This window comes from Puntigrus tetrazona, chromosome 4 (assembly GCF_018831695.1).
Source record: "Puntigrus tetrazona isolate hp1 chromosome 4, ASM1883169v1, whole genome shotgun sequence".
Lineage (NCBI taxonomy): Eukaryota > Metazoa > Chordata > Actinopteri > Cypriniformes > Cyprinidae > Puntigrus > Puntigrus tetrazona.
In genome coordinates this window covers 22657258-22726629 of record NC_056702.1, presented here as the reverse complement: position 1 = coordinate 22726629, position 69372 = coordinate 22657258, and the positions used below count along the sequence as shown (strand labels likewise).

Sequence of the window (69372 nt, the reverse complement as noted above, 5' to 3'; positions counted from 1 at the left end):
GCTGACACCAGCACTCCACTGCTTCTGGGCAGCAGACCGCAAAAGCCGGAGCTTTGCACTCCACCGCCGTGGACAGCTCCCCGCTGTGGACAGCTCCCGCCGGAGACGGCCGCTCACACATGCTGCCATTACAGTGGACTGCTCTGCCGGAGCTCTGCACCCACCGGGCCGTGGACCGCTTCCCGGTAGAGACGCACACTCGCACCCACTGCTTTTAGCAGCAGACCGCAAAGCCGGAGCTCTGCACCACCGCCGTGGACAGCTCCCGCCAGAGAGCGGTCGCTCACACATGCTGCCATTACAGTGGACCGCTGATGAAGCCGGAGCTCTGCACCCACCGCCATGGACCGCCTCCTGCAAGACGCTCACTCACACCACTGCCTTTAGCAGCAGACCGTAAAAGCCGGAGCTTTGGTACCCACCCGCGTGGACAGCTCCTCGCCGGAGACGATGGAGTTCACACATGCTGCTATTACAGTGGACCGCTCTAGCCGAGTACTGCACCCACCGCCGTGGACCACTCCCGCTAGGAGACGCTCATCTTAACTCACAACATTTTCATGCCCATTCTCCTACACCACACAATATCATCCTAATACCATTCCAATTTCAAAATACCATATCCATGCTCATCCTTCCTTTTATAAGCCTTTAAGCCAGTAGCTTTTGGGGCCGCTTACACGCCGTTTTGGTGCTGTCTTAATTGGCTTTTTGGGGGCACTCAGGGGATCGAGTTGAAACAGAGCCCTGTCTGCTTTTCATGGACAAGAGGAAAAAACTCTGGACTCGGTAGTCCACCAAGTTCCGAGCCCCTCTCCCTGACAGCACGCCAAACATGCTTGCTTTTACTGTTACTATGATTAATTATATGTAAGTGCGAACTCGTGAAATGAATGATGACACCTGATGATGAAGTAATTGAAGATGAAGATGTTGGGGAGGTCGATGATGATGAAGATGAAGATGATGATGATAGTCCCAAATTCAGTGATTGTGGTGTGGTCCATGTTGATGATGTTGCTGGTGGTAATGATAAAGATGAAGGTAGACTTTACTGATGGAGATGGTGATGAAGGCTGTGAATTTGCTGATGATGATAGGGATGAAGAAGATGATGATGGCGAAGACTTAGCTTATTTGACAATAAAATCTGTTTTTATTGATTTATTATGATTTTCTGCATGAATGTTTTTGTCACAATGAACTATTGTGGGGATACAAATGATGTTTAGCTATAAACAATTTTCGGGAGGAGCACGCACTGATAATTAACGCGGCTGGCTTCTCGTTTCCTAATCACGCAATTATCCAACCAGAGCAAGAGAAGCCTACTATAAATTCGCACAAGCCTCTTACCTCGATATCTCGTTCCGAGCATGGTATTCAGCATGTCCGAACAAGACCAATTGCCAGAAACCTACGAAATCGAGGACGCCGAGCCCTCCACGACTCCGCTGAGCAAGCACGCTAACGCCCGCCCGGAACTTCAAACGAGCACGCGGCTTCGCCCAGAGGCAGAAAACTAACGCGAGCGACTATCCAAGACGTCCTCAAGCTTCCCCAGCTTCTCCCTACCGTGCAGCTTTTTCTTCTGCTCCATCCGCAAACAAAATGGACAATTCCGGCTTTGCGTCAAGCACTCCTAAACAGGAACATTCCATTCTCCCACCGCGCTAACAAAGCCGAGCTTCTCTCGCTGTACTCGACTTATCAAACAGGCGCAGCTTCGCCAAACATTTCTCCTCCAGCCAAAAGAAAGGAAAAAACTAGAAGAAAAGTAAAATTAAGAAAGTAATTCTCCCAGGGGAAGACCCGAGAAGTCAGCATCTGCACCCGTATTAAGCCTCCGCCCACCAGGAGGCGGCAGAAGGCCCCCAGCTAGTGCTAGCAAAGCCCAGGACCCAAACACCAGCAGCTCTTCCTCCAGTTTCCAGAAAGCAACCCACGCAGCAGGCACCACGGCTCCAGCCCCCACAAGCCATCAGCCTAGCCCATACCCACTCTATTCATTGGATCAGTTGAACCCACACCAACAGTACTCTGCCCAAGTCTCTCCCAAACATGCCTGGCAACCAGCCCCCCCCCAATCCACTGTCCGTTATTTACCAGCCTCAAGTTTCTCCTATTGCTCCAGGACCTAACTCGTCCATTTCTGTTCCCACAGCCCAGCCAGCCATAGGTGCCAGCACAGGCACACAGATGCCTCCACTGACGATCCCAGCCGTAGCACCTCCTATTCCTCCTCCCCTCCCCTATTTTTCTGCTACCAGTCTGAACCCAGGTTCAAGACCCCCCCCATCATCTTTACACACCTATTCTTCTTTCCCTCCCTATCTTTTCCACTCTTTTCCCCTAGATCCCCCTGCCATAGCCGCCGTGAGCTCCAACCCACCCCCACAAGAAGCTCCCATGAGTTACCCCCCCGCCATCTCTCCCCTTGCCCACCACCCTTTCTCAGTATCCACTGCTAACCCCCTTCCTATGCCCTCAAATGCCGCCGCGCTGGACCTCACCCCTGTCTCCAATTCCATCAAAGCACAGATCCTTGCAGAAATCCAGGATGCTGGCGCCAGAAGCGGAACCCTATGCAACCCTGGTTCTTCTCTTTTCACAACTAATATTCCAGCAAACCATCCTTTAAGGTCCCTCCTCAAAGCCTCCCTCGACTCAATCCTACAAGCAGTTTCTCACAGAACCCTGCAATCTTACCTGACCGCTTGGAAATGCTTTAAATCTTTCCAGGCAAGGTATAACCTCCAATTCCCTGATTTTTCCCTGCTATCCATCACTTCTTCCATCTCCTTTCTTAACACCTCAAAAAATCTGCAAGTCGGTTCTATTAAGGGCTACTTAAGTGGTATCCAATTTTTCCATAAACTCATCCACGGCATCGCCTCACCTCAAATAACCAATGCTCAGACTTCACTTTTAATCAAGGGCATCCAAAGAAGGCATCCTTCCCGATCCGACTCAAGGATGCCCATCACCCTTGAAATTCTCTCAAAATGCATATCCACCCTCCGCAGAGGCTACTCTTCTATCCATACTGCCCGCACTCTTGATGCAATGTTCATTCTGGCCTTTTTCGGTTTCCTCAGATGTTCAGAATTTACAGTCAACTCCAGATTCGACCCAAATATTCACCCCACTATTTCTGACCTATCTATCGTAGACCACGAAACCTTATCCTTTTTCATCAAACAAAGTAAAACGGACCAGACCAAAAATGGGCATTTCATATATATTTTTAACCTCCAAACTCCTACTTTTCCCCCTCAAACACTTCTAGCTTTCCTCCAATACAGGAAATCCCAAACTAAAACTCCACTCGACCCTCTGTTCACAGATGATTCCAACCACCCCGTATCTCGATTCTGGTTCCAAAAGCACCTCAAATCAGTCCTATTTTACTCCGGAATCCCATCAAAAAATTTCTCCACACATTCCTTCAGAATAGGGGCAGCTACCACTGCAGCAGAGAAAGGTCTCTCCCAACAGCAAATCCAAACCCTCGGCCGCTGGTCTTCTAACGCATACAAAAGCTACATTCGTTCAGACCAATCACTCATCAAAAAAGCCCTCCAGACCCTAACCAGTCCCAACAGAACTCCAAACCTACCACCCCCGCATGGGATCACCCAAGGCAGGGCGTCACTCCTTCTACAACGGCCAGCTCTCGCTGTATACGACCAAATACAAAATCCACCACCGCAGTGGCCACACCAAGCAGGAACATTGCACCCACCGCCCTGGACCGCTCCCGCTATAAACAGCCATATTCAAAATCCGCCACCACAGTGGCCATACCAAGCAGGAACATTGCACCCACCGCCCTGGACAGCTCCCGCTATAGACGTTTGTATACAAAATCTGCCACCGCAGTGGCAATGCCAAGCAGGAGCATCGCATCCACCGCTGTGGACCGCTCCCGCAGCAGATGACCATATACAAAATTCGCCACTGCAGTGGCCACCACAGGCAGGAGCATTGCACCCACCGCCGTGGACCGCTCCCGCCATAGATGCTAATACACTCCCACTGCCTTAACAGCGGACCACTCTAGCTAGAGTACTGCACCCACCGCCGTGGATCACTCTTGCCAGAGACGCTCTCATGCACCTACTGCTTTTAGACCGCAAAATCTGGAGCATTGCACCCACCGCCGTGGACCGCTCCCGCTGTACATTACAGTATACAAAACCTGCCACCGCAGTGGCCAACACAGGCAGGAGCATTGCACCCACCGCCGTGGACTGCTCCCGCTGTACACGACAATATACAAACCCGCCACCGCAGTGGCCACCACAGGCAGGAGCATTGCACCCACCGCCGTGGACCGCTCCCACCGTACATGACAATATACAAACCCGCCACCGCAGTGGCCAACAGAGGCAGGAGCATTGCACCCACCGCCGTTGACGGCTCCCGCTGTACACGACAATATACAAACCCGCCACCGCAGTGGCCAACACAGGCAGAAGCATCGCACCCACCGCCGTGGACCGCTCCCGCTATATACGCACACTCGCACCCACTGCTTTCAGCAGCAGACTGCAAAGCAGGAGCATTGCACCCACCGCCGTGGACCGCTCCCGCTGTACACGATAGCATACAAAACCTGCCACCGCAGTGGCCAACAGAGGCAGGAGCATTGCACCCACTGCCGTGGACCGCTCCCGCTGTACACTGCAATATACAAACCCGCCACCGCAGTGGCCAACACAGGCAGGAGCATTGTACCCACCGCTGTGGACCGCTCCCCCCGTAGATGATGTTATACAAAACCTGCCACCGCAGTGGCCAACACAGGCAGGAGCATTGCACCCACCACCGTGGACCGCTCCCGCTGTATACGATAGCATACTAAACCTGCCACCGCAGTGGCCAACACAGGCAGGAGCATTGCACCCACCGCCGTGGAGCGCTCCCGCTAGAGACGCACACTCGCACCCACTGCTTCTAGCAGCAGACTGCAAAAGCCGGAGCTTTGCACCCACCGCCGTGGACAGCTCCCGCCAGCGACGGTCGTTCACACATGCTGCTATTACAGTCGACTGCTCTAAGCCGGAGCTCTGCACCCACCGCCGTGGACCGCTCCCGCTAGAGACGCACACTCGCACCCACTGCTTCTAGCAGCAGACCGCAAAAGCCGGAGCTTTGCACCCACCGCCGTGGACAGCTCCCGCCGTGGACAGCTCCCGCCGGAGACGGTCGTTCACACATGCTGCTATTACAGTGGACCGCTCTAAGCCGGAGCTCTGCACCCACCGCCGTGGACCGCTCCCGGTAGAGACGCACACACTCGTACCCACTGCTTTTAGCAGCAGACCGCAAAAGCTGGAGCTCTGCACCCACCGCTGTGGACAGCTCCCGCCAGAGACGGTCGTTCACACATGCTGCCATTACAGTGGACCGCTCTAAGCCGGAGCTCTGCACCCACCGCCGTGGACCACTCCCACTAGAGACGCTCATCTTAACTCACAACATTTTCATGCCCATTCTCCTACACCCACATAATATCATCCTAATACCATTCCAATTTCAACCAACATATCCATGCTCATCCTCCTTTTTAGCCAAGCCAGTAGCTTTTTAAGGGGGCCGCTTACACGCGTTTTTGGCTGCTGTCTTAATTGGCTTTTTTGGGGGGCACTCAGGGATCGGGTCGGAAACAGAGCCCTGTCTGCTTTCACGGACAAGAGGAAAAAACTCTGGACTCGGTAGTCCACCAAGTTCCGAGCCCTCTCCCTGAGAGCACGCCAAACACGCTTACTTTTACCGTTACTATGATTAATTATATGTAAGTGCGAACTCGTGAAATGATGTTTAGCTATAAACAAATTTCGGGAGGAGCACGCACTGATAATTAACGCGGCTGGCTTCTCGTTTCCTAATCACGCAATTATCAAACCAGAGCAAGAGAAGCCTACTATAAATTCGCACAAGCCTCTTACCTCGATATCCTGTTCCGAGCATCCCTCCACCACCCCAATCTCCATTCCTCCTAGTTCTACTATCCCCTCTCGGGGTGGGGTGGGCACTCAGGGATCGGGTCGGACACCGAGCCCTGTCCACTTTCACGGACAAGAGGAAAAAACTCTGGACTCGGTAGTCCACCAAGTTCCGAGCCCTCTCCTGACAGCACGCCAAACACGCTTACTTTTACCGTTACTATGATTAATTATATGTAAGTGCGAACTCGTGAAATGAATGATGACACCTGATGATGAAGTAATTGAAGATGAAGATGTTGGGAGGTCGGTGATGGTGAAGATGAAGATGATGATGATGATGATAGTCCCAAATTCAGTGATTGTGGTGTGGTCCATGTTGATGATATTGCTGGTGGTAATGATAAAGATGAAGGTAGTGTTGTGGATGGAGATGGTGATGAAGGCTGTGAATTTGCTGATGATGATAGGGATGAAGAAGATGATGATGGAGAGACTTAGCTTATTTGACAATAAAATCTGTTTTTATTGATTTATTATGATTTTCTGCATGAATGTTTTTGTCACAATGAACTATTGTGATACCAGGCTGTTTTTCATGCAAGATGTTACGGCTAGAACATGTCATCTCACTTATCAGTAACATGGGTTACATTTGTAATGTGGAAGACAGCTGATAAAATTAATCATTAATTAATTAAATCAGTCACCTGATGATAAGGTTACTGATGATGATGATGATGTTGGAGAGGTTGGTGATGGTGAAGATGATGATGATGATGATGATAATGATGGAACAGTTGATGGAGTTGTTTGGAATGTTGTGGATGGAGAAAGAGACTCTGACGTCACTGAAGATGGTAGGGAGGAGAATGAAGTACTTAAAGTATTAGGTATAAAATTAATAAAGTAAATTTAAATAATGAAAATGATTATTCCAAATATTAATAATGTTATACATAATTTTTATTTAGTAAGATTTTAGTGGGTGAATGTTTTGTGCTAAGAGTATTTGATGATGGTTTACATGTATGAGGTGTGATACAAATAAATTAGTAAAAAACTAAATTTTAATTAGAGAAATAGTTAAAACAGTCACCTGATGATGAAGTAATTGAAGATGAAGATGTTGAGGAGGTTGGCAATGATGAAGATGAAGGTGATGATGGAACAGTTGATGGAGTTAATTGGAATGTTGTGGATAGAGAAGGAGACTCTGACTTTACTGAAGATGGTAGGGAGGAGGATGAAGTACTTATAGTATTTGATGTTGGTTTACATGTATGATGTGTGATACAAATGAATTAGTAAAAAACTAAATTTTAATTAGATAAATAGTTAAAACAGTCACCTGATGATGAAGTAATTGAAGATGAAGATGTTGGGGAGGTCGGTGATGGTGAAGATGAAGATGATGATGATAGTCCCAAATTCAGTGATTGTGGTGTGGTCCATGTTGATGATATTGCTGCTGGTAATGATAAAGATGAAGGTAGTGTTGTGGATGGAGATGGTGATGAAGGCTGTGAATTTGCTGATGATGATAGGGATGAAGTAGATGATGGAGAGACTTAGCTTATGTGACAATAAATCCTGTTTTTATTGATTTATTATGATTTTCTGCATGAATGTTTTTGTCACATGGAACTATTGTGATACCAGGCTGTTTTTCATGCAAGATGTTACGGCTAGAACATGTCATCTCACTTATCAGTAACATGGGTTACATTTGTAATGTGGAAGACAGCTGATAAAATGAATCATTAAGTAATTAAAACAGTCACCAGATGATAAGGTTACTGATGATGATGATGATGTTGGAGAGGTTGGTGATGGTGAAGATGATGATGATGATGGAACAGTTGATGGAGTTGTTTGGAATGTTGTGGATGGAGATGGAGACTCTGACGTCACTGAAGATGGTAGGGAGGAGAATGAAATTAAAGTATTAGGTATAAAATTAATAAAGTAAATTTAAATAATGAAAATGATTATTCCAAATATTAATAATGTTATACATAATTTTTATTTAGTAAGATTTTAGTGGGTGAATGTTTTGTGCTAAGAGTATTTGATGTTGGTTTACATGTATGATGTGTGATACAAATGAATTAGTAAAAAACACAATTTTAATCAGAGAAATAGTTAAAACAGTCACCTGATGATGAAGTAATTGAAGATGAAGATGTTGGGGAGGTTGATGAAGGTGAAGATGAAGATGATGATGGAACAATTGATGGAGTTAATTGGAATGTTGTGGATGGAGATGGAGACTCTGACTTTACTGAAGATGGTAGGGAGGAGGATGAAGTACTTATAGTATTTGATGTTAGTTTACTTGTATGATGTGTTATACAAATGAATTAGTAAAAAACAAAATTTTAATTAGAGAAATAGTTAAAACAGTCACCTGATGATGAAGTAATTGAAGATGAAGATGTTGGGGAGGTCGGTGATGGTGAAGATGAAGATGATGATGATAGTCCCAAATTCAGTGATTGTGGTGTGGTCCATGTTGATGATGTTGCTGGTGGTAATGATAAAGATGAAGGTAGTGTTGTGGATGGAGATGGTAATGAAGGCTGTGAATTTGCTGATGATGATAGGGATGAAGAAGATGATGGAGAGACTTAGCTTATTTGACAATAAAATCTGTTTTTATTAATTTATTATGATTTTCTGCATGAATGTTTTTGTCACAATGAACTATTGTGATACCAGGCTGTTTTTCATGCAAGATGTTACGGCTAGAACATGTCATCTCACTTATCAGTAACGTCTCGGTTACGTATGTAACCCTCGTTCCCTGAAGAAAGGAACGGAGACATCATGTCGGATGACCGACGCCCTTGGGATCTCGCCGAGAGACCAATCTACTGAGTGTATCAGTTTGAGCCAATTGAAAATTGGCATGCGCTAATCGCATCCAGCTGCCGCTGATCACAGCGCGTGTATAAATAAGCAGCCGTGGAAATACGCACATTTAGGTTTTCGCTGAGGAGCCGAGCATGTGACCCGCCCTTCAGCAGAGGTGCAGCACCGTGGCGGCGGGGCGCGACGCTCCGCAACCCTTCTTCAGGGAACGAGGGCTACATCTACGTAACCGAGAGCGTTCAACAGTCGACCCGAAGCACCTCTCAGAGTCACGTCCGGATGACCGACGAATTGGGATCCCTACCAAAACGCCATGGATGCTGCCTCTTCCAGTGTCCTGTGGGGGGCCCAAGCCCCCTCAGTCTATCGGGCGTAGGCCGGGCTCAACCACAAGAAGCCAGCTACTTTTGCTAACACTACCCATTCGTAAGACTGGAACACTGGGAAAGGCTAGGGTACGTTCTAGTGAACAGGACGCTTGGGAGTCCAGCCTTCCGTAGGAGGTCTCGGAACGAATACGCATATGGACAGTATTTCAGTTTGCATATGGAAAATTGGAGGTGATAGAACCCTCTTGGGTCGGGCAGAAAGGTCTGCCGGGAAACACCTGGCTCTAAGGCTATGCCGGGAAATACACACATAAAGTCCTCTTGGGGTACTTTACATGGCTCCCAGCCCTCACCGGTTCTCACACGGATTCATCGAGAGGGCCTGGCGCCGGATGCTCCGCAACATCTGGCTGCCGAGCAGAATGGAGGAGCTCGACAGGGTCTACTGTATGGACGCTCTGGAGCGGTCAACAAGCCGACCGAAACCGGAGCCTCTCAGTGCTTCTACCCGTTTGAGGTGAGAACACAGGAGGATACCGGCTTCCACACGTAGGCTATAGAATCTAGCAATCGTGTTGGGGGTCGCCCAGCCGCAGCTCCTTTAAATCTGTCAGCGAGGTGCCACAGCTCCAACGCCCAGGACGATGCAACACTTGCTGAGTGTGCCCGCAACCTGGGAGGGGGGCAGGGCATACCCTGTGCTTGGTAGGCTAGGGTAATGGCGTCCACTATCCAGTGAGCCATCCTCTGCTTGGAGGCGGCACTCCCTTCTGCCGGCCTCTGTAACAAACGAGGAGCTGGACTGAGGTCCTGAAGCTTTGTGTCCGGTCAACGTAGCATCTTAGTGCTCGGACGGGACAAGCAACGTCAGGGCTGGGTCTGCCTCCTCCAGGGGCAGCGCTTGAAGGTTCACCACCTGGTCTCTGAAGGTGGTAGTGGGAACCTTGGGCACGTAGCTGGGCCGTGGCCTCAGTGTTACCTGGGAATCCGCGAGCCCAACTGTAGGCACGAATCGTCAACCGAAAAAGCCTGCATACTTGCAAAGGCCCCGCAGCCAGCTGTGTGCCAGTGGGCAATGGGAAGTCTCTGGAGAGGCAAACAGGTCTACCTGAGTGGCTCGGAAACGTTCCCAAATCAGCTGAACCGCCCGGGGATGGAGTCTCCATTCTCTGGGTAGTGCAGCTCGCGACAGCTCGTCGGCTGCCTGGTTGCACACTCCTGGAATGTGAATGGCGAGAAGCGACCTCAGAACTTCCGACTCCATAGGAGGAGGAGGTGGTGGGCTAGTTGCGACATACGACGGGAGCGTAGACCACCTTCTTGTTGGTTGATGTACGCAACGGTCAGTATGTTGTCTGTGCGGACTAGTACATGCTGGCCTCGAAGACAGTTCTTGAGACTGCCTAGGGCGAGATGTACTGCCAGCAACTTTAGGCAGTTGATGTGCCATTGCAGTTGAGGGCCCGTCCAAACCCCTGACACTGCATGCCCGTTGTACGTGGCCCCTCAGCCGGTGGTGGAGGCATCCGTGAACCACAGCATACCTGGAGACCTGGACACTCCGGCCCGAAGGAACGAGGTCTGACCACGGGGTGAAGGTTTGGCGGCAGGCCGGTGTTATTTGAACCCGGTGAGTGCCACTTTGCCACGCCCACCTCGGGACTCGATCATGTAGCCAATGTTGAAGCGGTCTCATATGGAGTAGTCCCAGTGGCATCACTGTGGCCGCGGCTGCCATATGCCCCAGGAGCCTCTGAAAATATTTCAGTGGGACCGCCATCCTGCTCTTGAACATATTCAAGCAGTTCAACACCGAATTGGCACGCTCCTCTGTGAGGTGTGCCATCTGATCGATCGAATCCAGCTCCATCCCAAGAAAAGAGATCCTCTGCGTTGGACAGAGTTTGCTCTTCTCCTGGTTGACCTGAAACCCCAACTGGCTGAGGTGCTGTAGCACCAGATCCCTGTTCGCACAACTGAGCCCGGGACTGAGCTAGAATGAGCCAGTCATCCAGTTGGTTGAGAATGCGAACGCCTTACTCTCTCAGTGGAGCAAGGGCTGCCTCCGCGACTTGCATGAAGACGCGTGGCGACAGGGAGATCCCGAAGGGTAGGACTTGTACTGATATGCTCGACCTTCGAACGCGAACCTCAGGAATGGCCTGTGGCGCGGAAGAATCGACACATGAAAGTACGTGTCCTTCAGGTCGATCGCTGCAACCAATCCTGGGGACGGACGCACTGAATAGGCGTTTCTGTGTCAACATCCTGAACGGGAGTGCTCGATTCAGGACTCGCAGATCCAAGATTGGTCATAACCCACCGCCTTTCTTGGGCACTATGAAGTATGGGCTGTAAGCCCCGACCTCAAATCGGCTGGAGGATCCGGCTTTATCGTGCCTTCACTAGAAGGACACCAATCTCCGCCCACAAGACAGGGGCACACGCATTGTTCACTGACATTAGCGGATCCCACTGAACTTGGGGGGATGCCGGACGAACTGAATCATATAGCCGAGTCGAAGGGTTCGCAGGAGCCACCGGGATAGCCTGGGAAGATTCAACCAGGCATCCAGAGACCGAACTAGCGGCTCGAACGGAACCACCGACGTGCAGGCGATGGGGCAGCGAGGGGGAGTGCAGGGACCCGGCTCGGGCGTCTTGTGGCCGGTCCAAAGCGGGGTCTGAGTGTGTGCAACTCTTACCTGCATCCCCGCAGAAGTGAGGCGGGTAGGCCGTTGGTTCGTCCTCCCAGTCTTCCCACTGCTGCATATTAGCCCAGAGACAGAGGAAACCGCCCTTGTCGAGGTTTTAGGTAGCGGCAACATTCTCTGCCCGGCAGACGGCTCCCTCCATCCCGGATCTGAGGGCCTCTTGCACCTGCGCTTTCCTCCAGGTTTGGCAGGAGCCTGGACAGGCTGGGTGGCTGCCCTGCTGCCAGCTCCACGGTGCTGCCTAGATGGGGCTGCTCGGGCTGCACCTCCGGCAGCTCTGAGGCGGGCGTCCCACTGGGTGAAGGCAGCAGCTGCTGCCCGAGGCAGGATGTTTCTTACCTCAGTCTGCTTCTGGGCGGCGGAGAACTGCTGGGCAAAATTCTCCACTGCGCCCCGAAGAGGCCGGTCTGGGACATGGGGATTCAAGGCATGTCTTGTCTACCTCAGCCCAACCAGACACAGCCACAGATGGCGTTTCTGGACCACCCGTCCATCCCGGACAACCCAGAGAGGGCCTCGTTGGCGCGAGGTCCATCACGATACAGCTTTCAGAACTTCCGGGTCATGACCACCCCTGTGCAGATCCTTCAGCCCTTGGCCTGATGAACCTGCAACAACGCCAAAGCGTGTACTGCAGGCGCAGCTTGTCCACAGGCCGCAGGGCACTGCCGCAGAGCCGAGGATGCAGGCCCGGGCACTATCACCGCGGAACGGCATTGGGACACAGCTGCATCCCAACTGACCGCTCCACTGGGGGGGCGATCACTGTAACTCCCTGGCTGTGCCGCTATCAAGGGTGGTGAAGGAGGAGGATCCACTGGGGCAGTTTCTGGCAGTGAAAGGTGCTTTTCACATCCCAGTAAGCTCCTCATGCACTTCCGGGAAGAAAGGTACCAGGGTGGGGCCCTGAGAACCAGCGCGAGCCACCCTTAAATACCAATCGTCCAGCCTCGAGGGCCCGGGAAGCAGTGGAGGTTTCCACTTGATCCCGATCACCTCGGCGGCCTGGGCAAGCATAGCCACCATTTCTAGATCTGTATCCAGTACATTCAACGCCTGGTAGACGTAGAGCAACCGGATCTTCACTTCCAGAAATGTCTGGCTCACCTTCCGATGCAGCGATTGACTTCTGATCATCAGGGGGAGCCCAAGAGGGTACAGCTGATACCCCACGTGAGGGTCCAGACTGCCCCTTTTGCAGCCCCACTGGTTGCAGAGTTTAAGCTTTGTGTCACAACAAAATGGAGCCCACCTGTCTGCAGCCAGGATGAGAACCAAGTCGAGCAAACACAAGCCCCGCCTCCTTTTTTCAAGGCGACAGAGCCCGCCCATCACTCCGAGATGACCATCTCCCCGAGAGGAAATGATTCATCCACAACCGCCACCTCAGCGTGCAAAGCCCAGGCACACGAGGCAACGATTGTGACCATCACCTAACACCAGGTAACAACCGCATCCAGAAACACACGGGTGTACGCTGCCTGTAGCAAGACCCACGCTGTCTTCCAAGACGCGTCGAGTTTGCCAGACGTAACGTCGTCTTTAAAAAGACGCACCCGCGAATGCTCTTTTAGTGCTGAGGCAACAGGGGATAGCCGTTTTGCACACAAACAGGGGGGTAGTGCAGCCTGATTGTGGCAATCCACTCGGCAGGGAAAACGACCTCCGCTGAAACGCCGTACTCCAACACTCGTAGATCGTCTTTGGAGCGGAACAGTCACGCTCGGCTCCGAAGCGAAAAGCTAAATATGCGCTGCACCCGCTGCTTATTTATACACGCGCTGTGATCAGCGGCAGCTGGATGCGATTAGCGCATGCCAATCTTCAATTGGCTCGTTTAGATACACTCGAAGTAGATTGGTCTCTCGAAGCGAGATCCCAATTCGTCGGTCATCCGACGTGACTCGGAGTGACCGACTGAAAGGGAACATGGGTTACATTTGTAATGTGTAAGACAGCTGATAAAATGAATCATTAAGTAATTAAAACAGTCACCTGATGATAAGGTTACTGATGATGATGATGATGTTGGAGAGGTTGGTGATGGTGAAGATGATGATGATGATGATGATGATGATGATGATGATTGATGGAATTGTTTGGAATGTTGTGGATGGAGATGGAGACTCTGACGTCACTGAAGATGGTAGGGAGGAGAATGAAATTAAAGTATTAGGTATAAAATTAATAAAGTAAATTTAAATAATGAAAATGATTATTACAAATATTAATAATGTTATACATAATTTTTATTTAGTAAGATTTTAGTGGGTGAATGTTTTGTGCTAAGAGTATTTGATGATGGTTTACTTGTATGAGGTGTGATACAAATGAATTAGTAAAAAACTAAATTTTAATTAGAGAAATAGTTAAAACAGTCACCTGATGATGAAGTAATTGAAGATGAAGATGTTGGGGAGGTCGGTGATGGTGAAGATGAAGATGATGATGGAACAACTGATGTAGTTAATTGAAATGTTGTGGATGGAGATGGAGACTCTGACTTTACTGAAGATGGTAGGGAGGAGGATGAAGTACTTAAAGTATTTGATGTTGGTTTATATGTATGATGTGTTATACAAATGAATTAGTAAAAAACAAAATTTTAATTAGAGAAATAGTTAAAACAGTCACCTGATGATAAAGTAATTGAAGATGAAGATGTTGGGGAGGTCGGTGATGGTGAAGATGAAGATGATGATGATAGTCCCAAATTCAGTGATTGTGGTGTGGTCCATGTTGATGATATTGCTGGTGGTAATGATAAAGATGAAGGTAGTGTTGTGGATGGAGATGGTGATGAAGGCTGTGAATTTGCTGATGATGATAGGGATGAAGTAGATGATGGAGAGACTTAGCTTATGTGACAATAAATCCTGTTTTTATTGATTTATTATGATTTTCTGCATGAATGTTTTTGTCACAATGAACTATTGTGATACCAGGCTGTTTTTCATGCAAGATGTTACGGCTAGAACATGTCATCTCACTTATCAGTAACATGGGTTACATTTGTAATGTGGAAGACAGCTGATAAAATGAATCATTAAGTAATTAAAACAGTCACCAGATGATAAGGTTACTGATGATGATGATGATGATGTTGGAGAGGTTGGTGATGGTGAAGATGATGATGATGATGATGATGATGATGATGGAACAGGTGATGGAGTTGTTTGGAATGTTGTGGATGGAGATGGAGACTCTGACTTACTGAAGATGGTAGGGAGGAGGATGAAATGTACTTATTTAGTATTTGATGTTGGTTTATATGTATGATGTGTTATACAAATGAATTAGTAAAAAACAAAATTTTAATTAGAGAAATAGTTAAAACAGTCACCTGATGATGAAGTAATTGAAGATGAAGATGTTGGGGAGGTCGGTGATGGTGAAGATGAAGATGATGATGATAGTCCCAAATTCAGTGATTGTGGTGTGGTCCATGTTGATGATGTTGCTGGTGGTAATGATAAAGATGAAGGTAGTGTTGTGGATGGAGATGGTGATGAAGGCTGTGAATTTGCTGATGATGATAGGGATGAAGAAAATGATGGAGAGACTTAGCTTATGTGACAATAAATCCTGTTTTATTGATTTATTATGATTTTGTGCAGGAATGTTTTTATCACATGGAACTATTGTGATACCAGGCTGTTTTTCATGCAAGATGTTACGGCTAGAACATGTCATCTCACTTATCAGTAACATGGGTTACATTTGTAATGTGGAAGACAGCTGATAAAATGAATCATTAAGTAATTAAAACAGTCACCTGATGATAAGGTTACTGATGATGATGATGATGTTGGAGAGGTTGGTGATGGTGAAGATGATGATGATGATGATTGAACAGTTGATGGAGTTGTTTTGGATGTTGTGGATGGAGATGTAGACTTTACTGAAGATGGTAGGGAGGAGGATGAAGTACTTAAAGTATTTGATGTTGGTTTATATGTTTGATGTGTTATACAAATGAATTAATAAAAAACAAAATTTTAATTAGAGAAATAGTTAAAACAGTCACCTGATGATGAAGTAATTGAAGATGAAGCTGTTGGGGAGGTCGGTGATGATGAAGATGATGATGATGTTTGAGAAGATTTTGATTAATTGATTATGATTTCCTTGGTTAATGTATTGTGTTTAGAGTATTTAATCTTACTTTGAATGCATGTCTGTTTGTAGTCAGAACAGCAGTCACCATTTGTCAAGCAAGCCTCATCACAAAAACACCCACGGTTGCATTGGTCATTCTCTCCAGGACAGCAGAGCACTGTTGGATACGAACACTGGCCTAAAAGATACAAGACCCAAGATGTTGACGCAAGGCTACATGTACAATGCATGTTTTTATGCTGTTTGTATTTGTGCCTATTTCTCTGTGGTTCCAGGTGCTGTCATTACCATGCCAATAAAGCTATTTGAATCTGAATTTGCCATTAGTTTGCGATGAAGACCTTTTTAAACAGAAGGACACAAAGTCAATATTCATTCTGGTGATTTTCATGTAAAGTACAAGTAAAAAATGGTTTCTCTGTTTCCAGACTTGGCTGCAAAAATAAAAACTGTCCCTTCATATCAACATCAAATATACATTTTTACTGCAGTCTTTAATAATGTCTAAAAATGTATCCAAATGCATAACCTGCAACAGCCATCTTATGGTTTCAACATGGCATTGCATGTGATAAATTGTGCATTATTTAGGAGGTTCATATTTAGTAAAATCCCTTTAAAATTTCCTCAAAATAATAACAAATATTAACGAAAAAATATGTAACTAAATATGGCTGTGGTTGTCATTGCAACTTATTTTGGCTACAAAATCTATACACCAGTGCTTCTGTACGTTCTATATTCTGTAAATCTATATTTGCTGTCTCCACCCAATTTCCTCCCAGTTGTGCGTAATGACGTCATCACTAAAAAAGAGACGAGAGACCAATCTACTTCGAGTGTATTAAACGAGCCAATGAACATTGGCATGCGCTAATTGCGTCCAGCTGCCACTGATTACAGCATGAGTATCAATGAGCAGTAGGTGCAGCACAAATTCAGGGAACGAGGGTTACATACGTAACTGCGACGTTCCCTTTCAGTCGGTCACTCCGAATCATGTTGGAACTGACAGACGAATAGGGATCCCTACAAAAACGCCATGGACGCTGCCTCTTCCAATGTCCTGTGAATCACAAGGGACTCACAAGCCCCTTCAGTCTATCGGCGTAGGCCGGGGCTCGACCACAAGAAGCCAGCTACTCTTGTAAACACTACCCATTTCATAAGGCTGGAACACTGGGGAACGCCCCATGTTCTAGTAAACAGGGACGTGTGCAAGTCCAGCCATAGGATGTCTCGGAACGAATACTCATATGGTGTCACGTTTGATGGTTTGACGCAGGAAAGGAACACTCGAGAAGTAAAATAAACTTCGGGCAGGCAGAACATAAACCCCGTGCAAGGACTTTGACGACTGGACAAACTCAAGACAAACACACAGGACTTAAATATACCACTTAATAGACCAAACTAACGAGACACAGCTGAAGACAATATACAATTCACACGAAAAGGTAGGGCACAGAGAGCACGTGGCACAAGACAAAAACAATAACAGAGTCCAGAGATGTGACATATGGAAAACTGGAGGTGATTGAACCCTCTTAGGTAGGCAGAAAGTCTGCCGGGGAAACATGGGGCTCTGAGGCTATGCCGTGGGAATACACAGATTCATCGAGTAAGGGCCTGGCGCCAGATGTTCCATTACATCTTGCTGCCGGGGCAATGGAGGATTGGAGATTGGAGCAGATTGGAGCAGAACGATCATGTTTGGCTCCGAAGCAAAAATCTGAATATGCGCTGCAACCGCTGCTCATTTATAGTTGCGCTGTAATCAGCGGCAGCTGGATGCAATTAGCACATGCCAATGTTCATTGTCTCATTTAATACACTCCCAATTGGTGTGACCGACTGAAAGGGAACAGGAATGTTTAATTTGGTTATTTCTCCAAGCCAGCAACTGATACTCACTGAATGACAGCATTTTGTTAAATTTGATTTTAGTTCAATTAGAATTTATGTGCGGCACAATGTACACAATCAAAAGGTGATATTACAGTTTGCCAAAAATACTGAAAATGCACATTGCTCAATTTAAATAGCCCATAGTACAGTCTGTGCCATTCAGTTTTTAAATCATAAACCATGCTATTCAAAAACACTGTAAATATGGAAACTTTGGATTTTTGAACATTACGGATTGCCATTCAATTGAAAAGATTTTCTGTCCAGTAAGGTAAACTAAAAGCATATATTTATTCTGTTCATAAGCATTTCACATTTACCTGTGGTTCTAATTATAATAATACACCTTGTACACAACTTATACACAAATATATGATATTTTATAACATTTTATGTAGCATGAGCACTTTGAAGGCATTTTTTTTCGGGGTACTTTGTCATCGTTATAATGACATATATTTTAACAGCCATGCATGAACAACAAATCAAACTATGTATTTTAAAAACAAGGTATGTTTGAAAGGTAACAAAATTTTATTCTTACCATATAAAAATAGAAATAATATATGTATATACAATGCAATAATAGCGCAACAATAAGTAATAGAACTCCTTATTATGCCGACAACAGAAGGAAGTTTGGCAAAGAAGTGTTGCATGGGTTAAATGACCTTGTTTAACTCTGCTATATGCAAATGAGTTCCAGATAAGTTCCACAACACTGGCACAAGTGACTGCTCACATGGCTGGAATGGAGAGGCACCAGATCCTAGTCTCAGAAAACGAGAATAACGTCATAGGCGGAAATTTCATGGAATCTGTCATAGTTGTGATGAATAAATAAAAAATGGTCTGTACACTTAAATCGCAATATTGTGCCTGTGAATTTTAAACTGTTTTGTAAGGCTTTTATATATATATATATATATATATATATATATATATATATTCTGTTTATGTATATTATATATACAAAAACAGGGAGTGTGCGCTAGTACTATGTTTTTCATAAACAATACCATTCATTTACACTAAGCCTTATTTTTTGACGTGTAAAATGTATGCGCTAAAGTTAAACGGGAAAAGATCGTGTGAACACAATTCACCTATAAACTGAATTTCCATCAGCTTTATCGGTTAGCGCTTCGCAGCGATGAATCTTTTACGGCAAAAAAGCAAACATAATCAATCACAGCTGTTCTTCAGACACAGGTTTTCGATGTAGACAGAAATCAAATGTTATGATATTTTTTTCCCCTGTAACTTGTACCAGTCAGGTTACCAGGGGAGTGTTGTATGTCTTACCTGAAGCCAGGTCACCATTTTTTGGGTACAGGAGCAGTAACAGAAGCAAGATGTGGACTAAAAGCTTCATCCTGGTCCAAGTGTGTCCAAATCAGCTCACTTTGTCACTTTACCATGTATTCAAGTATGAGGCAGTTTTTATATAGGTGGAGTAAATTTGATTGATCATACGACATTCTTTGTTCGGGCACACAACCCTTTTTTTATAGACATCATACTTTGTTGTTCATCAAAGTGCTATTTGTCATAAAGTTTAAATGTCTACATTAAAACTCATGTAGTACAAAAACATTACTGATGAATTTGTAGAAATTTCCCAAAGTATTAGTGGAAAACGGCATTCTTCAAAAGAAACACTACCAGGTTATTCTTTTATTAGTCTGAAATTAGATTTCTTGTATGAAAGCAAACTTAGCATGAATGAAGGACTTGTAGATTAACCTGTTTTACACACAATACCACGCCAAGCCATTTAAACTTAACAGTGTAAGAAAAAAATACTTCCCGGAGGGAAGATTTGTATTGCAAAATAACTGTGGCGTATCAGAAATTCCACAAATTTTTTTTTGTCTGGGACAGCCGAAAATCATATTAGAAATGATCCCCCTCCACTGAATAAAGATGTGTCAGATCAAGCTGTTCTTCTGAGGGACGTTCTGCAGTTTTAGGCATAATAATAAACTAATAACTATTAAATAAAATGTTGGCAAAAGAAAAATACTATAAAATATTTAATTACACATTGATTATACTGTTATGAACTGAAATATCTTGTAATTCATAACAATCAGTCAAGAAAAACAAAAATTTAAACTATTTGAATAAAATGCAGATGTACCTGCAATTATGGAATAACTCATATATATAAGAATATTTATTAAACGAGACACTTTTTTTTACTTAAGAAAGCATAGCAAGAAAAATTAGGCTATAAGGAAAGGTTTAAGACGTTTTTATTTTGTTGCGATTTAGGACTTTCCATAGTGTCAGAAGAAGTTAACTGATTTGGTACATTTTGTTTTTTAAAGTTTATTAGAACACTGTAATCTCATTTTTCATTCTACAATGTAGGATACAGCCAAATTACTCAAAACTGAAGATGAAGATGGAGAGGTTTGAGGTGGTGTAGATGATGATGATGGTGCAAGATTTTGTGAAGATGAAGGCAGTTCCAGGTTCGGTGAGGGTGGTGTGGTCCATGTTGATGATTTATTGGTGGTGATGTTAAAGATGAAGGAGATTTATGATGGTGATGAAGGATCTGAATTGGATCATTGTAAGAACGAGGAAGATGGTCTAAAATTAGCTTCTGTGATACTTTAGACTCATGGCAAAATGACTGCTTTGTACATTTTGTCATCCCTTATCTTGTTCTGCCTTCTAGTGATTAAACAGCATTATTGTTTTGGGTGGATCTGCTTCTGTCACACGGGACGATTGTAAATACAGGTTGTTTTTAAATGTTTCAGGGTTTTCCTAAGTATTCCAAAATGATTAGAAGAGTTTGAAACACCTCATGCTGGAGACACATTCTGATCAAAAATGTTCTTTTGCCCCGCCCTCAAACATACGATTTTATTATAAGTCGACTATTCGAAGGGAGATTCGAAAACCCTCAGTCCCCAATATATGGTGTAATAATGTTTATTAACAATGCCTTTGCTCGAAAGACAAAACAGCAGCAAGGATTCAATAACAATGACAGAAGACAGAAGAACCTATTTATTCTAATCAATATTATCTACAATGAATGTGAAATTGCCAACAGGAAATGGATTGCCTAGATCTGCCTAAAATCTCTAGATCTAGCCCAGATCTCGTGTCAGAAAATAGCTAACTGGTCAAAATGCTCCATTTGACTTTTCTGAGATCTTTTTGAAATTTCTGCGTGCTGAATTTTTGAATATTGAATTTGATGCTCTGAATTTCCTCTTCGTATTCAAGCTGTATTTTAAAAAAGTGTATATGAAATAAAATGCTGTTTCAAAATATATGTCTATAAAACAAATTCAGTTTGTTTTGTCATATTATAAGTGCCATATACGTAGCTCAGGCCTTTGGCTAAAGGAGATAATGTCATATAATGTACATCAGTATATGCGTCAGACACTGTTCATGCTGAAGGAGTTCACTGTACAGCGACCTCTAGAGGACACAGTCACTCGTTCTCTTCTCAGGGAACCATCCTTACATACTTAACCTGAGACGTTTTGTCTGGTATCCAAAACAACTACAACCTATTGACAGCAAAGCTTGTCTGGTAATCGAAGGTATATTATCAGACTTATACATTATTAGCCTGAGAAGGCCAAGAGCATAAAGCAGGACATAAAGTGATTGATAGTAAAAATGGGCAGAGCTGATTTACTGAATAATCTTAGTTGCATATATTTCAAAGCTCAGATTTCATCAAATCAACTGTGGTGTGGAAATGTTTCCCACAGATGCTCTCTCAGATGGCCACACTGTTAGGGATTCTGTCTGGAGACAGATACCAGTAGGGCACTTTCAATTTTTCATTTCGCCTCTTGATGATGTTGGTCACTTCAACTAATTTCTTGCGGAAACTCTTAGTGGCTTCTGTGACTGATTTTTCAGTGAAGTGCTTATTTGGATACACTCCTAAAAGTACCTGGGGAGAAGATTCGGACAAAATACTGTTTTACTTTATTTTATCAACAAATTTGTATATTCAAAATAGTAATGAATTCCTCAAACCTCTTCATCCTGGAACTGACTGAGGGCCCAAACTGCTCCTAGATGCCAACTGGAACGTGTGCGGTCCGGCAGACTCTCCATGATGTACTTCATATCCACCTGGCCTTTCTGTGTGGGAGGAGGCTTCCTCATGGTGGACGGACAGTTGGGGACCCAGGCAAACCAGTCATACTGGAACAAGGTACAAACCTCAGCCTATGGATAGTAACCTAGTAAGAGTTTATATTCATCCAGTAAAGCGGGTCTAATCCCACCTGTCCAAAGTTGACAGCAGCATGTTGAGCAGAAGCTGTGAAGATCACAACAGTCAAGTACTCGACCAACTGCTCCCGAGTTTTCAGACAATTAGGAAATGCTGTGAACATTGTAAAATGTTTACCCCGTGTAGGTAACTTGTCCACCATGTAAATGATGCATATGCAAGCAATCATATGAACATTCATACTTGAATTCAAACATTTTAGTAAACTGACCCTGTACTCACCACAATCCTTGGGACTGTTCTTCATACCAGAGAAACAAACATCTTGAACAAATGCCTGGATCTCCTCGTCCTCCTGAACTGTCTTATCACTGCTGTAGTAGAACCTGACCACATCAGAAACAAAGCTGGAGAAAGATTCAATAAAATGACGAATCTGAATATATTCAAATATAAATATAAATGCTAATCACTTAATTGTTACTCATTCTCGCCATTAGCCTTTGAACATCCTGTAAATTTGTGAAATTTTCAACTACCTTTTGATTGCCTCCCAAACCATCATGCCATCATCTCTGTAGTAATAGTTGGGTAAATCTTCCTTGTTGTCCACTCCTCGAGCTTTCATGGCCTCAGGGAAGCACAGAGACTTGTAGGTTAAAGTCCTCATGGCCTTTTGAACCACTTCGACAATTGCAATTCCACCTGTGCCATTAGCCTTTGAAGTAAAAAGACACCAGAGCCTACAGTTAGTAGAGATGAGGGAAAATATGTATGCAGCATAGAATTTAAAAAGTGAAAAATTACTGAGCATATAAATTTTTCATCTCTTGACTGTTAAAACTGTGATGCTATATTAACTGTCACGAACAGCACCTCTGTGGCTCTCTCCGACCACCACCGGAGGGAGCTCTCACCGGAATACTAATCACTAAAAGACTACATTTCCCACAACCCCGTACCTTGGGCTGATTACAGCCACCAGGTGTTCCGCATTACCCAGCCTTTATAATGGACTCCCTCACGATCACTCATCGCGAAGTCTTGTTTGTACCTACAGCAATTCTGAGCGTTTATTCCCGTGTTTGTTTTCCTGTTGCCGACCTGTACCTTGTTTATTCCTGTGATTGATATCTGCCTGCCTTCTGACCTTCTGCCCGTTATCGTTTACATCTCTTGGATTTCCCTTGTGTATTATGGTTTGCTCCTGTTTGACCCTGCCTGCCTGACCACTATTAAAGCTCAGTCGCAAATGGATCCCCATGTCTTCGACGCTTCATTACAATTAACTCTGTTCCCCATTCCAGTGTGGCCCAATATTTAAAAGTCATTAAAACATTCAAAGTCACTTTCATAATGTTGTACTGCGCTCATTTGTGATTTCCTGTTTCCTTCACGTTTGTTCAATTCATTTGACGCAAAGTAGCTTGCAGAAGATATATCTTCCAAAAGGAGTAATGAGCATTTGCAGACATCATGCTGTACAAACTGCAGCAAAATGACCCCTTTTCCTACATTTGAGATACTCAGAACCTTTTGCTGGACATATTTCCCCATCTTAATGATTCTTTTACATTTCCACTTCGTTTTGAGCCACAGTGCTGACTGCCTCTTACACTACGGTGGGATTTTCCAATGGAGCCAACAGTCTCGCTGATGTTTAAAACGGCAATATGACTGTATTGTAGCTTAAAGGGAAAACCCGGGATTGAGGCTTGTATGACTTAATATAACCTAAATTATGTCCCTTACTAAAATATGTAGAAGAAAACCCATGAATGGTTCATGTTATTAAAATAAATCACATTGTTTCATACATATTTTGGACTGTGGGGGCGCCATTACTCTTTCTGCAGCTGTGGTCTACTAAGAGTCAAAGGCTTCAGAGCTAAAGTGGAGAGGACAAAGAAACGTGTCTTTAGGAGGTTTTATTTGTATGCAGGAATCGTCCCACTATTTTGTAACATATGTCAGTGAGAGATTGAATATTATAGGCTAGATAACAACTGCATGACCTTAAAGTAATGCAGACATATCAGAGATACCATGAATGAAAAAGTAGTGGTTTCTTACAAAGCACTGTTTGTGTAGAGTTAAAGATACCTTATCAAAGAGCCCAGATTCACAGATGAGTTTTTCACGAGCTGCAGTGTTAATGGCAATGGTGTAACGGACATGAGGTATCAGCAACTGTAAGAAGAAAAATAAGCTTTTAAAAATATAAAATGGCAGCAAGACAGTGACCTTCAATAAAGCAATAAATCACTCTAGTTGACTTGTTTCAGTGTTTGTACCACTTCCTGCCAAAAGGTCCCTTATTCATACATGATAAAATCAAAATCACATCCTGCCTTAAATGTTTTTTTGCTTTTATACCAAAAGCAATATGATAATTTACACCAATGTTTTTAAGTTAGAGTTACAAGTTAGAATTACAAATGACCTGCTTCTATCATCTGATCGTGGTTTTATCTCGTTATTAGTGCTATTAGATCTTAGTGCAGCGTTCAACACTATCAATCACAGCATTCTCTTGAAGAGACCAGAAAACTATGTTGGCATTAGTGGAAGCGTCTTAGCATGTCAAATCGTATTTATCACATAGCTATCAGTTTGTAGCAGTAAATGAGGAGGTATCATATCATTCACAAGTGAAATATGGAGTTCCTCAAGGCTCAGTGCTAGGACCGTTACTTTTCACAATTTACATGTTATTATTTAGGAGACATGGCATTAGCTGTCACTGCTATGCTAATGATACTCAGCTCTACATTTCTTTGCAGCCAGATGATACACACCAAATTGAGAAACTAACAGAATGTATAGTTTATATAAAAAAACTGAATGATGAATCATTTTACAATTATTATAAATTCTTACATATGAATATGTAATAAAATCAGTTGTAAAAAAAATACTGCATCCATGCTTTTTAATTGCTAATGTTTCAATGCATGTCCTTTTTTAAACAACATTTCATTAACATCAAAAGAGAGTCTTACCAATAAAAGCCTTAAAGCATGGGTACCTTGTATATGGGGTGGACTGCAGCGAGCTGTCTGTACATGGCTATGGCAAAGACCTCAGATATCAGATGTGTCCTGAGAAGGTGTGTGACCAGCTGGTGAACATTGAAGTCGGAGGATTTCACCCACATCTTGGCTAGCATCCAGTCATACTCATTATCGCTTGGGAGAAAGACTGTGTTTCCCGCTCCCGCGGTGGTCTGACGACTGAGCTGTTTCACAAATGGAAGCATGACCAAACTGAGTATTTGGTAAAAATGCCAATGTTACTAATAATAATAAATAAATAATTTAGTACTAATGTTACTAAATTATTTATACAGGTACCTGAATAGCAATTGGTACGATTTCATTCTGGCTGTTCTTGTACAGCAGGCAGAAGGGAGCAGCCAAATACTGCTTGGTATGTGGGTCTGTGGTATTGGCGTGAACTCCCTTGAGTATTGCATAGTCTGCTATGTAGATGTTTCCTCCCTGTAATAGAGTGGTATTGGATTGACAGAGAATTTTCTGTTCATAGTTGGGATGCCTGGCTAGCACTTCCCAGCCCGTCCCATTGGCTTCTTTGAACTGTCAGGCTCGGTTATGCGATTCAGTTTGGATCATTGACTTGCCGAGTACAGCGGTGCTCGCTTTACTTCAGTGAAAATGCTGATGCCTTTGTCTTGCATGCAGTGACCACAGTACTACTGGAGAAGGATGCGATAGAGCCAATACCTCTAGCCGATAAGAGATTCAAGTTTCAAGATTCAAAACTTTATTATCTATCAACCAGTGATAAAGATTTGTCTTGGGTAAAAGGCAGTGGGTTACGACCAATGTTGGATGTGCGAGTCCTTCAGAGAGCATTTCATTTGCAGAAACGCATCTTTGGGTGTATCCATCCCTGAGATTGGTTTGCAGTGATAGACCTGAAGGATGAGTACTTCTATGTTTCAATTCTACCACGCAACAGGCCATTCTTGCATTTTTGCATTCGAAGGTCGGCGTATCAGTACATGGTCCTACACTTTGTGCTTTCCATGTTGCCTTGCGTCTTCACAGAGGCAGTCTTTGCTCCACAGAGAGAGGAGCAGGGCATTCGCATCCTTAACTACCTCAATGACTGGCTTATTCTAGCACAGTCCCAAGAACAGTTATGCAAACACAGGGACTTGGTGTTAGCGCACCTCAGCCAGTTGGGTCTTAGGGTCAACTGGGGAAAGAGCAAACTCTCCCTGATGCAGAGGACCTCTTTTCTTGGGATGGAGCTGGACTCGGTCGAACAAACAGCACACCTCATGCAGTAACGTGCTTAATCAGTCTTACAAATACCTTTTAATGCTAACTGTTTAAAGCCATTCATTTTATCCAAATAGGGGAAAAGTAGGAAAGATTTAGGACCTTCCCAATATAAACTGAGCATCATTCCATACCATTAAAGGTACTTTTAACAAATTGATTTTTAGGACTCCTTTTCAAATTCTTACACAAAGTACAAATACCGGCCTATATCTATGATTGTTGAATCTATTTCTATTTCCAGGGTAATGGTTGCTGTGAGGAAAACCAATAGTAGGAGTTAGCCAGGTTGGCAGACCAATAGTCCCACGGCAAATTTGGCAGATGCAAACCTTCTCTTGAAAGGTCTTGCTAATTCATTTGTTCGCCCTAACTTCAGCTACTGATTTAAAGTATATAATATTGACCCAGCGATGAAAATAATCTCCAAAACCAAAACGAGTCAATACGTCATTAACATATTGCAACTTTACCCTATCAAATGCTTTTTACGCATCAGATGATATTTTTTTTTAATACAGAATGTTCAAAACTTGCCTTATGTTGAGTAGTTTGACAATTTTCAGCTTGAGTTTTTGTTTTTATTTAGCATAATATAAAACAGTTGAAAACAGCGTCTGTATTTTTTTCCTAACCTTTAATTCCTCTTGCAGTGTGAGACCTCTATCCAGGGAGCCCTTCACCATCTCCTGAGTAACTGCAAACTCATTTGGAAGATTCCAGCATTTACTGATCATCACAGGATTGCAGCCATTTAAAAACTGATAGCCAAACAAGAAGTCCTCATTCCAGTTCTTCATCACATACTCTGCCAAGGTAAATTTATAAAGTCAGCTGCCAGTTTTTATAGGAAGAAAAAAAAAAAAAGGACAAACCTGACACAGTGTTCTTGATTTTCACAAATATTTTTCCAAAATCTGCAATATCTTTCCATGAGGACTGGAACAGTTTCAGAAATTCATTAAGACCGAGATTCCCAATCCTGAAAGTAAAGAACATGCTAAGAAAAATACAACTGAATACTCACAATCAGATTTTTGATGCCTGGCATTGTTGGGAACGTTACTTTAAAAAAGTAGTTATAGTTAATAGTTACTTCTCACAAATAGTAACTGAACTAATTACTGAGTTCATTATAAAATCATTATAAAAGTAACTAATTACCAAAGAAAGTAATTTGTTTTTAAATTTTCAAATATGTTAAATAACTTGGATTAAAATATATGTTAAATGAATAAAATGGACACAAAATATAATAAATTATGATTATAAAACATTGTATACTAACCTACACTATTTTTACCCTTTTCACAATAGTTTATGGTGTGTCAAATATAGGTACGTTACGCTGTGTATCCATTAAGTTGAAATGAAAATTTCAATTATAGCCCTAATAATATTAGCCTAAAATAATTTATAATAAAGCCACGTTTAATTCTCATTTTATATTAGTAAAGTTTATAACATCGGTATTCCCATCAATGGTGCCTGGTTATGTTTAAGCTGCACTACGATACTTCCTGGTGTCACATGCTTATCTGTTGAAGATGAGCACAAACTGTGTAGCCTACGCTTTAATGAAATTCAAAGAGAAGTCCACAGATTTTGCAGCTTCAAACTGAATGTCCAGAGGAAGTTCAGTGTCTGAGTTGGCATCAATGCTCAGGGGGAAACCAGAACGCCACTCCTTCCACCTTCAAAAAACCGCAAAAATTATTCGTTATTTGGACCAAAATAAAGAAATAGTCCACTTTACAGTTCCATGTGCCTTCTTCAACCAATTAAAAAAAGCTGTGTTGAATTCATTTCACTATTATTTTTTTTCAATTTCTTTGTGACGAGCCAAAGTAGAACATAGGTGTGAAATATGCAAATGAGTTACGCAGTGACTTGTCGCCACCACCGAAGTGTGATACAAATGACTAATGACTCGTTTAGGCTGTATAGTATTCAAAAACACTTCCAAATGATTAAATAATTGTTGAATATTTACACGGGTTTATAACTGTGCAGTCAAACCTGAACAGTAATTGTCTGGATTCCAGTTCCATGCGTCTGTACTCTTTCAGATTATCATCTTGAGGCAATTGATCTAAACAAACATGCAGATACACACAGACACACCAAAACAACAGTATTCGTGATCTTTTTCACTCAGGACTGGATAGTGAACACAGTCGGGGCAGGACTCACCTTTGCCATCCCGAATGATCACTTCCTTTTCACTGGCTATCCAGCGATAACAAGGAAACTCAAAGCAGTCTCCAGAGGGGGTCGTCACACTGATGCTTCTGCAGTACCAGTAATCATCTATCAAGATTTTCTCCTTCTCGACTTTCACCAGCACTATGTCTCCAAGGAGCTCCTTCGCTTTGATGTCAACAGATACCACCTTTAACCACAACTTCTGTTAGACATAACTGAATCACACAAATTCCGTGCAAAAATTAAAGGGGTCATGAACTGAGGAACCAAAATTCCCTTAAAGGAATAGTTCACCCAAAAATGTAAATTCTGTCATCATTTACTCACCCTCGAGTAGTTCCAAATCTATATGAATTTCTGACGAACACAAAGGAAGATATTTTGAAAGAAGTAAAGTTTGAAACCAGGCTGTTTTGGTTACACATTCTCACATTCACACAGACACATAAACACAACGGTCTGGGAGGAATCCTGAATTTAACTAAAAGTCTAGTAGTTTCTAAGATCGCAACCCAGGACAATTCACCAAAGCAGAGATTTCTCCTATGATTAACTTCTTAAATTTAGCACTGTTTAAGTAAGAGATGGAAGTTTGTTTGCATTAATGAGTCGAAGTTAGGGTTCCTGGTGCTTCTGATTGGTTGGCGATCTTCCTAGATGATGTCTTTTGGAAATCCCTCACCATAAATGGCCGGTCGCTTACTGCTGGAAGTTCTAGAAGTTCTCTTTGTGTGGGTTTGAGATGTTCAGAGGGTTCATGAAGGTCTCGCTGGCAGGACACTGGAGTGAGTCTCAGTGGTTCATGCTCTCAGCAGTTGTCTGAGGGTCCCTGGCAGTTCCAGCAGCGAGTTTTCTGGGTTTTGTTTGGCAAAAAGATATAGCGCAACGCAACAAGTTTCCTTTTGTCTTTGTCATTTTAACAGCTGATTAGAGTTCATCCCCCAAAGGGGGTCCTCCAATCGATGGGCGGATCCACGCCCAGCACTGATCTTCTTTCGTGCATAAATTATCTTACATTAACACAGTGTCTAGTATCTCATGAGGGGAAAGACATCTCTGTGAGTTTTATCAACTTTTATAGCGTTTCCTACCTCTCACATAGTAACAGATAACAAACACTCATTCACACCATGACAAGGCAAATGTCAGAAGCTTTCATTAAACGCCAAACTTCAAATATCTTGCACTCATTTCGAATGGTTATGCATAGATTAACATAGCAAGCTTTCATTACAAAACAAATATGTTGGAGGACTATAAGAGATTTTTTGAAACTATGAATATTTAAGTTTACTTGTTTTTAAGAAGCATGGGATGTGTGGTCACATTGTGGGTTTTTTCTGAATCCCTTCCATGACCACTTTGAGTTTGTAAATAAAATGCTTGTGTTTATTGGATTAGTGATTTATGCTAGCTCGGGTTAATTAGTTGTTTTGCACATCTGGTCCACTAATGGATTCATACAACAAAAAGGCTCTGTGTTCAGTGTCGGTTGGGTTAGTTTTTAGGAGTTTTGATCCCTGAGAGACAAAGACCAGAAGTAGGAAGAAGGCTGTCCTGACGCCCAGGCGTCGCCTGATGGTCATTTATCAATTTTACGACTCACAAACAGAGATTCTTTTGCAGCTTTTATGTTTCACATACAGCTCACATCACCAAAAAAATATGAAAATATATGTATGCATATGTAAAACGATTTATTTCAAAATGAGATCTGTCGTTTTATGCTTTTGGAACTTTGGTATTTAAAATGCCTTCAGAGTGTCAAGGGCTAAACTAAAATGCTTATTTTGTTTTAAAATACTATAACTTTTGGATAATTTATGCTATTACTAAAAAATGTAAGTAACTAACTTTTTAATTTAGCATCTTCAAAAAAGAATTTCCTTCCTTATTTCTGTTTTAAGACATTGAATGTCAAAAGTGTTTGACACATACATTGACAATTCCATTCGTGCTGAATTTGTAAGGGGAAAAACAATTCTCACCGATCCTTTTCCAAAACGTTTGAAGAAGGATTTGTCCAGTAGAGTTCTGTCACCGCATCTCTCCGTGCCCACCAGGGTCAGGTGAATTTTATTAACTGTCCCAGCATACTCCTGTTCGCCAGTGGTGATGGAAACCTTGTACGTGAACATCCTGCTCGAATGAGGACGAGCACGACAGACTCTCTTTTTCACTTCTGCTTTGGGTGTGGCCTCCAGTCATGTTTGTGGATAAAGAAAAAAAAATGATGATAAATGAGCGATGAAAATAGAAGGAAAATATGGGCTTGTATGTGTATGTGTAAATGTATGTGCTTCCTAGCAACAATCAAACAGCGGCACAGCAAAAAAAAAACAACATGCTTATCTGTTGAAGATGAGCAAAAACTGTGCAGTCTACGCTTTAATGAAATTTAAAGAGAAGTCCACAGATTTTGCAGCTTCAAACTGAATGTCCAAAGGAAGTTCAGTGCTTGAGTTGGCATCAATGCTCAGGGGGAAATCAGAACGCCTGTCACGTTCTCTGGACTTTGTTATTGTTTTTGTTGTGTGCCATGTGTTCCGTGTGAACTACTTTAGTCTCAGCGTTTTCACCTGTGTGTAGTTAAGTCCTGTGATTTCAGTTTTTTATCCAATCTCGTCTTTATGTGCGTGTGATTTCGTCCTATCTGCCTGCCTGCCTGCCTGTATTTATATTGTTTATTTCATCATCTGAGTAGATTAAAGCCTTTTAGTTCCCTTTATGCTAGTTGTGTGCTCTCCTGCTAACCACACGCGTGACACCACTCCTTCCACCTTCAAGAAAAACACAAAAATAATCAGTTATTTGGACCAAAATAAAGACACCAAATATTTGAACATTGGCTAAAACTTTACCTTCAGCATTAAATCTGATTTTTTAACACTTTACAGTTCCATGTGCCTGTTAAAAAAGCTGCATTGAATTTGTTTCACTACTCATTTTTCCTTAACTAATCCTTAATTACACATATTGCATCTGACACTGGTGTTGCTTAGTTTTATAACGTGACCCACACTTTTACTTTTCACTCTTGCATCTCAGACTTGAAAAATGGAAAATGGAAAAAAAAAAAGCTGCCTGAAGTATGGCAACGGGATGCAGTGTCTCGTTCCCTCAAAGAAACATGATTATATTCATTACCTGAATACATTCTTGAACTGCATTTAAAACGCTATGAGGAACAAGAGTCCTAGCCCTGTGTCTATGTCTTGACATAAACCACTTGGACGAGAGGACTGAAGACCTACCAAAGTCCAGTCCACAGAAATGGATGAAGGTAGAGGGGGTGGACCAACCCACAGATGGCCTATACAGGGCACCTGCCAAATAGGCCCTTGAGGCCGCCATACTGCTTGTGACTCCCATCAATGTGGAGTGGGATAACCCTGCAGAGAATCTAGCTTGCAGATACTTCAGAACTGAACCAACTGGGCAGTTAGCTGGGTCTTGCTGGCGAACTCTGCACAATGAAGTGAAGAACCTCCACTTTAGGGCATACGCTTCCTCATTGAGGGAGTTCTGGGTTGATGAAAGGTCTCTACCACCTCAGCTGGGAGACCAAAAGCTATGAGCGGCCAGAATGGGGCTACTAACAGTAAGCGAACACCGTCTCAGTGCACTCTCATCAGAACTACCAGAAGCAGAGCGATTGGGGGAAAAGTCTCGGCCAGATCTGTACCATAGCATCCAGTCCCAGGGGAGCTGAAGGAGCTAGAGAGAACCAGGGGACATTGTGCATTCTGATGACTTGCGCAAAGGTCCACCTCCAGGTTCTCCATATCTGCTTCACCACATCGAAGCATCCATTCCTTGGGCCTTGGCCCGTGTCGACGTCTGCTTCCACATTCAAATGGTCAAGAATAGGAATTGCTCTCAGAGAGAGGAATTTGTCCTGACTCCACAGGAGGATCTGGCGGAGCTAGTGCTAGAGTTGGAAACATGTAACATGGAGGAAGAAACTTTTGTTCCAACAGTTGAACACGACTGTTGTAAAAAGTGGATGGAGGTGCCCACCGGAAAACTCTTATTAATTGTTTACTAATTGTTTGTTTTTCAGAAAATATGTAGATTGAGAAGGGAAATATATATAACATGACTTAAATAAGAGAACATGCATTCGGCATAGAAGTGGATTAGAATATGTGGGACTGCTATCACGGGTGCTATCAAATACATCAAGAACATATGAAAATAGATGACCCAACACAAGTAAGTAAATCCTGTTTTAGTTTTGAAGGAGAATATCAGAAATATTTAACAAAAAACAAGTATACAATGTATAAAATCCATTTGTAAAGCAAAAAGTGATTTTAAAACCTGGTACCTCAGAAGAAGAGCTAAAAACAAATAATGGAGAAAACTAATTTTACAACTCGTTTACTCATATTTATGCTGTTTATGTATGGCTGGTCAATTTAATTTGAAGAATGTCCGAGCTGTTTGTTTCCATACAATGAAAGTCAGTTTCCTTTACTCCCCATACACTATCATTAAAAGAAAATAAGAACTTTTTTTAATTATGTCAACTGTAAAGGTCTTTTCACACCAACAGTTAAAAGAATAATCTTAAGGCTGAAGGAAGTGCCTCAGATCTGCATCCCGATCTCTCTCAACATACAGAAATAAAATAAAATAAAAACAAGTTTACTAATTAAATTCGTAATGCTCTTATTTTGTTGTAATTAATATGTTACTGTATTAGTTACTTAAAAAATAAATCCGATTACTTAACACGTTACTCAATGCAGGTCACAATGTCCCTCATTTAAATAATTCCCACCAAAGAGGAAAACAAGTCTGTTTGATTTGTAAGATTCAGAGACATAACCAGCTGTATTTGTGTGTATTTGGTGTTTTTTGACACAAACTCTTGTGCTTTATATATGTGTGTGCTCAGGAACACATATTCGAGATGTTTGGCAGAGCATTCAGGGGACACCGGAGACTTACAGCTTTTTAGTGCTCCAGATGTCCTGAACAATAAATAAGAAACCATTAAAATGTGTGTGGGTGGGCGTATTTTTCATTTATTTATTTATTTTCATTTTTAGGAGTTCACACACTGGGTGCAAGTTTCTGCCTATATAGTGATTCATCGCTGATATTTTGGACATTTTCTATTAGTTAGATTATTTGCATTTCTTTACATTCTGATTTTTTTTTCCTAGTAGGGTCAGCACACTACTGACCGACATGTATTTAAATTTGTATTTTACTGACAACGCAACCTTGCATCGCTTTATTTTCTGCCCTCGTGGGTGGGACTTTTATTTTGGTTTTCGTCATCGGTCTGCGCCGCGCTCCGGCTGTTTGTTTTGGTTCGACAGAAGATAGGTTTGTGTTTTTACGCGTTTAAAGTGTTTATATGTGCGCGGTTCGTTGATTTTTTTATTTTGTATTCATATGTAACATTGAAATACCTTGTCTAACGTGAACGGAGGTTATTTTGTGTGAATAAAGCGCATCTGCACATTATAACAGAAGGTGCGTCTCATTTCTGTCAGTTTATAATAAAGCACAGACAGGTGGAATGACAACTTTTGCGAACCGACTGCAGATGTTACGAAGAAAGTGAACACTTTATTGATGTATAGTGCTAGTTTTGAGTGTTTGTGGTAAATCTGTGTCAGTAAAGACCATTGACAATCAGTCAAAAAAACTAGGGAGCTGATTGAGTTTTATTTATTTATCCATTGATTTTCTGCTAATTTCTTTCATCCCAAACAGAAATCCATGTGCACGCAATTGCAAAGATGGCTTTTATTAAAGAGGAAACTGAAGATATAAAGATTGAAGAAGCATTTGGAGTAAAACAAGAAGACACCGATGAAGATATAGGTGGGTTTTCATTCTCTAAACCCAACTGACTCATTTGATCCTTCCTAAAATCTCCAGCTCTACCGAAATGAACGATGTTGTGGAAAGAAGAAGCTGCTTATCAGTTTGACATTTGTTATTAAGACATGCCTTAAATGAAAAAGAATAAGAGAAAAGTATCCCAACCAATCAATGATGGAGTGTAACACGTTTAAGAGTTTCTTGAGCAGTGGAGAAATCGGACAAAATATGAAGCGGGTTATTAATCGGTTAATAATTAATGAATTAATCGGTTAATTAGACGCTTGACTTTAGATCATGTTTGCGGCCAAAATGGAAGTAATCGCTACATTGACTACAAAGTGGTCCTAATCACATTAGGACATAAACCGTATCGATTTCTTATCCGCAACTGCGTATGTAATTCTCGTTGTGATCTATGCTGTTGAAGATCTAATAGCTCTAGAGGAAATACAACTTTAGTAAACACTGCTGCTGTTTTACAATGGGGCTCGGACCCTGACTGATATCAGGACATCTGCAAAAGTGAACATTGTTTGAAAAACTTAAACTACGGCTTTGGGGCATCCCTGGTTTTAGCTCCCGACTCAATCGAGGTCTTCAAAAATTGCTTGAAGTGGGTCTAACTCGGCAGGACTGTTACTGTCCACAAGGCCATCGTTACTCTGCTTTTAAACCGGGCTTAACTTGTATTGGTCTCTTTTCATTCTAGACCTGATGGAGCTGATAGAAGAGAGTAGAGATCGGTATAAGAAACGCGATCGCAGCACTGGAGAAAAGTCTTTAAGTTGTTCACAGACCGAAGAGACTCCCTCACAAGAAAAAGCTCAGAAGTCTCGAGTTAGAAATCGCGTCATCTGCTCCGAGTGCGGGAAGTGTTTCAGCCATCAAGGAAACCTTAAAGTGCACATGAGGGTTCACAGCGGAGTGAAGCCCGTCGCCTGTCCTCAGTGCGGAATCAGGTTCACTCAGCAAGTCAACTTCGACCGACACGTGCGGGTTCACGACGAAGACAAGCCCTACAGCTGCGAGCTGTGCGGAAAGAGCTTCACGGCGCAACTCAGCCTCGACTACCACATGAACAGCCACAACGGTGACCGCGAATTTTCCTGCGATCAGTGCGGTAAGCGCTTCAGGCACAAAGCGGCCATTAGCAACCACATGAAGATTCATTCAAGATTGGAGAGCTTCGTGTGTCGCCAGTGTGGATCGAGTTTCACCGATCCGAATCACCTCCGGAGTCACGTAGTCACTCACTCCGGAGCGGAGCCTCACATGTGCGGTCGCTGCGGGAAGGGTTTCGCCAACAAAAGGTCCCTCAAGGTTCACATGGTGATTCACACTGGAGAGAAGCCGTTCAACTGCCACGAGTGCGGGAAGAGTTTCAAATTCCAGACCAACTTCCGGGCTCACGTGAGCGTTCACATTGAAGAGCGGTCCTTCACCTGCCCTATCCGTGGAAAGGGCTGCAAGCTCAAGCTTCGCGTGAGGCCTCGACCTTAAATGTGTATCGATCAAAAAGCCTTCAACAAGCGACGTTTTCAGTGTTTTCCTCGGTGCGTCGTTTCCAAACACTACATTTTCATTGACCTTTTTAAAAATGTTTAACTTTATCTATACGTATGTAAAATTATGGTAATATTGCGTGAACATTCACGTGAAATTCTCTGTGTGTCAGTTTAATGCGGTAACTTATTTACGAAAAAATATGTATTTATGGTATTCCGTTCTTCGAGAATGAAGCGTGTGAGCCAATAACTCAGAGAGGGAACTTTTTGAATGAATCGAATCAAATGAATAAAGACATTTACTGCCACCTGCTGTTAGTTTTAGTTTTCTCTTTAAAGAATAATCTAATTTACGGTACGGCAGAGGAATCTATTCAGCGTATGACATCTTAGTCTGCCGCACAGTTACATGTGAAGAGAGCGGAAAAACCTACCATGTGCTTCTGCAAAACAGAATCAATCCAGAAATGAGAAAAGTGTGTCAAAAAGGAATACTGGCTAATAGAGATACCTGCGGATAAAGAGAGAAATTTCTGTTTTTAAAGGAGGATTTAAATAACCTTTAATATAAAATATGTATACACTAATATACTGAGATACATATGTGCTAATGTCGATGACCACTTAACAAGCGCAGATTTGGTAAATTATCTTTATTTTCACTTTCTGATGTTAAAAACTAGAAAAGAACAATCTCTGACTACTGTATTACAGCAAGTAATTATAAGTTATATGTTAGTTCTGTATTTTTTCCTACTATTTGAGTAAACATAAATTGTGTTAATTTCAACTTTACAACTCCATGTAAAAAAAAAAAAAAAAAAAAAAAGGTAAGGATTCAAAAATAAACGTGGTCAGGTCGGACTCGGGTCTAATTTCATTGGGTCTGTCTAGGGTAAAACTCAATTTTTCCATGCGTTAAGTTTTGATTGTTGTTATTATTGATTGTTTGCTCAGCGCATTTAATAAAGTCTAACCTGCCCAAAATGCAGCAGCTAGTACTTGGGCAAGCTTTTATCACATTATATGCCTTCATGTCTGATGCGTTCTCAAAACTCCTTGACTTATTTAGCATCCAAACTCTAAAACAATCTACCTAACACTGTTCAGGGGGGCAGACACACTTTGTCATTTTAAATGGAGATTAAAAATGAATCTCTTTAACCTGGCTTACTGTTTCTTAAAAACTGGAGTATAAGGTTATGATATATATTTTATGTGAATGCTTTGCTGAATTTTGGACTAACTGTAGCTTTTCTAGTGAAGTACATGCATTACAGTAGACCAGTGTTAAGGTTATGCATTCATGAACTAGTTCATCTGCACTAGTTACATGTAATGACGTTGCATAATTAAATGACTAAATGTAACTAATTACAGTTGCTGATAATTACATTTTAAACCCCATCTACCACTTTAGCAGCTCTTTTTACTTTGTGATTGAATAGATTTGTAATCATGAGATGTACTTTAATAGCTATGATACTGTTTTTTTTTTTTTTTTAAATTAAATCTTTGCATAGCTATGACAACAAACAGTTAACATTTTAAAGAATACATGCATAAACCCAAATAGAAATTTGAATTGAATCCAAACCAGTTATCAAATTAGCCTAAACTCCTGAAACATCTGTGAAAGTAGGCTTGGGGTTAGCAGAGCTGGTGTTTGTCCAAATCACAATGCACTGTGTGAACTGGCCAATCATAGCAGACTGTGCATATCGGAAAGAGGGGCTTTGTAGAAAATGACGCGTTTGAGAGAGGCGGGGCAGAGGAGCTACTTTAATGTACAGTACTTGAAAAATTATGTTTTTTGAATGTTAAAGCATGTCGACATATTCTGTTACAGCCAATACACAAAATCATGGCCTTTCAAACAGCACCTTATGACATATGCATATGTAAGTTGATTCCTTAGATCATATTCCACACAGAAATGACTCGGGACTAATATTATGAAAAATAGCGCAGATACCGAATTGCTACATTATATTTCTCAACAATTGTAGCAACTATCATGATCGTGACTCCATTTCATTACAGTGACAAGCCATTAGCCAACTTAGCAGATATTATTAACATTCCATGTCAGATTTTTACAGAATATATGACAGATTTTAAAAATCGAATAGATAATTTTGCACGTGAGGCCTCACACGATATAGTTGTGAAGAGTCGGACAGTTTCACTGAGAATAAACGGTGGCTTGAATGCTTTTTTTGTCGTGAGAAAGAAAAAAAAAATCTACACGCAAATGCAAGAAGAAACCAAATGTGCATATCTAAGGGATACCCTCTATCTAAGATAGACATTATGGACAATCACTGTAAACATAACATTGTCCCGCTGCAGATCAATGAACTGCAATGAAGTGTCTGTGGAGCAACCTCTCACAGCTTCTTTTCAGTGTGCATTCATGTGTCTTTTGAGGTTTCCTTTCTGAGAGAAACCTTTCCCACACTGTGGGCAGGTGAACGGGTTTTCTCCCGTGTGAATCCTTGTGTGGACCACGAGGTTTCCTCTTCCGGCGAAGCTCTTTCCACAGTGAGGGCAGGCGAAGGGTTTCTCTCCGTTGTGAGTCCTCATGTGGTACTTGAGAGTTTGCTGATGTAGGAAAGTCCTCGTGCACTGCGGGCAGGTGTAGGGCTGCTCTCCGGTATGAATTCTCATGTGGTTTTTGAGGTTTGCTTTCCGCATTAAATTCTTTCCGCACAGCTTGCAGCTGTAGGGCCTCTCTCCGGTGTGGCCTCTAATGTGCCTATCGAGGATCACTTTTTGAGTGAAACTCGTCCCGCACTGAGGGCACGTGTGAGGCTTTTCTCCGGTGTGAATTCTCATGTGGTAATTGAGGTTTCCTCTCCTGTTGAAATGTTTTCCACACTGTTGGCAGGTGAAGTGACCCGCACTTCTAGCCTTTTGAGCTCTTTCTTGCGAGGACGTCTTTTCGGTCTGTGAGCAACTAAACGTGAAATTAGGTTTCTCGTGCCGATCTTTATCTTCCTTTTCAATGAGTTCTCCACTCATCAGGTCTAAGACAAAAAAGACGAATGCAATTTAACACCTGTTTTAATGAAAGAGAGCAACAAACACCAAAAGTACGCTAGACCTTGTTTGCTTCAAGCTACTAAAGCAGTTGTTGACAACACAGACCATAGCATTCTCCTGGATAGCTTAAGAATCAAGTTGGCTTATGAGCAAGGTCCTATCTATCCAACTGCTAGCACTTTGTGTAAATGAACAGATGTTTCATCAAACATAAGTATGGCGTGCCACAGGGATCAGTACTGGGTCCTTGGCTTTTCTCCTAATAATACATTTACACGACATTTAGCCATTAACCAGACACTTTTATCCCACATGCCTTTCAAATGAGGACAACAGAAGCAATTCGAATCCAAAAAGTATGTAGCAAAGTGATCTGAAAATAATTTATGCTGAGGTCTCTTGAGAGGTCCTTGAACCCTTTTCAATGTTATTATTAGTAATAATTACATTTACATATAATTTGGTAGCGAATCAAAGTGTTGCACGTTTTATTGGTGCAGAGATGAGTGCATTTATTTTGTACAACATTTGCAGCTGCTTTTTATCACTTATTCGCATTTTATACACAGTGGTTATTTAGTTAAATGAATGGTGTCGCCTTCATATGGACTGCTGAACATACACTTAGAAGTTTATTTTAAAGTATCTAAATTAAAATAAAACTTAGTAAAACGGTCAAATGCGGCTGAAAAAAGGCCATCCCTCTTTAGCCTTGGAAAAACTGCTGCTCTGTTTACTTTCACTTTCGTTCTTACTTCCTTGTGTCCCTTATTTCAAAATAAAAGTCACAGAAAACTGCCTCGGTTGTTGTTGGTGCTTTTTTCGTACACTTTATAAAATTTGTAGTACATTTTTTTCACAATAATTTTTTTTTTTTTCCTCACTGTAGTGTTTTTGTCACGGAGACACAGTGTGTTTCCAAATATGGTAAGGGGCGTAACCTTTCAATCACGCGTTTGAGGTATTCAGCCAATCACAACACGCTAGATAGCTGGCCAATCAGAGCACACCTCTTCAGAACGATAAAAATGTTTTACTTTGTGAAAACTGATGCATTTCAGGCCACAGATGAGCAACAATAATATATAGTATATGCAAAAACAAACTTTAAATTGCATAAACACACTACACCAAATAATGTTACTTTTAGTATTGTTATATTACAGAATGGAAACTTGGAGAATGAAAACCAACCTGTTTGTTCCTCGGTATCTTCATGTTTGACTTCAATCTTCATCTCTTCACTCTCCACTTTAATGAACACCATCTTTCTTTGTTCCTCAGCATCTCCGTGTTCGACTCCAAAGGTTTCTTCAATCTTCACGTCTTCAGTCTCCTTTTTAATAAACACCATCGTTATAACGTTGTGTCACATGGATCTCAGATGATTCCTGTCCAAGATGAGAATAATAGAGAAAAATTAATCCAAACTAAATCTCTGGCCACCAAAACTAAATTAATAAATTGTTTTTAATAAGTTATTTTTGTAGATTAAATATATATATATATATATATATATATATATATATATATATATATATATATATATATATATATATAGATTTTATTTTTTTTTTAGTTTTCAGCAGCGGGAGTCCAGTGATTCGAAACAGTGAATCATTTTGCAAATCAAATGAATCGGTTGATTTTCTCAACATCACTCTCCAGCGACTGAGTTCGTTTTAAAGAGATGCACGAAAAAGAGAGAGAAAAGAGACGCACCTCGTCCTTAAAGTCACCAGATAAAACATTCAAGTGTTGCTTTAAGCTATCGAGCCGCACGGGTTATGTCTAATTTTCTGCACGTGTCACATTGATTTAAACGCTTTTAAATTAATAAAAGCACACACCTTTTTTCGGCAGAATCACAGACGCGGGAGAGCGGCGCGGCCTGGTGACGTCACACCAACAGAACAAAATAAAAGTCTTGATAAACGGGTGGAGATTTACATCGAAGACACGTAAATAATATGGCGCAGGAAGAATTAATAGGATGAATTGTTGATAGCATTTTAGTGTCTTGGTCTAAAAATTGGAAGTTGATGATTCTTATAAACAAACTAATTTTGAGAACACCGCTTAATACAAAAAATGACTTTCAAAGCTGGAATCAAACCAATTAATGGGCCTTAGTCTCAAATTATGCCCGTTTAATGTAAAAAAACCTTTGTAAAAACAGGTAAGCACAGGTTTGCCAGATTTTCTTAGCAAAACCCACCCAGTTGCTTAAAACTAGCCCAGCAGCTAAAACAAATCCATGTAAAATCCATGTTTTTGGCAGGTTTCACCTCATAAAAGTCGCATTTGAATCTGAATTAGCATGAAATAAGTCAATATTACTTAGTTTGCTCTTTTTATTGCTTTACTCATCTTCTTACACGTTTTAAAAAGTTAACGTGCATAAGAAACGTAAAAAAACATTTTGTCTGAAAAACGTCCACAAGTATTGCATATTTTGGAACCAAAGCTAAGGGGAGACTTTCCCAACACTCAGCGAGTCCTTGATTGAATCTTGAGATGTAGCCGGCTATGACTTCCATCTTGTTGGCCTTTTTTTAAATTGGGCAGAGAGACTGCGAGGGACGGGGATCTTCTGCACCTCGGCCTCGTACAGAGCGGGATCTTCGAGCACCTTCTCAAAAATGAGCTCCATCAGTTCGTCCACATAATCTGCAATTACAAAAATAAACACAGATAGAGACTGTTGCAATTGTCTAATACCCTTTTCAATTACGAAAGAGAAATATTCATTTAGACTTGGTGAAGTTCAGTCTGTATAGCAGCTCACCGGTTGAAGATGTAGCTTGGGGACGGCTAGCATTTTCATTGAAGTGCATGGCAGCCAAGTACAGCCTTAGGATAATAATAATAATACTCAGAAACATGATCTGTTAGTGTATGACATGTAATTAACTCCAGCACTGCAACTACCTGCACAACATGCCAAGAAAAGGAAAGAGCACGTTCTTAGGTGCGAAACGCAACATCACTCTGTAAAAAGCCTCCAGCGACGAGGTCTGGTGGTGAGGACTCATCTTCTCCACATCTCCTAAAATCCTTTTATTGGTCAAGGCCTTCTCTAATCTGCGAAAGGCCTCTGTTCCTATAAAACAACACAAGCAATACCGCCATTGAAATGTTTTAAACGAATAATTACTGTATGTATTCAGCAAACACACCTCCTTTCAACCATTTGCTTTTGTCCCTTGATGCCCGTGGTGCGTGCAAACACTGTGGGAAAGCAGGGTCTTCGTGGATGTGGACATCTCGGATATGATTTAAAAGAGACGTCCACTTAGCCACCCTCTCCGGCCCTGAAGTCGACGAAGCCGCCGTCCAGTACATGTGGTTCTTTATACTGTGAAGCCAATTTTTCAGGATGTCGCAGTCCTTGTTCTTTGATATCAGGACCAACTTCTTGGACAATCCTAACGACGCAAAAAATGTGTTTCAGCTATACTGATGTATAGGAGAATAATGGATGTAATATTGTAAAAGACCTGTGTGCAACAATGTGGTCAAACCAGACTTTTCACAAGTGTCCCTCTTGAACTGCTCTCATCCCTACCCTTTTCTATGCGCCTAACATCAAAGTAGTGCTTGATCCTGGTCTCCTTCAGGAATTTTTGAATTTGGGGACGACGGTCTGTCACAATACTATCCAAAGTAACGCCTCGTTCCTCCAAAAGAGCAAGGCTCCTTTTCAGACCGTCCAACTCCATGTGAAAACTCCCACCGACTTCATTGTTCTGATGTAAGAGAGAAAAAAGCTTAGTTTTCCCTCGGTCGGTTTTCACCGAAACAACTATATCCAATGCACAACCTCTATTTCTTTTCGCTCACCCGAACCAGCTGGAGATCGATAATCACGTTGCTCTTCAAGTCCGTTATCGTGTAACTGCCGAATTTGGTAGAATGACCTTCAAAAATAAAAAAAACATACTTTTATAAGTGTAACAATTCTCAACGCATTATTATGCAAATCAGTATGCTTACAAACCGGCCCTCAAGTCACCCCGAGGACGACCTTCTGTCGTCGGCCAAGTTGTTTCAGTGTGGCTTCCTGCATCGTCCTCCACCTGTACACGATGGCGGGCTCAACGAATCTCCGGGCAAGTCTTCGAAAGGTGGCATACCTGTACAGCTTTACTTGCATTCCCTTCAAGAACTGAATCAAAATATATTCATTGCAAAAGTAAGTAACATAATAAACATCTGCTACACAACTGAGGGTTTGTCACTACCTTTTCGATTTTGAAGAAAGAGCCACCTGACATATAAAGCGCCGCGGCGAGCTGAAGGTTCCCGGCGGGACTGGACCCAACGATAGGTTGACTGCTCCACATCTGGGAGAACCCACAATGCTGGCAGCTCTGCTCCACTCTGAGGAACGTGCCCATGCTTCTTGTTTTTGGCCTTGAATCTCGTCGACACCTTGGGCACACTTCAAATAGCTCCAGTAGGCAGTTCTCGTACACAATGTACTTGTTTATCTTGTGGACAGGACTGGAGTGCTCCATTCTATCAAGAGTAACATAATCAAATCCCATCCCGATTTGCATCTGAAAATGATTACGGCTAATATCTAACTCACTGCATGTCTGCGGTCAAGCTGACCGAGTGTAGAGGATCACACGTGACCTCAGGTGGAACTCCAAGGATCATAGAGGAAGCCCCCTCCGGACAGTTGTCCTCTTCCTCATCCAAGCGGGGTCTCTTGCATGGCACTGATGTACGTAAAGGTCCTGATGCTCTGACGCCAACATTGGTGTGTGTCTGTACGCCTTGGATCATTCCGTGATTGAAAAGCAAAATAAATTACGAGCCAGTTCAACTTCATCGCAACAGCCACCACATGCATATAAACCAACTGCAGGTCAACATACCGATGCTCCTGAAGGGAGAGCTGAGAGTCTTTGTCGAGAGCTGAGTACCATATGAACGGGTAGTTGGTTTGTCTGTCTGGCATGCCACATCAGCAAACTGCACAGATGTGTTGGACTAAACCCAAACAGATAAAAAAACAAAAAACTAAATTAACCGGGGACGTCACGATCCTTACCCATAGCTTAATACCCAAGAATCAATCTCCTATGGTCTACTACAGCTTTGTAATGAGGAAATGAGATTCACAAAACTTGTATTGGACGCACACTGTACTTATTCACCAAACAGCGCTATTCAAACAAGGCTAGCATTTGTGATTTATGACAACCGAGCTTGCCAAGGACAACTTGCAGTCTATAAGTGCATCTTGGCAAATCCTGCCCAGGATTTCTAGATTGCCTAAAATATCTAGTTTTTAGATTAGACCGATCAACATCCATTCCTTGTGTCTTCTTAAAGCTCTCGAAGCAGTATAGGAATCCTGGCCAGGATGCGTCCGGTAGTTACCGTTATGGTCATCCTATGCTAGCATAAGCATATAATGGCAGCGGGAAACACAAATTGCATTATTTATAAACGCTTACATTTTCTTCATCTGCAGCTGTACATTTTTCAGTCGGCACCGCTCCTTCCTTCAGCAACAACTTCACTGCAAATCCTGCTTGGTATTGTCCAAGGTTGAGAAAGCTCTCTGGCTTGAAGTGATTGGCGCACACGAACAGGTTTTTGCTTCTTTTTTCCGGGGGATTTCCGTTAAAGATGTAATAAATCCACTTCTCTCTGATCTCCTCTGGGACTGGGAGCCCATACAGCGTTTTGTGCTCGTTAGTGCAGCTGAATACAGAACAGTTAGCGTGCTTCGCTCTAACCTTCGCCATGGCGTTGTCGCTTGTGAAATCAAAATGACGACTCCATGGGCAGAAACTTACAGGCTTGCAGGCTTGCAGGAAAAGGCTTACCAAAAGAGTTACTGGGTTAATCTCTTTCACACTTCCTCGGTTGGTAGATGCACCGCGGTCCCGATTATAGTACTTAAACCCTGGAAAAAGGATTTTCATGACATGCCACCTTTAAGGTTTCTGTTCTGATTGTCCACACTGATGAAACTACCTCTAGATTCAGTTTTTAGAGGTCATGAATTCATGATGTTTCTCCTCTTTCAGCACTTTCAGGCAAAAAGAGACCAACGTATGTTTGATGGCGAAAAGTAAGAAACCTTTAGACATTTAAATGCATAAAAACTATCACTATCACTTTAAGCCTTATCATAACATTTAGTCATTTAGCAGACGTCTTTATCCAAAGCGACGTACAAATGAGGTAGGCATATAGAAGCAAATTAATATCAGCAAAAGGGCAGTAGTGCATAAGTGCTCTTGAGTGGGGTCTTGTCTTACCTAACGCAGACACAAGGCTTTTTTTTTTTTTTTTTTTTTTTTTTTTTATAACAAGAAAAGGATAGGAAGGAGCAGGAGAAGAAGAAGAAGAAGAAGAAGAAGAAGAAGAAGAAGAAGAAGAGAGTGCTATCAATGTTGGGTAACACAGAAACGCTTTACAATTGCCTTGCTTCTAGCATATGGTCACAACTACATGTCTCGTCTAGTGCAGTCAGATCAACATAGACCGTGACATTTATTCTGTTGGTATTTGTTGCCAATCATTAGCACAGTTTAGGTACCAGCTTTCCAACTGCTGCCACTTGTGTTTGATGAACCGTCTCTTCATTTATACACCATGTACGGAGTGAAGCATCTTCCTTCAAAAGTATCATTGATTTCTGCAGAGCTGCGCATTTTAATTAGGGTTTAATGAGAATGAAAACCGACCTTCATCTGAACTAGCTCCCTAGTTCATCAGTTAGTGCACTAGTAAGGGAGTGAGAGTTAATAAGATCGAGTCATAAATATATCACGAGAACCGGACAAAAGAACACAGTACATGTCGTATTTAGTTAAGACTTATATTTGGCATTTATTTACTTTTAATTATAGTACATATTACAGTGATGAAAGCTGGTTTGTAAAATTAGTTCAACGCGAGGTGATTCAAACGATCCGAATCATCTTTGTGAATCGGTTTGTTCAACTGAGCTTGGTTTCTTTATCACTGCGGTTTTTTTTATTATTGTTGTATACTGAGTTATTGTGATGACCACTAGAGGGCAAGCTTAGGTTGTCTGTAAATGCTTAAAATAGCAGCAGAGAAGAAGTAGGGTGTGCGCACCTGAAGCCACCCATGAAGTGATTGTGTGGACTGTTTGTTGACGTACGGCTAAGTAAAATGTAACCTCGAACAGACCTTGTGTTTCCTCTCAAGTTATTACATCTTTTGGCAACGAGGATAAACAAGGAGAATACTAAGACGGAAGGAGGCGAAGAAACTGGATCTCTATGAGTTGGAACTTTGGAAAAGAAGATGGCCACTATGGTAGGAACAGTAACGCCATTTGATAGTCAATCGCAGTCTTGGGAAGAATATTGCGAAATTTTACAACACTTCTTCGAGGCAAATGAAATTACAGAAGCAACCAAGCAGAAAGCTATATTATTAAGCTCTGTAGGAAGTCAAACATACAGTCTTCTAAGAAATTTGTTAAGTCTAGTTAAACCAGGAACGAAGACATTTGCTGAATTAGTAGAATTACTGAAAGAGCATTTCAATCCAAAACCTAGTGAAATTGTACAACGATTTAAATTCAATTCAAGATCAAGAGAAGAGGGGGAAGCTGTGCTTGAGTATGTGGCAGTACTGAGAAAACTAGCTCATGATTGTAATTATGGAGAAAAACTGACAGAAATGCTTCGGGACAGACTGGTATGTGGCATAAATGATGATCGTATTCAGCGCAGACTATTGGCAGAAATGGATTTAACATTTGAGAAAGCACTGAAAATAGCCCAAGCAATGGAAACAGCCAATAAAGATGTGAAAGATTTACAAGCTTACCGTTCAGAAACAGCCGTTTCAATGAGAGTGCACAAAACGTCGGTAACACATGATGAGGGTCAAAAGCGAGCATGTTATAGATGTGGAAGTTTGCAACATTTGGCTAATGAATGTCGATTTGCTGCTGAGAAATGTCATAAATGTGGGAAGCAAGGACATATAATGAAAGTATGTAAATCAAAAACTTCCTTTGGAGAATTAAACTTCCAAGGGGGCGCAAGACGTAAGAGGGGAGGACAGAGAATGCATTATGTGAGTAGAGATGAGAAAAGTACATCGGCATCTGATGAAGAAGGCATTTATACTGTGTACAGTTTGCAAGAAACAGAAATTCCGAAAGTAGCTCCACTGACCATCACGTTGGCTATTAACAAATCAAATGTACCGTTTGAAGTGGATACTGGCTGTAGTGTGACCATAATGAACAGCTCCAACTTTGTTAAATTGTGGGAAAAAGATGACATTCCTGAATTAAAGACATGTTCTTTGAATTTAAAAACCTATATGGGCCAAGTTTTAATTGTGTTGGGCTCTACACAAGTTGAAGTTGCATACAACAGCACAATGAAAAAGTTACCAGTCATAGTAGTACCCGGAACGGGGCCCAATTTATTGGGCAGAGGATGGATTAAAGAATTAGGCATACATTGGGAGGCACTACATAGGATTCAAGAGGTGGAAGAATTAACTTTGCCTAAAGTCCTCAGTAAATATGCAGAGTTGTTTAAAGATGAATTGGGGGAGTTGAAGGGTCCACCGGTGACGATTTATGTGGATAAGGAAGCAGTCCCACGGTTTTTTAAAGCCAGACCAGTCCCTTATGCAATAAAGGCAAAGGTAGAAGCAGAAATAGAACGCCTATTGAGAGAACACATCATAGAGCCTGTTAAACATTCTGAATGGGCTGCCCCTGTTGTACCCGTTCTAAAACCAGACAATACCGTACGTCTATGTGGTGACTACAAACTAACAGTGAACAGAGTTTCAAAGTTGGAACAGTATCCCATTCCTAGGATAGAGGATTTGTTTGCAACATTGTCAGGTGGACAAAAATTCACAAATTTGGATATGAGACATGCTTATCACCAGATTGCATTAGATGCAGAGTCCAGAAAATATGTTACTGTGAATACCCATAAAGGGTTATTTACTTACCGTGTTTTACCTTTTGGAGTCTCTTCCAGCCCCGCCATCTTCCAGTGGACCATTGAAGGAGTACTGCAAGGCCTTCCCCATGTAGCAGTTTTCCTTGATGATATCCTAATAACTGGTCGGAATGACGAAGAACATCTCCAGATCCTTGGAAAGGTGTTGGACAGATTGCAGGAAGCCGGACTGCGATTGAAGTAAATGTACCTCCATCCTGCACCGGAGAAGGTGACAACTATTAAAAAGGCTCCCTCCCCAAAGAATGTGACCGAGTTGAAAGCATATTTAGGACTTTTAAATTATTACAACAAGTTCCTTCCCAATCTGTCTACTGTTTTGGCCCCTGTGCACAAGTTGTTACGGAAAGATGTAAAATGGGACTGGGGCAAGGAACAAGAAACTGTTTTTGTTCAGTCTAAAAAGATGATTAATTCAGTACAAGTTCTGGTTCATTATGATCCCCAGAAGGATGTGATTCTGTCTTGTGATGCTTCTCCTTATGGCTTAGGTGCAGTTCTTTCCCATAAGATGCCTGATGGAAGTGAAAGACCTATTGGATTTATGTCACGAACACTGAATCAAGCAGAGCGGAATTATTCACAATTGGACAAAGAAGGGTTGGCAGTAATGTTCGGGTTGCAGCGTTTCCACAAGTATTTGTATGGTCGGAAGTTTACTATTGTCACTGACCATAAACCCTTATTGTCTTTATTTAACAAGTTAAAAGCTGTTCCCCAAATGTCCTCTCCTAGAATCCAGCGATGGGCTGTGACCCTAAGGGCATATGAGTACAACATCATTTAAAAGGCTGGCAAGGATCATGGCAATGCAGATGCTTTAAGTCGGCTACCAGTACCAATGGAATCTTCTACAGAGCAGGAAGAAAGAGTTCTAATGCTGGAGAATGCTGATATCACCTTGATCACAGCCGTGCATCATGGATGTTTGAATGAATTAATAGGAACAGAGTTTGATCCATTCACAACAAGAAAAGATGAATTAAGTGTACAGGATGGCTGTGTGCTCTGGGGGGCTCGAGTAATCATTCCTACCATAGGTAGACCAGAAGTTCTGAAACAACTGCATCAGTGCCATCCAGGAGTGTCTAGGATGAAAGCTTTAGCCAGAAGTTATGTGTGGTGGCCCAAGTTACATCAGGATGTGGAAAGGCTGGTTAAAACTTGTCGTATGTGCCAAGAGCATAGGAATGTTCCAGCTGTTGCTCCACTGCATCCTTGGAATTGGCCAGAAAAACCATGGCAACGACTACATGTGGATTATGCAGGACCATTTATGGGAAAAATGTTCTTTGTTTTGATTGATGCTCATTCAAAATGGATTGATGTGTATCCAGTAAATTCTGCTACAACTGCTTCCACCATTGATTGCTTGCGAAATAGCTTCAGTAATCATGGATTACCTGAACTAATTGTATCAGACAATGCTACATGTTTCATTAGTGCTGAATTCAAAGACTTCCTGAATAAAAATGGAGTGGGGCATGTTACTTCTGCACCCTACCATGCATCCAGTAATGGTTTAGCAGAACGGGCTGTCCAGATTATTAAAACCATGCTGAAAAAGAGTGCTGATGAAAAAATTGCAACTAAATTATCTAGAGTTTTATTCAGTTACAGAATTACTCCTCAAACAACCACAGGACTCTCTCCAGCTGAAATGTTGTATGGACGGAAATTACGATGTTCTTTGGACTTTATACATCCAGATTTGACCAGGAAAATTCAGGAACAGCAACAAAAGCAAGGAAACCATCATGATAAAAAGGCCTGATATGCGGAGTTTTGGCATTGGAGATTCAGTACTTATTCGAAACTTTACTTATGGTCCAAAATGGATTCCTGGGCATATTGAAACTGTGACTGGACCCCTTTCTTATAAAGTAAGGCTGGGTGATGGCCGAATGGTACGAAGACATGTGGATCAAATTCAAGGCCAACAGAAATTCTTTGCAAACACATCAGAAGAGGAGAAGGATTGTAAATTCCTGATTTTGACATTCCTGAATACTCAACACTTGTAGTTCCAAAAGAGCCTGAGGGAATAGCAGCTGAAGAAATTTCTAGTACAACTCTGCCCCAGAAGTATCTAGAGCAGGGGTAGGCAACCTGCGGCTCTTCAGCCTCCTTGTAGTGGCTCCTGTTGGCCGTGACAAAAAAACATGGAATGTTTCTTTTTTCTTTTATTATCGTCATTATGTGTTCATTTTGTTGCACAATTCCTCAGGGGTTTTAGTTGATACCATCTAATAAAGTTTTTTTTATAGTTTGTCACTGAAAATATATGTCACATCAACGTCAGCAGCCGTCTTTTAGAAGTTTATAAACTCAAAAAAAGTAATTTTTGCGGCTCCGGGAAGTGGCTCACACAAAGTGGCTCTTTTGATAAAAAAGGTTGCCGACCCCTGATCTAGAGAATCCCCTTCAACTTCTGAGATAACCACAGCAATGAACCAACCTACTAGTCCTATGGTAATTATGAGACGATCACAAAGAACCAAGAAATTGCCTACTTATCTGAAAGACTATGAACTGAAGTAAAGAAAGAAAAAGGGGGGGTAATATGTGATGTTTTTTTGGATCTGCACAGTTGTGATGATTATGTAAACTTGGGGGAAAAGGGATGTTATATACTGAGTTATTGTGATGACCACTAGAGGGCAAGCTTAGGTTGTCTGTAAATGCTTAAAATAGCAGCAGAGAAGAAGTAGGGGTGCGCACCTGAAGCCACCCATGAAGTGATTGTGTGGACTGTTTGTTGACGTACGACTAAGTAAAATGTAACCTCGAACAGACCTTGTGTTTCCTCTCAAGTTATTACAATTATTTTTATTTTATTGTAATTTTAATCACTGCGTGGCCTGAATTCACACACATTCAGATTATTTATCTGTCACTCGTTATAGTGACGATATGAATGAAACAGAATAATGCTTTTCTCGATGACTATTTTTGCCTCGCTTGTCAAACCGCAGCGTTTCTCGAACGGTGTGGAATAATAACACACAAAACAAAACGCTAAACGAACCTCTCTTCGGCTCCGACTCCGACGCGGGAGCGCGGCGCATACGTGTGAAGTCACGCCGCCGGGTCAAAATAAAAGTCCCGCTCGCGAGCTGATCGACGAGATGAATCACACGCGACAAGATAAAAACATCACCGGAGCGAGGCGTGCGTTTTCAAATCCTGTTCAAAAGTGTTAAACTTTTATTTGGTCTTTATGGTGGCCTGAATGTGAATAAATATTTTTTTACACCAAGCGCCTTGGATTCTTCTTCTTTAATAGTCAACTAATCTAACATTTTTCTGTTAAATTTTCTCTAAACCAGCAGATTAATCCTTCGACTAACTTTCCAATCAACGAGTAGCACCATAAGTAGCACCAACTTCTCAGAGTATTTATTTTGAACGTTTTATTGAACCAAACAGTGTAGTGGAGTGTTATTTCGCACCATTAAGAAACTTCGCCAGGAGAAGATGCGCGTGGACACGGAACGCTCTCTCTGTTTCGCGCGCTTCGGCGGCGGAGGAGCTCGTTTGAATGCGTGGGCGGGAACGGACGCGTTCTACACACTTAACAAGAAGCTCATTGTGCTGCAGGTGACCCGCGTATATAAACAGTTCCAAACAGTTTATGAATAGCATACAGTCATATAGTCATACAGTATGTAACGATTAAATGTAATATTCACATTTGAACAATACATTGTTATGTAAGTATTTAAATTCAAGTATTACCTCCTTCGGCACCCAGATGTGCTTTTGGTTATTTAATGCATCTCATCTCGTTAATCAATCCGAAATAGTGAAAATAAATACATTTGGGAAGATTGCGATTCAGATCGTCATATATTTTGCCAAGATCGCCACTCATTTACCTAAAAGTCAAGATTTATTTTCTTTTTGATAGCCTACATTATCCCCAGACGTCCCCTGTCTGTAAACTCCACATCTTTCTGAGAGAAGCTCATGCTCTGAGACCATGCGCATGGTTTCTCTTTATACTGTGGGCGTGTGTAGGGTCTTTCTCGGCTGTATACTCAACCTCTTTTTGCATTATTATTGATGGATATGATTCATTATTTCATGTTCGGCTATATGTGATCTTTAAAAAAGCCACCGGTGTGCATTTTATGTTTACATAAATGCTCACGAATCTGTTTTTATCGGTAAAAGCTTGTATGTAAACTTAATATATTTCAAATTGATAAAAATGAAGAAAGCTGCAGTCATCATCCATATTTGTGGCTGATGTGAACGCTTTATGTTAAAAAAGGTCTGTTGGACACAATCTGAGGACATCTTCGTAATGAATTCATTGGTGAACAAGAAACATGTTGGACTGTTTCCATGTTGTACCTGAGCATGACGTCATCAGACTAGCCAGAAGATGCTATGAGCTAGCAAATGGTGGCTAGCAAACAGCGCTTTTAGCCTTGTCTTGTCTTGTCAGAAAACCCTTAATATGCAGTTGCTAGTGTACTAATGTTTATTGCTAGGCTTTCAATGCAGCTGCCACGTTTATCTGGGTGGTTGCTAGGGTGTTGCTATGCCATTATTAAGGCATATGAGGTGATTGCTAGGGTTTTGCAATGCACTTTAAGTTTGAATTTTGAGTAGACTTGGCTCATCTGAACATTGGCTTTCTCAACTTATGATTTTGACTTTCAATGATTTAATATGCAAAATAAAGAAAAAAAAATGATTTAAAACACACCAGCAATGCTAGCAGCATGTTTTTTTTCTTCATTTTTGCCTTTATTTTCAGTTGTTTCACAGAGACTGAACTTGACATAATCTCTTTCTGTAACTGAAGAAACATCACAAATAAACGGTAGATGCTTAATGCATGTTGCATTTTCAAATCCATGTTATAAGTGACCATGTTTACTGTGACGTATGAAGGTAATCGCATCTATGAATATCTAAATCAACAACTGACTTCATAAGATGATTTTGCTAAACTAATGGTATTTAGCGAACACAACATTGATCACTTGTAATAGTTTCTTTACTTTGTTGGATATAGCAAATAATGGCAAAAATGAATGTGTTAAATTAGATTAAGAGTCTGATCAGCTATCTGAAAGTGCTTGTCTAGGTCAAAATGATTTAGATGGCTAATCTAGGGTGATCATACATGCCATCCTGATTTCTATATTGCTTTAATTCAAACGAACTCAGACTGAATACAAACAGAAAGAGACGTAAGTAAGCGTGTCAGTCACTCATCAGGAAAGTCAGTGAAATACACAAACAGTGGGCAGGATTATATATGTTGTCATAGTTGTTTCACCTCTACTGCTGTCTACAGCCAATAGCTCTCACTGGATCTACCAACAAGAGGAACGACTTTGCTTCCTTAAAGGCATGCTTGTTAAAAAAAATGTTTGATCATACGCTGGCTGTGCTGATTTAAATCTAGCACGTCTAGGACTGGTTTGACAGACAGGTTTAGACTACGCCAGGATTAGTTTGTTCAATTAGCACATTTTTTTAAAATAAATGTGCCTCAGGAAAAAAAAACATTACTGATCTCCCTTTTAAGATAAAAAAAAATGTCATTGATATATTTTAAGATCAATGAGTGCAAGGTTTTCTAATAAACTGTTTTAGATCAAAAACATCCATCTTCTGCTCTGATATCAGCAACACATAAACCAGAGCTGACCACTGTGAAGAGGAGAGTTTGATTTCTCTTATTTCTCCAGATCTCAGATAACAGTGAATCTCAGTGAATCATCACCCAGTTCATTCAGACAGTGAAACAGATTGATGGATTTCTCTGAAGAGTGATTCTCCCTAATCTTCTCTTTGATGAACTGAACTGTTTCCTCTTTGTTGTATGAGCAGCTTCCTGTCTGGGTCAGTAGTTTTCTTAAGAGAGCCTGATTGGACTCCACTGAGAGACCCAGAAGAAATCTCAGGAAAAGATCCAGATGTCCATTCTTACTCTTTAAGGCCATTTTAAAGCACTCTAATGCAGCTCAGATAATGAATAATATTTCTTCTGGTTAAAAATCTTAAATTAGATATTTTGTTTGATTTGGTCAAAAACATTTATTTTGTAAAGGAGAGGTGTGCATATAGAGCTGCTAGATGTCCCTGAAGGCTCAGATGAACGAAGCAGAAGACTTTCCCCTGAAACAAGCCCAGCTCCTCTCTGAAGATCTGAGTGCACAGTCCTGAATAAACTGATGCTTCTGTCTCATCAATGCCACACTCTCACAGGTCTTCATCATAGAAGATGAAGTTTCCTTTCACTAGCTGCTGGAAAGCCAGCTTCCCCAGTTTGAGGATCATGTCTTCATCTGTCAGGTTCTTCTCATAGTCCTTCTCATGTTTGATGTTGGTCTGAAGGATCAGGAAGTGTGTGTACATTTGAGTGAGAGTCTTGAGAATCTCTCCAGTCTCTGCTCGACTCAAGATCTTCTCAAGAACAGTGGCTGAGATCCAGCAGAAGACTGGGATGTGACACATGATGAAGAGGCTCCTGGAGGACTTCAGATGTGAGATGATCCTGTCGGCCAGACTCTGATCACTGATCCTCTTCCTGAAGTATTCCGTCCTTATTCTCTTTCCCTTCGGCCCAGTCCAGGATGAACTTCTGCACAGAGACTGTTTTTCCAATGCCAGCGACTCCCTTTGTCAGCACAGTTCTGATGTCTTTGTCTTGTCCAGGTAAAGGTCTGAAGATGTCACTGCATTTGATGGCTGTGTCCTCTATTGCTTCTCTCCTGGATTGTGCCTCAATCTGTCTCACCTCATGCTCATTATTGATCTCTCCTCTCTCACTCTCTGTGATGTAGAGCTCTGTGTAGATCTCATTCAGCAGTGTTGGGTTTCTCTGCGTTGCTGTTCCCTCACACAGACACTCAAACTTATTCTGCAGATTTGATCTAAGTGTGTTGAGGACCTCATGACCGCAAAATACTAGTTAGTAAATTAGTTAAAAAGTTAATAAGCATGCAGATGTCTTATCTATTGTGTATCATGGCTTTAACTTTAATCTTTACAGAAATTTTATACCTGACACCAGGCCTTGTATCTTGACTATTGAATTGTGATGACTGAATCATAGAAGCATCATTCTTCAAAGACACACAGCTGGGCTTTTGCTCTGATCTCTTCTACTGAAGTGGACTAGAGTGGACAGAGAGAGACAGTTAAAGGGTTAATTAAACCTGTAAGACAAAAAGCGGTGCCACTCTCACACTACAAATCTTATTCTTACGCAATGAAAATACATCACACAGACAGAGAAGACAGAGCAAGTTACTTCTGATATGAAACAAGATCTCAAAATCTTAAAGGTAAAAGGATTATATAAGCCTATCGTACATTCAAACTAATGTTTTATTGTGAATATGATCTAAAAAATGAATGCTGTTTCAGATGGAGGTAATCACACTCGCTTTGTCAATCTCTCTCCCATAATATGCTTTTAAACAACACAAGGTTCCTTTGTTACTATTTCAAAAGTGATGTTTTAGAATTAGTAAGATTACCTGTAAAGTTTCTATAGCGAATCATTGTTTACCTTCAGGAAAGCAGCAACAGATGTGTGTGTGTGTGTGTCTGCTGGGCGGAGTCACAGATCAAAGATTTCTCTTCTTTGGTTCTGAGGCAGATTGAGGTTATAATTCAAACTAACATACGACTGAACAACAGAGACTGGAATTATTCGAGAGATTTTAGTGATATTTCAGTGCTCAGTATATAATTCTTAATGGATTAATATTTGTTTAGCATACTTTTTTGTATCATTTATTTACATTTCCACTACATTTAGTATAATCTGTGACTATAAAACTAATGAAATCAGTAATAAACAATTAATCTATTTATAAGTCTAAGTATATAGAAGTTATACTGTGCTCCTAGAATCTGTTTTACGTTAGAGGGTTTTTTAAAATAAATAAGAATTAAAATAAATAAAAAAATAACCAAGTGAAGAAGAATCTTAAACAATAGATGCTTCTACGTGTAATCTAACACAATCATCAGACGTAAAGCAGCTTCAAAAATGTGGAATGAAATGTTGACCAATGAAGAGGTAAAATGACTGTCAAGCTTTGGGGTGTTCATCTACTTCGTCTTTTTTCAGCTTTTTGACAGGGTATTACTGTTTTTACAGGAAATTTCACTTTGTCACATTGAGATGGAGGAATAAAATGGCATGTTTTATGAAAAATATAATGTTTTATGAAAAATATAATAAACATTTGCATTATTACATTAATAATGTGCATATTATATATTCAAATATCAAATTATTGCATTTTCAAAAATTGAAAAAAAAGAGCAGCACATAACAATTTATAAAAATCATAACTATAATCTTGTATTTCATATCAAGAGAAATTCATTTATTATAACTGACAGGTGTGATGATCAGTGGATTTGAGTTTTTACCTCCATAGTTTAAGGATGGGCTAAATAATGGATAGAGTTTTTCAGTGAAAGACTGATCGGTGAAAGAGTAGATATGAGAGCTGGACTCATCATAAAAGGAGACCAGACCCTCGTCATAATCCACAAACACACCAACCCGCTGTGGCTTCACTCTCAGAGACAGAGAGACACGACAATCCTCACAGGCTTTATATTCATCTCCATTCCTCAGAATCAAAGTCCAGTATCCATCTCTGGGACTCAGTTTGATCTGTCCCTTCCTGTGAATGGATTCTCTGGCCACTCCTAAAATCCATTCAGTCTTTTCTTTTACCTGCACTTCAAAATAAAATCTCCCCGAGGAGAATCCCTCCTTTCCCAGGACATTTACACATATATCAAATCTCTCAGGTTTGTCTGGGAGTTTCTGTGTAAAGTCTCCATCTCTCACTTGTTTTCCATCATCAGACAGAATGAGATCAGGATGAGCTGTATCAGGATCCAGAGTCACATCCACTGAGAAAACACAGAAAACTTATCAATCAAAACTTCACAATACACAGATGATGTGATGCTGATGTTAATTGTGATCCAGTGTTTAATTAGATAGTAGTGAGTAATGAAGCTGTGAGTGTATGAATGTAAACTAGTGTAGAGCAGACAGCACTGTACCTGCATACTGCTGCATCCACTTCAGCTCTGAAGAGACTAATGACAAGAAACATCAGCAGAATGAGGTTATATTTAAAGAATTGAGTACAACATCATGTTTCTATCTGATCAGTGTAATGATGTACCAGTTTGTGAGAGTTTCTCGTCTATAGTGTCCTTCAGTTGAGTCAGAGCTCTCCTCAGAGTCTCCAGACTCTCATGAGTCTTCACAATGATCTCAGGATAGTTCCTGGTGTTTCTGGAGATGCTCAGGAATGAGTAGATCTACAGCAGGAGAGAGGAGAAGTCCTTATGGACTCATAAACTGCATTATCATTGATCAGAGAGATCATGACTGACCTGTAGGAGGTGGAGGTGATCTTTAGTGTGTGAGAGCTGCTCCAGCTCAATGTTTCTCATCTTTAGCTCAGAGATCTCCTGTTCCAGCTCTTCAATCAGATCTCGCTCTTGTTTCTCTGCTGCTTTCTGCTGCTCCTCCATCATCTCCAGTAGTTCGGTCTGAAGTCTCTCAATGGAGCGGATCAGATCAGTGAAGAGCTCCACACGGGCTGCTTTCTCCTGCTCTGTGTTTCTCTGCTCAACCAGGACAGTCAAGACATTATTAGAAGAATCTGTGTTACAATTGATCCTACTTTTTCTTTTTTACATAAAGATGTTTTTAAGGGGTTTCAGAATGAGATGTCTAAACTTTATCCTGCATTGTTTGCAGTGAATGATTCCTCAAATCATGTGTTTTTTCAATAATGTTGAGAGGTGTGTGATCAGGTGATCACAGCCATGTTGATATTCAGTCCTTAGGTAACTTATACAAATATTTGTATTTGCTCTGACCCCCGAATAAACTAGTTTTAATCAAAGCTGTAACAAGCGTCTCCAGGTTATGAATGTAATCATGGTTCCTCGAGGGAGCGAGACACTGTGTCCAAAATGCTATGGGAACTCCTGTGTGATCACTCTCTGAATCTGCTGTAGATTCTGTCAATGGAAGGGCGCAATGTCATAGGTGGGTGATGTCAGAGACCAGGAAAGTATAAAGGCATGTGTGACAAAGCCGGCATCAGATTCAAAGTCATGAACATCTGCGATGGCAGGGATGCCGGATGTATGGCAACGCAGTGTCTCATTCCCTCAAGGAACCACGGTTATATTTGGAGACATGGACTTGGAGACATTCCTTTTCAGGAACCCAAACTGCATTTAAAAAGCTATGGGAACAAGACACCATATGAAACAGGGACACCTGCCAAATAGGCCTTTGAGGCCGCCATACATTTTTATAGTGAGCCTTTACTCCCAGACTAGAGGACTCCTAACAAGTCAAGATTCAGCGCACCGTGGTGATTACCCACAGTCCTGCCATCGAACGGTGAGTGATAAGCCGATAATGCTGCAACATGCACCATAATTGTGGAGTGGGCCTACAAAAATTTAGCCTACAGATACTCCAGAACTGTACTAACCGGCTCGTTAACTGGGTCTTGCTGTCAAACTCTGCACCATGAGGTGAATATCTTCCTCTTCAGGGCATACACTTACCTTGTTGAGGGAGATCTTGGTTGGTGCAAGGTCTCTACCACCTCGGCTGGAAGACCAGAAGGTATGAGCGGCCAGAACTGGGCTACTAACAGTAAACAAACATTGTCTCAATGCACTCTCATCAGAACTCCCGGAAGCAGAGATGAAGACAGCTGAAGCTTCTTCTAGGTCTGTACCATAGGGTCCACTCCCAGGGGAGCTGGAGGAGCCAACACACGATCATTTCTCAGGTCTGGGAGAAAGTTCTTCTCGAAAGACTGCCAGGATCTGCAGGCAGTTGTGCCATGTAAGATGGCGACCAGTCTACAAACCACGGGCTGAGGGGTAACTCATGACCACTCCCCAACCAGTAAGAGACGATCTGTCACTAGCAACACAAGGTGACAAGGAGCCCCCAACACTAGGCCTTAGTCTTTTCCTTGTCATAAAATGAAGTACACACACAGACAGCGATCTGAATGACAGAAAGCTGATGCCGTTTTGCTTTGACGCAAGTGCCTTTATACTTTCCTGGTCTATGATGTCACCCGCCTATGACGCTATGGCCGTCTGTTGACAAATTCTATAACAGATTCAGACCGTGGTCAGGCACAAAGCATTCCCATAGCATTCTGGATGCAGTTTGAGTTCCCAAAAATGAGCTGTAGTGCATGTTTTCCTTCAATTTCTCCTTCCTTGGTGCTAAGACACAAGAGAAGGTACTGAGGGGAAGGACACAAGGATGAGCAAATAAGAAATGGAAAGCACCTGATAAGTTTCAAGCAGGATGTATTTTCCTCTGAACAGCACATTAGAGTAAGAACAATCATGGCCGCCATACTGAAAGATTACACCAAATTTCAACAAACTGGGCTTCTAGGGAAAGAATAATTGATGAACACTTTTCACTGATTCTTTTTTGCATGTCTAATTTCTTAAGCAGATGTTGCTAATGCATTCTAGGGAATAGTTTTTTTTTTTTTGCTTTTTCTGTGTTCTACATTGTCCACCATATTGTCTTGACTTGATGTCATACACCATATAATCACTGAAAATGCAAGATGTCACAATCCTGCACAGAATGATTCAACAGCTCTGTGTGAACCTACAGTATAGTGAATGAAGTCAAGTTAACCGTTCCAACATGGCGGATGTATCTACATGCCTGGAGCAGTCCAAAAGGGCATCTATATATGTCTATGCCCTACACCTTTTATTCTTTTAAAGTTGTCACTCTGGAGGACAAACCCTTCAAAGGATTAGAAATAAACCCAATACAGACACCTAACTAAACTGTGACTAAATCTCCACTATAGGAGAAGAAGACTTGTACAAACTTGTTAAATCATCTAAACCAGCAACATGTATGTTAGACCCTGTTCCATCTAAACTATTAAAAGATCTGTTTCCAGAAGTCATAGATCCTATTTTGAACATTATTAATTCATCATTGTCATTAGGATATGTTCCCAAAACCTTCAAACTGGTTGTAGTTAAGCCTCTTATTAAGAAACCACATCTTGATCCCAAAGACTTAAATTACAGACCAATCTCTAATCTCCCTTTTCTGTCAAAGATACTAGAAAAGGTAGTATCCTCACAACTGTATTCCTTTTTAGAAAAAAATGGTGTCTGTGAGGATTTCCAGTCAGGTTTTAGATCGTACCATAGTGCTGAGACTGCTCTCATTAGAATTACTAATGACCTGCTTCTATCATCGGATTGTGGTTTTATCTCGTTATTAGTGCTATTAGATCTTAGTGCAGCATTCAATACTATCGATCACAACATTCTCTTGGATAGACTAGAAAACTATGTTGGCATTAGAGGAAGCGCCTTAGCATGGTTTAAATCATATCTATCTGACCGCTATCAATTTGTAGCAGTAAATAAGGAGGTATCATATCAATCACAAGTGAAATATGGAGTTCCTCAAGGCTCAGTGCTAGGACCGTTACTTTTCAACCTGTACATGTTGAAAATGGAGGTATTATCAGGAGTCATGGTGTGAGCTTTCACTGCTATGCTGATGATACTCAGCTCTATATTTCAGCGCAGCCTGGTGGTACACACCAAACTGTGAATCTAACAGAATGCATAGTCGATATAAAAAACTGGATGATGAGTAACTTCCTAATGCTAAATTCTGAAAAAACAGATGTGCTAATAATTGGACCTAAAAACCCCACATATAATAATCTAGAAAACAGTCTATAACTTGATGACTGCTCTGTTAATTCTTCATCATCAGTGAGGAACCTAGGTGTGCTGTTTGACAGCAATCTTTCCTTCGAAAATCATGTTTCTAGCATCTGTAAAACTGCGTTTTTCCATCTTAAAAATATATCTAAATTACGACCTATGCTGTCAACCTCTAATGCAGAAATATTAATTCATGCGTTTATGACCTCGAGGTTAGATTATTGTAATGCTTTATTGGGTGGTTGTTCTGCACGCTTGATAAACAAACTTCAGCTAGTCCTTACTACAACTAGGAAGCATGATCACATTAGCCCGGTTCTGTCAACACTGCACTGGCTCCCTATCAAACATCGGATAGATTTTAAAATCTTATTAATTACCTATAAAACCCTGAATGGTTTAGCTCCTCAATACTTGAGCGAGCTCTTATCACATTATAGTCCTGCACGCCCGCTGCGTTCCCGCTGCATTACTTTTGCTGGATTTGCTGGAACCGGGAACACTACTCCTAAAATACGATGTACTTGTGACATCGTAAAAAGAACGGCATCTACGCTAATACTAGTCTTGTCTCTTTCTCAGTCTGTTTTCACAGTTTGTATCCAGACTAGATGGTGGATCAGCACACAGAGATTATGTTCATCAGAGACCATCATTTACACTATCTGACACAGCTGCGTTTAAAATTGAACTGGAAGTTAAGTGCAGTGCGTCCGGTCAGAGGAGAACTGACACCAACTGAGTCTGGTTTCTCCCAAGGTTTTTTTTCTCCATTCTGTATGCATGGGGATTTGTTTCCTTGCTGCTGTCGCCTCTGGCTTACTTGGTTGGGGACACTTAACTTCTAGTGATTTAACGTCGAATTGATTACAGAGACCGTCTCTGCATTTAATAAGAAATTGTTCAATCTCGTCATTATACATCCCTGTCATTGTACTCTTCTACATTATACTGTACAGTGCTTTGATGCAACCTGTGTTGTTAAAATTGCTATATCAATAAAAATTATTGATTGATTGATTGATTGACTAAATTATATTGTTTTTGCAGTGTGGTTGCAGGAAGGAGCACTCGATGAGAGTATCACTCTCAAGAGTTTTTAATGTTCCACAAAAGAGCAAATAAGAATACAGCCAGACAGGCACGCAGGCAGGTAGGCAGACTCAAACCACACACATAGACGAGACCGGGCGATTTAACATAGAACAAACAGGAATCTATATAACAGAAAGTAAATGACAGAGATGGAGAGCCAAAGAGCCAGGTGACACCAAGGAGCAGGTGGACCTAGGTGACACTGATGGCACTGGCAACCGATGCGGAGTAACTGAGGAGCAAGGTGGAGCTGGGCGGATGGAGGACCCAGACAGAGCCGGAGGGATGGAAGGACGAGGTGAAGCCAGAGGAGTGGAAATCCCGAGGTGACGGATGGTTGACGACAGACCGAGGCAGAGCCACAGGGACGATGGACACTGGAGCCATGCAGAGCACTGGGCACTGAAGGGCACACTGGCTGCGTGGGCACTTAAGGCGTGGACTCAGCGCTCCAGATGCAGTACTTTAGTTCCTGCAGCTCCAGATGGATAATTATCTTACCCTTTGGTGCAGTGGGCGGAGCTCCACTCCGCACTCCCACTGTACTAGGCTTTCTCCACTGTGGCATGCTCTGTTGCCAGCTCACACACCTGGTTTGACGTTATTGTCTAAGTGTAGTGGCGATCCTCGGCTCTGTCATGCTCTCTGGCGATGGCTTGGTGTTCACAACCAACTCCGTCAGCGGTGGGCTCTGTCTCCGTGTCGTGGTGGGCTGGGCTCTGGACCAGAGTGGGGCTGGTGTCATCGTCAATGGGCTGAACAGTCACTAACGAATTGACACCAGCACCCACTCGAATTGACGAATTGACACCAGCACCCACTCGATATAACCATCCCGGACAACTTTGCTTGAATGGAGGTATTAAGTTGAAACATGTGACAGATATGTTTACAGTTCTTTTATTGCAATATTTGAAACTCACTTTTCTGGCTTCTGTTGAGCGTTTGATGTCTTGAATCTTCTTGATTTTGTTTTGGATCATCTGCTGCACATCTTTCTGTGTCTTCATCAGTTCAGTCTGTAGAAACAACAACACAAACTCGTTTATCATAACACAGATTAAACTTAAGATATGTTTTCATGATGAACTTTTATTGTAGCAGCCCTTCAGAAGTATAATAACTTCTACCTTCTTCTCTGTGGTCTCCTCTTCTATAGGAACAGTGTTGTGGTTCTCGTGGTCTGTAGCAGTACAGACTGAACACACACACATCTGATCATCTCTACAGAACAGATCCAGAGGTCTTTCATGTTTCTGACAAATATAGTCCTCCAGATTACTCACAGGATCCATCAGTTTGTGTTTCTTCAAAGCTGCCACTCTGAAATGACGCTCCAGATGAGTTTGACAGTAAGAGCTCTGACACATCACACACGACTTCAGGGCTTTCAGCTTTCTCTCCTCACAGAAGTCACACAGAACATCAGATGTTTTCTCAGGACTCTTCTGTTTATAGTGATCTGCAAGCTCTCGGAGTGTGGTGTTAGTCTTGAGATCAGGTTTTTGTTTGAATGTTTCTTTACAGTATGGACAGATGCAGGTCTGGCTGTTGTCCCAGCACTTATTCAGACAGGTCTTGCAGAAGTTGTGTCCACATGGAGTCGAGACTGGATCAGTGAACACCTCCAGACATATAGAGCACTGAAGAGTGTCAGTCAGTGGACCACCGGAGGATGACATTACTGGAAAGAGGCATTATTTATAGTGTGAACTATTGAAAACTGTCTACAGTGATGACTTTGAAGAAACACAAATATGTACAAGATAATGTAGAGCCAGCTTGTCATTATTGCAAAATGAACCTGGAAAAGCTGATCAGAAACCAAATGTAAAGCTCATTACAGGATTACTTGCCTAATAAATTTATATATTATATATACATTAATATAGTAAGAAATATTGTGTTAAAGATGAATTTATTCCATTATCTGTTGTATTCATTAAATACTATTAAAGAAAGATTAGAAGACTACTCTTTTACTTGTCAATACTCTGAATATGTTATTTCTTGCTTTTGTTGATGAAGATTCTGAAAAAATAAATATTATACAGTATATATTATTTTCTCTTTTTCAAACCCTAAACTTTGGATCATGACTTTGGATCGACATAAAGTGTTTACATATCATGTAAGATGTGATAGTGATGGAAATACGATCATTCGCTTGAAACACACAAACTCACTCAACAATCTGAACTACAATAACTGAACAGTACGAAGAACAAGTGCTATATTTCCAAACATATCTTTATATAAAATTATACACGTCTCTCCACAAAAGATATCATACAGTCGATTCATCCTCAGTCTGTTTAATGTTAAAGTAGTTTTCAGCTGCAGGTCTAGCAGGTTTGTGTTCAGTTTGTCTTCAGTTTCTTTAGTCTTTTATGGTTTGAAAAAAATGACAGAAACGCCAAACTTCATCAAATGACATACTTCTAATACAACCCTGATAGCATTTCACTGCAGTAAACAACTAAACAACAGCTAAAGACACGCAGTCTAAACTAAACCAGACCTCTTCAGCTTCTAAAAACATTAGTTCAGGAACATCTCACTTATATTTGACTTACCTGTGAGGATCAGATGTGCACACGAGAGTCTTTAAATGACTAAATATTCTGTTATTTATAGAGAGATTCAGTTTCAGGCTTTGATTAGGTTTGACTTCCACTTTCTCCTGAAGTACAGTGATGTCAGAGCTCTTCCTGTTCTTGTGTGTTGGTTTATGTTTGTTTGCATTGAGTCTAATGTCTCTTTATAATAAATTAAACCACACTAAAGATTTGAATCACCTCAAACGTCATCAGTCACATGATCACAGAGATTTGATACAAGACCCGGCTCATCTTTCAAATCAGTTTACATCAACAGAGTAAAACAGGTTTAGTTTGGAGCCTCAGAGCTCTATTTTAAGGATTAGACGCATGCATGCGCACAAACACACTATTGCTATTTTAAGGACAGAGACATGTTTGGAGATATGCCAATAGTTGGAGCATTACATGCAATAAACCAGTCAGAGTCTCTTTCCCTTTAAGAGCGAGTCATTTGCCATAATCTGTCGGAAAAGCTGAACATTTCTCAAGCGAAGAAACCTTTCTGCTTTCTACTAATAACAAAATAATAATAATAATAATAATAATACCATGGCATTGACTTGGTTTGAGTTGATGAAAACGTCACTTTGTGAAAACACAAGATACTTCTCTTTTCTCAATGATTTTGGATAAAAAGACACATAAACACACGTGTTCACACATTCATAAAACTTACATGAAGAGAGAAGTGAGGAAAGAATGCATTCAGGAAAATGTAAAAAAGTTTATAATAATATTAGCAATCGCATATAATTGTTTGATAAAACCAGATTTCTAGGTCAGATTTGAGTAGATATTGATTGATGACATTGTATTTAATATTTCAACACCCAAATATGTATTTCCTTCTTTCTAATTCTCGTTGTCAGTGCAGGTTTGTTTAGATAATACTTATAGTGTAACCTGCATAAGAAAGCTTTGAACATTAAATATCTTTGTCTTTAATTATCATAGGAGGACTGGTTTCTCTCAAGGTTTTTCCATTACAGCTGCCAAGTAATGTCTCCAAGTTTTCATGTCTCCAATGAAAAGACCAGATGTAAATGCATTCCAGGTGTAAACAGGCCCTTAGATAAGAACAAAACATAGAACTGAATTACATTGCACAATGAAGTTAGTTATGAAACTCAATTATGAAGGTAGAAAATAGATTAGTTAACTGTGAAGTTCACTAGCAATAACAACACTTTGGATTTGATATTAGTGCAATTTGAGATTATTTTATCATCTGTAAAGTTTCAAAATGAATTTCATTTTCACAAAGGTTGCGACAAACCAAAATTGAGTTATACTAAGTTAAACAGCTGAATTATAGCAAAGCGGATGGTCACACACACACACACAGACTGGTTAAAAATGTAGAAGAGTCAACCAGGAGGAGAAGGATGTAAATGTTCATGAAGGTGGAAGATCAGATTTGGTCATTCTTCGAATGTAGCTTTAATTTTGCAGAAACGTAAGAACACGAATGTGGTTTCACATCTGTGTGACTTTTACAGGTGTATCCGTAAGTGTGACATATCGTGCAATATATTCATGCGCATCATGTTGGTTCTTTGATTAGCGGTAAATCTCTTTCAGCTCTTATCAAATGCAGAAACGCCAGTTAATACAAACAGCCGTAGATCACTGACAAGTTACTCCCATGAATCACCCGCGAAACTGTACACAATGTTGTGTAGCTTCGGTGATCTTCGCTCTGTGTGGAGGTTGACCGCTAATCAAAGAACCGGCTTAACTGACGAGTTGCACAAATATATCGCCCAACCCTAATGATCATTAAAGAGTTCTCTAATGTGTTTAGTAAGCTTTGTTTCATGTAGGGTCTCTTCTGTGTGATTCTCACGTTTATTTATATGAGAGTTTGCAGGTTTAAGGACTCTCCGGTGAGTTCTCCTGTGGGAATCAAGGGTTTTAATGCCTGAAAATCATTCCACACTGATCGCATGGAACCGGCTTCTCTGGAGTGTGAAGTCTTGTGAGTTATGATCATTTTACAACTTAAAATCTCTCCACGCTGATAACACGCAAACCATCGCCTCCTGGGTGCTCTCTCTTTACGTGGGAATGAAGCGATGCTTTCTTTCTGAAACCCTTTCCACACTGATCGCACTTGAATGATTTCTCTCCGGTGTGAGTCTACATGTGAGCGCTCAGGCTTCCTTTTTAGTGACAAGCTCTTCCCGCACAATTTGCAGGTGAAGGGTTTTTCTCAGTGTGTCTTCTCATGTGGGCATCAAAGGTGGCTTTATACAAGAAGATCTTTCCAGCACAGTTTGCAGGTGAAAGAACACTTCCCCCACCTGACTCTCTGTTTGGGAATCAGAAGCTGGTTTATACGTGAAGCCCTTTCCACAGCAAAACAATGTATGTGCGTGTATTAAAATAGAAAATCAAGCTATTTAGATCCCCTTCTTCTGCTCGGCCTCCATGACCGTGATCATGCGCTCTAGAAGTCCCAGAAGAGACGCTGAAGTGTAATTCATCCGCTTCATGATGTCTTGATGCATCTCTTTGTTTGCAGCATGAAGCGTTCATTCGCAGCTTTAAAGTACTCCAGCAGGTCCAGGTTACTCTTACGCTTCCTTTTTCTGCACACGAAAACAGGGTCCTGCTTTAAACCTGGTGGCCTCGATGTAATCACCCGACAAATAAGTGCAGTGTACTGACTATGTTCCGGCTATGTTCATTATTACTTTCTTTATGACGGTTCGTAAAGCGAGGCGGTAAGCGTAACAAAGTCACATGCACGATTTACTGTAAACTACTGTAAAAGTAGCACACACAGACAAATTTACCCGTTCTTCTGCTCCCTCGGTGAACGTGCGGAGACAGTGCCGCAGGTGGATGGCTCAGCGTCCTCATCTTGATTGGTCCAGGAGTCCAAACACAGCGTCACACAGTCAAACACGCAGGTTAGCTATTTCTTGACTTGTAATTTAACCTGATTGTGTCACAATACTAACTGAAATTGTTTTATGCTATGTGCTACGAACACAATTTACCCATTACAGGTCAAACAATGCTTTTGTGTGCTGTGCATAAAACAAGTCATGCATAGTTAGTAGTACACACAAGTATTGTTGTGTGTAACATAATCGTAAATGGTAACTTGCCGTTATATTTCACCTGAATAAAACTGAATGTTGATTCAATGCATCCTGTGCTCAACTTGTTAAAGCTGCAGGTCGTTTTTTTTTTTGGTTAAAAATGTTTGAGAAAGTGAGTACTAAGCACAGGATTCATTCGATGAAGCGCTGACTCGACAAATAAGAACAATTCTGGAATTGAGGTTTCGAGGTTTTTCGCATGCGCAGATGGTGATGGCAAGGCCAAAGCATACGGGCCGCAGCTTTGATAATGGTTTTTTGTTTTACCTACACATTGGAAAGTGATCAATCGAGGGATGAACACATACCTGTATCAGATGCAGCGGATGACGGAGATGAACACATGGACTCGGCTGGTAAGACGCCAAATTTAACGCACCGCTTACTGACTTGCTGGCTAGCATCCCACAATGAGAGTCAATGATGTCAAAATGAACCACTCTCTTTGTTTTACTTGTTTTATTTGAGAAAAGGGAAGTGATTCAATGATATAATCCCACTGGGTGGACCTTTATCACTGCTTGCGTTCACACACCTCAAGTTTGGGAGTAATTTCCCAATAAAAACTTGATTCGCGATTTATAAGTGGACATTTTATTAAGATTGAACTGAAAACCGACCTGTTTGTTCCTCAGGATCTTCTTTTTTGACGCTGAATGTTTCTTCAATCTTCACGTCTTCACTCTCCTCTTTAATAAACGCCATCTTCGTTGGTTCCTCTGTATCTTCTCGTTTGATGCTGAGTGTTTCTTCGGCCTTCATGTCTTCACTCTCCTCTTTAACAGCTGCCATCTTTATAATATTGAGTCGTGTGGAGTTTTTCTGATTGGATGCTGTTTAAGATCAGAATAAGGAAGAGATGTATAAAAAAACTTAATTTAATAGTCAGCGCACTGGTAAGAGTGGTAATTAATGGCTTAATAAGACAAAAAAAAAACACTCAAAATTAGCAAAAAATTATGCAGGCATTTCAATTTATATGTGTTTATATTTATTGCATACAATAAAGAAAGCTTTCACTTGGACGCTTGTGTTTGTTACTTCTGCGATTCGAATCACAGAATCGTTTCGCGAATCAACCGGTTCACTCGAGTCAGAGAAAGCTCGTCTTTAAAAAGAACTGATTCAATACGAAATGAGACGCTGCTTTTCTGTTATTCAAAGCCAGTGCTGTTTCTCACAAAAACACAGTTTATTAATATTAGAAAAGGTATAACAGCGTTCAAATTCAACATCAATATAGCCTTTGACTTCGTTGGTAAAGCTAAAAAAAGCTTAAGACAGCGTTAATTTAAACACAGAGCTCTCTTCAGCCGAATCATAAGAGATGCAGGAGTACGGCGCGGTCTTGTGACGTCACCGCGCAACACCAAAATAAAAGTCTCGTCATTACGCTGGTTTCTAAAATCACTAAAGTGCACAGAAAACGCAAATGCCGGAGGAGTATGTGTTTTTCTTTATTGCAATATTTAGATACACGTTGTCGATTGTGTTGGAACTGCAAATGAAAGAGATTCTGTCTAAAAGGGCAGGACTTTCTCTGTGTTTAGAAACAATTTATGCTAGTATTTAAAACCAAATAATAATGAAAAAGTGATTTACATGTAAAAGATATAATATTAGTGTGTTAGCATATTGGTCTTTAATTTTGATATGCTGAGATGTTTGAGGAGTCCCATCTGTATGCATGTTCTTAGTCCAATGATGGGGTTTACATCATCCTGGCATTCAATGTCATAATAATCCCCAAACA

At 41.4% G+C, this 69372-nt stretch overlaps 5 protein-coding genes across 9 annotated transcripts; 2 read left to right on the top strand and 3 right to left on the bottom strand.

Annotated features, from left to right (window-relative positions):
- Nucleotides 1–20135: 20135 nt before the first annotated feature.
- On the bottom strand, nt 20136–30830 carry LOC122342996 (polyunsaturated fatty acid 5-lipoxygenase-like). 3 transcript variants are annotated; one of them, XM_043237259.1, is made up of 15 exons: nt 30621–30732; nt 28960–28989; nt 28621–28819; nt 28447–28519; nt 27999–28121; nt 27303–27409; nt 27063–27235; nt 25474–25620; nt 25149–25358; nt 24224–24310; nt 22660–22838; nt 22403–22527; nt 22173–22273; nt 21919–22089; nt 20136–21832 (listed from the first exon to the last, which is right to left on the bottom strand). In XM_043237259.1, exons 4-15 carry the CDS (start codon nt 28476–28478, stop codon nt 21653–21655), a joined length of 1635 nt encoding a protein of 544 aa, XP_043093194.1. In that variant the 5' UTR covers nt 28479–28519; nt 28621–28819; nt 28960–28989; nt 30621–30732; the 3' UTR covers nt 20136–21652. The 3 variants fall into 3 exon arrangements, with proteins under 3 accessions (XP_043093194.1, XP_043093192.1, XP_043093193.1); XM_043237257.1 differs by lacking the exon at nt 28960–28989 and having other exon boundaries at nt 30621–30830; XM_043237258.1 differs by lacking the exon at nt 28960–28989 and having other exon boundaries at nt 22403–22506; nt 30621–30830.
- A 3089-nt stretch (nt 30831–33919) lies between these two features.
- LOC122343088 (gastrula zinc finger protein XlCGF8.2DB-like) lies at nt 33920–36292 on the top strand. The gene is made up of 3 exons (XM_043237408.1): nt 33920–33972; nt 34366–34476; nt 35189–36292. Exons 2-3 carry the CDS (start codon nt 34392–34394, stop codon nt 35977–35979), a joined length of 876 nt encoding a protein of 291 aa, XP_043093343.1. The 5' UTR covers nt 33920–33972; nt 34366–34391; the 3' UTR covers nt 35980–36292.
- A 658-nt stretch (nt 36293–36950) lies between these two features.
- Nucleotides 36951–40928, bottom strand: LOC122343101 (gastrula zinc finger protein XlCGF7.1-like). 2 transcript variants are annotated; one of them, XM_043237429.1, is made up of 3 exons: nt 40880–40928; nt 40224–40420; nt 36951–39013 (listed from the first exon to the last, which is right to left on the bottom strand). In XM_043237429.1, exons 2-3 carry the CDS (start codon nt 40381–40383, stop codon nt 38388–38390), a joined length of 786 nt encoding a protein of 261 aa, XP_043093364.1. In that variant the 5' UTR covers nt 40384–40420; nt 40880–40928; the 3' UTR covers nt 36951–38387. The 2 variants fall into 2 exon arrangements, with proteins under 2 accessions (XP_043093364.1, XP_043093363.1); XM_043237428.1 differs by having other exon boundaries at nt 40752–40890.
- Nucleotides 40929–43917: 2989 nt separating this feature from the next.
- LOC122343019 (E3 ubiquitin-protein ligase TRIM39-like) lies at nt 43918–64804 on the bottom strand. Of its 2 annotated transcripts, XR_006250667.1 has the most exons (8): nt 64483–64804; nt 63037–63590; nt 62830–62925; nt 57434–57667; nt 57220–57358; nt 57095–57130; nt 55058–56938; nt 43918–44030 (listed from the first exon to the last, which is right to left on the bottom strand). XR_006250667.1 is itself a non-coding variant. In XM_043237292.1 (7 exons), the coding sequence occupies exons 2-7, from the start codon at nt 63586–63588 to the stop codon at nt 56394–56396; spliced, it is 1602 nt and encodes a 533-aa protein (XP_043093227.1). In that variant the 5' UTR covers nt 63589–63590; nt 64483–64804; the 3' UTR covers nt 52859–56393. The 2 variants fall into 2 exon arrangements, 1 of the variants encoding a protein (XP_043093227.1); XM_043237292.1 differs by lacking the exon at nt 43918–44030 and having other exon boundaries at nt 52859–56938.
- On the top strand, nt 45425–50172 carry LOC122343051 (uncharacterized protein K02A2.6-like). Its single transcript, XM_043237357.1, is given in 2 exon segments — nt 45425–49799; nt 49801–50172. Coding segments are annotated over 2 exon segments (1182 nt in total). The 5' UTR covers nt 45425–48869; the 3' UTR covers nt 50053–50172.
- Nucleotides 64805–69372: the final 4568 nt, after the last annotated feature.

Excerpts from the sequence above, each read along its gene's own strand:
- LOC122342996 (XM_043237257.1), bottom strand. The coding sequence starts at position 30,770 with ATGTTCACGTACAAGGTTTCCATCACCACTGGCGAACAGGAGTATGCT. Across the intron at positions 25,359-25,473 it reads TCGTACCAATTGCTATTCAG|CTCAGTCGTCAGACCACCGC; the intron begins GTACCTGTATAA and ends TTTGTGAAACAG. Across the intron at positions 22,528-22,659 it reads GTTTGGGAGGCAATCAAAAG|CTTTGTTTCTGATGTGGTCA; the intron begins GTAGTTGAAAAT and ends ATCTTTCTCCAG.
- LOC122343088 (XM_043237408.1), top strand. The coding sequence starts at position 34,392 with ATGGCTTTTATTAAAGAGGAAACTGAAGATATAAAGATTGAAGAAGCA. Across the intron at positions 34,477-35,188 it reads AGACACCGATGAAGATATAG|ACCTGATGGAGCTGATAGAA; the intron begins GTGGGTTTTCAT and ends TTTTCATTCTAG.
- LOC122343101 (XM_043237429.1), bottom strand. The coding sequence starts at position 40,383 with ATGGTGTTTATTAAAAAGGAGACTGAAGACGTGAAGATTGAAGAAACC. Across the intron at positions 39,014-40,223 it reads AGATACCGAGGAACAAACAG|ACCTGATGAGTGGAGAACTC; the intron begins GTTGGTTTTCAT and ends TTTTTGTCTTAG.
- LOC122343019 (XM_043237292.1), bottom strand. The coding sequence starts at position 63,588 with ATGTCATCCTCCGGTGGTCCACTGACTGACACTCTTCAGTGCTCTATA. Across the intron at positions 62,926-63,036 it reads AGGAGACCACAGAGAAGAAG|ACTGAACTGATGAAGACACA; the intron begins GTAGAAGTTATT and ends TTGTTTCTACAG. Across the intron at positions 57,359-57,433 it reads ATCACCTCCACCTCCTACAG|ATCTACTCATTCCTGAGCAT; the intron begins GTCAGTCATGAT and ends CTCCTGCTGTAG.